Source organism: Cololabis saira, chromosome 12 (genome assembly GCF_033807715.1).
Source record: "Cololabis saira isolate AMF1-May2022 chromosome 12, fColSai1.1, whole genome shotgun sequence".
NCBI classification, from domain to species: domain Eukaryota; kingdom Metazoa; phylum Chordata; class Actinopteri; order Beloniformes; family Belonidae; genus Cololabis; species Cololabis saira.
The window spans coordinates 4,096,392-4,168,480 of NC_084598.1; the positions used below are offsets into that span (position 1 = coordinate 4,096,392).

A 72,089-nucleotide genomic window follows, 5' to 3' on the forward strand; every position below is an offset into this window, starting at 1 on the left:
TTAAAAAACATGTTTAAAAACGGGGAAACACACTGAAGTTTAATCTTGCTAACTTCAGATACATAAGGAATTCACTCACAGTTGAGGCCTCTGTAATGGTGATAATTCCTATTAATTCTGATTAACAAAGGCAAGACTTGGATTCATGATATTGTAACAGTAAATAAAACTAACTAATATTATAATACATCACTTTGTAAAGAATGTTTAATCGTTGTTTTGCTCACCGATCGGGTTCTGATTGGTTGTGCCTATACTTACCGAGACGCGGTGTTTGTTATTCAGCCAATACAGAACAGGACGCTGGTTGACAACCATCGTGTCTGTGTGTCTGTTTCACACCCCCCCCTTCACAGGGGTATAACACCTCCAGTATGTATCTGAATGCTATGATTATACCATATTTTTTATATTGTATTATAAGCTGGTCTCAGTCAAATAAAACAGTTCTAAAACCACTTGAATCATTATACATAGGTGCCCTAAAAATCCATGATAAAAAGCCACGTCGCTACCATCACTGTCATATACTCAATAAATATGACATTTTAAACTTTGAGAATCTGATAAAACACTCAAATGTCTGCTTACTTTTTTAAATTATCCATAATGCTGCAGCTCAGCCCTTGAAAAAATGCTCTTTTACCTATTTTTTTATTTTTGTATACAAATTTTTATGTACTATTCCATCAACCTGCCCAGGGACTACAGGTGCAAAAAAACAAGCTGCTACAACCTGGCACAATGCATATTCTCTTGTCCAAGATTAATGTTTTATTGTGCACTGTCCCTGTTTTGAAATAAATACATTACAAATTACAAATCTATAATCCAGTAATACATGCACTTCTGTGACATCACCAATAGATTTCCTGAAAATATCAACAACCTACAGCACTATCCTTCAGTATGCCCGGTGGAGGTAGCCTGGTGGGCTGGAGGACCAGGCTCAAGTCCCCAGGCAACATTCAGTCTAATTGCTCTTCATTGACAATAACAACTAAATTAGAACCATTAAATACCCCAATCTAATGTGAACGTTCAATATTGCCGCTGAGAAAATATTTGAAGTGGTTTGTATGACTCTCTAAGTAAGTGTTGCCAATGGTCATCATCAGTGACAGGTCAGAACATTAGTCTGTTATGGTTGTCAAAAGAAGTCATTAGTCATGATGTATCAATTTAAGAGCTCAATTTATGCAAATGTACGTTTTTTAATGTTAGTAATTATTAATATTGAAAAATGACACTGTTGTGAACATATTATACATTTCCAAATCCCTTTTTGTCAGCATGTCTGAAAAGCCACAACTCTTTTGTTGTGGATTTGCTTGGACTAGCATTATGGCATTCCAGTTGGCTCAGGAAGACTGTCCTCTGTTGGAGAGGATGATGGATTATGATACAGATTTTGCATCTCTGTGGACCTTTTGAAGCCATTTGACACACTAAGGACAAGGGGAGCCCCATTAACCCTAATACAGCCTTTAAAAAGATTAGATTTGAGTCTACTTATTGATTTCTGTACCACATTGAGATGACTGTGGAGAAACTTGATTGTATAAGCAACACTAAATATGATATTAAAGAGCCGGTCGAAGTTAAAGTAAGCAACAGCACCTAACTCAAAGGGAAAGTAAGGTCAATGTTTCTTTTGCCTGGCTTTAAATATTCAATCTGTTATGTATGAAAGCTGTGCATTATAAAATTCAGTCAGCAGATTTATTATTGGTTATAATAATCCTTGGTCTTTAGGGACCTCCTAACTCAGCAGCAACCTTTGGCGGAAATTCTGAAAAAAAAAAGAATTAAATCCAGTGTGAAGTTTTTTGTCTGTTTTCTATGAACAAAAAAATGCTTAAATAACACGATCATCTTTAGAAGCACATAAAGAGCTAATTCTCATTGCCACTAGATGGTTTATGCTTCCGTTTAGTGTTGAAAACGATGTGAGGGAATTGCAATTTATAAGTTTATCAACTCAGGAACAATCCTAGGACTTTGGTGACCCTAAATCAAGATTTGGTATCGTGGCCTTAAAAAAACAGTTTCATATTTCTGAAAGAATACGTGTTCGTTTGTCTGATGAACCAAGAAAGACTAGTGGAATAAAATCACAAGTTAATACAACTTTTAATCATGTCAAGCACAAGGTTTTTCCGGCCGGAGGTAGACTTCTCTCAGACCACGTAGGTAGGAGAGAAAATCACACGGGGGTCATCGATCCAATCTTTTTTATACTGAAAAGGGGGTGTTCCTGAATCTCATTGGTCTCCCACCTGGGGTGTCTACCCAGATCGCAGGACCCCCAAATGCTAAAACATCTGTTTCTCCCCATTGTCTCCCCTCAACAAATGGTATGCATATTTGTAACTGAATTTCATTGATAGAGCCAGCTCAAGGGGGAAGATACCCCCGATCTCCTTTGTTATTCCTCTCACCTGGGGTGCCACCCCAGGACGCAGATAAGACCCCCAATGCTAAACCACCTATTTCCCCCCAATGTCTCCTCTCGACAATGGTATGTATTTGAACTATGTGACATCTGCATCTAAAGCAAGCAGTCGAGCCGTCTACTGAGGCTGACTCCGTGACTACATGAAGGCAGCTGCCTTACAGCTGAACTGCTGAATAGGAGATTACTTTGCATATATAGAGAAAACCACCAATGTTAGACTCTTCGACCTCTTGACGATTTTCATGAAATCCTAACATTTCTGTAATGATGAAAGCAAATTTATCACCAATGTCACACTGGATAGACTTTACAACAACATATATAGTCAATTTTCCACTTATTTCCTTAATGTTTACATATGTGCATTTTAAGTTCATACAATATTGTGCTTGGTCTGATCTGTTTTTAGTTTACATCATAACTGAACTAAGACACAGGCAGGCAGGCTCTGCCGTTTCTCCGGTCTCTCTCCCTCCGGCCTCTCTCTCCGGCCTCTCTCTCTCTCCGGCCTCTCTCTCAGGCCTCACTATACATATATATATATATATATATATATGTATATATATATATATATACAGGGCTGCACATAACTATTTTGGTCTGGTGCTCAGAGGAGCCCCTGGATATGTGACTTGGGCCTCCAAAAACGCGGTGACCCGTCTCGCCGGATCGATAAAAGAGGGATGCAGGAATAAGTTATAGGCAAAACGATATTTATTCACTTATAAAGATGAATGGCTCAATATGGTCCTTTACAAAGTTAATTTATTTCAATAATTCAACTAGAATATGGTGTAAAAGTTAATTTATTTCAATAATTCAACTAGAAAATGGTGTAAAAGTTCATTTATTTCAATAATTCAACTAGAATATGGTGTAAAAATTAATTTATTTCAATAATTCAACTAGAGTATGGTGTAAAAGTTAATTTATTTCAATAATTCAAATAGAATATGGTGTAAAAGTTAATCTATTTCAATAATTCAACTTAAAAGGTGAAACTAATATATTACCTAGTCTTATTACATGCAAAGCAAGATATGTTGAACCTTTATTTGTTATAATTTTGATGATGGAATTGTTTATTGATTTCATAAAATATTCTCTCATTTATTTTTTATTTGGGGTTTTCATAAACTGTGAGCGATAATCAGAGAGCAGCATCTTGCTGCTGCAGGAAACTGCTGCATGCAGTGACGGACGCTGGCTGATTTATGGTTCCGCGTTGCACCAACGCAGAGCTTACGGGGTAGGATACGCGGGAGCGCGAACGTACGGTGCGCGTCGCCGCGTAACATCATGCAGCCACTTCTCGGCGAACACACGTTTTCTGTTTCTATCCACGGGTAGTGGTTCAGTTTGGCGTCTCTTTGTAGTTGGTGGTGGTGGAACGCCAAAATAATTACTTAATGGCGCTTGATTCTTGGACATTTTGACGAGACGTGTCGAAGTTTGTTCAGTAAAGCTGATCCTTACCTCTCTCCCTGCGCAACCCACCGCAGCAGCGGACGCGCTGTGATTGGCCAGCCCAGTACCAACTTTGAGTGGCGGTTCTGGGGAAAAGCTCTCCCAATAGATGTTTTAATATTAGTATTCTGGTCTGGCCACAACCAATAATATGAGCCCCAGCTGTTGGTACGCAAAAGCGCTTTGCAGCACAAGATTGACAGCGCACTGTGGATTTTGACGGCGCATGCGCTCTGGCGGCCCACTTATGTGCAGCCCTGTATATATACATATATATGCAGCCCCGAGCAGCCGGCCCCGGCTGCTCGGGGCTGGCTGCTCCCGAGCAGCCGGCCAGTCAGGACCGGTGGGTGACGGTTCGGGGGAAGCGTAGTAAAGGGCTCACGGAACACCACCACCCGCTTCACGTGTCTAACCGATTTTCCCCACTCAGCGACACACCCGTTGAGAAGCCGACCCTGGTGATTGGCGACTCCATAGTCAGACATGTGAAGCCGACTCCAGAGACCATAGTTAGGTGTATCCCGGGGGCCAGAGCGGGCGACATAGAAGCAAATTTGAAGCTACTGGCAAAGGGTAATCGTAAATATGGTAAAGTTATCATCCATGTCGGAGCTAACGACTCCCGTCTTCGCCAGTCGGAAGTAACCAGAATGAATATTGTCTCGGTGTGTAACTTCGCTAAATCCATGTCGGACTCCGTAGGTTTCTCTGGCCCCCTCCCCAATTTGACCAGTGATGACATGTTTAGTCGCATGCTCTCGCTCCGTCGCTGGTTGTATCGGTGGTGTTCAGAAAACGACGTGGCCTTTATTGACAATTGGGAAACGTTCTGGGGAAAGCCCGGTCTGATTAGAAGAGACGGCATTCATCCCACCCGGGATGGTGCTGCTCTTGTCTCTAGTAATTTGGCCTGTTTCATTAGACCCTCTCCCTGACATCGCAGGGTCCAGGCCAGGATGCAGAGCTGTAGTTTAACACACTTCTCTGCTGCTTCTCGAGGACCAACGCCTGCCAACAAAACTATAAGATTACATGATGTAACTGGTAACTCTAACCAGGTGCCTAGCAAAATAGAAGTAGTTGCAGTTCCCCGCCCTCCACTAGTTCACCAGGTGCGGCGTTATAGAGGCGTTAACCAAAATAATCTTGTAAAAATTAAAACCAATGCACATTTGGTACCAATAAGAGACCGAAAAATTAGATGCGGACTACTAAATATACGATCATTAAGCTCCAAGTCTCTGTTAGTAAACGATATAATCACAGAGAGCAGGAGTGATGTTTTCTGCTTAACAGAAACATGGTTACAGGATGAAGAGTATGTTAGTTTGAATGAATCAACTCCGCCCGGCTACTTTAATCATCACATTCCTAGAAACACGGGCCGGGGCGGAGGAGTCGCAGCAATTTATAACTCCAGTCTCCAAACAAAAATTGAACCTAAGTGCAATCATAATACGTTTGAAAGCCTCACGCTTAGTCTGAAATTTCCGAGCTGGAAATCAGAGAAGCCAGTTGTGTTAGTGGTAGTGTATCGGCCCCCTGCTGGCGCTTATCTAGAGTTTTTGTCTGAATTTTCAGATTTCCTTTCTGGATTATTGATCAGTACAGATAAATTCATCATAGTGGGTGATTTTAATATTCATATGGATGTTGAAAGCGATAATCTTAAATTAGCTTTCAATTCTCTTCTAGAATCAATGGGTATCTCACAAAAAGTGGACGGGCCGACGCATTGTTTTGGTCATACTCTCGATCTCGTTCTCACCTACGGTGTTGAAACTGATGGTCTGTTGGTGTCACCTGTTAACTCCCTTTTATCCGACCATTATTTAATAACGTTGGAATTGAATGTTGTTGATGTTGAAGTGCAGGGCAGGAGGTATTATTTTAGCAGATGTTTGTCTGATGAAGCTATTGCTAAATTTAAGGAGACCGTTGCTCGTCTTGCGACAGTGGAAAATAGTGAAGCCTCTACTGAAGCAATAGAGGCCAGTGACCTGGGTTCTACCTCTGATGTTGATTTTCTTGTTAGTAACACTGCTGATCTGTTGCACTCAGCTTTAGATGAAGTTGCTCCTTTGAAAAGGAGGGTTTCTAGCCACAGGAGCTTAACTCCCTGGTACAATTCAGATATTCGCATGTTGAAACAAAGCGTGCGTAAAATGGAAAGGAAGTGGTACTCTTGTAGGTCTGTAGACTCTTATCGTGAATGGAAAGATATTCTAATAGTATATAAAAAAGCCATTCGCAAAGCAAGAACAGCTTATTATTCAACGTTGATAGAGGATAACAAAAGTAACCCACGTTTTCTGTTCAGCACTGTAGCCAGGCTGACAAAGAGTCACAGCTCTGTGGAGCCGTGCATTCCTGCAGCTCTCAGTAGTGAGGACTTTATGAGCTTCTTTAACAGTAAAATCACGAGAATTAGAGAAGAAATCAACCAGCCGGTTGTGGGCGTTTCTTCAGCTTTAGCGACTTCCCTAGGCTCTGACTTGTCTCTAGACTGTTTTGATCCTATAGACCTCCCTGAGCTGACCTCACTCGTTAATAGAGCTAAGTCTACCACATGTATGTTAGACCCCATCCCGACTCGACTATTCAAAAATGTTTTTTCTCTTATTGGTGTGACAATACTGGACCAAATCAACCTATCCCTAAGCTTAGGATATGTACCACAGGTTTTCAAAGTGGCAGTAATTAAACCTTTACTTAAAAAACCTTCCCTTGACCCAGACACCTTAGCTAATTATAGGCCAATTTCTAACCTTCCATTTGTATCTAAAATTCTGGAAAAGGCAGTTTCAAACCAGTTATGTGACTATTTGTATAGAAATGATCTGTTTGAAGTCTTTCAGTCAGGGTTCAGAATGCATCATAGCACAGAGACAGCACTGGTTCGAGTTACGAATGACCTTCTTATGGCCTCAGATAAGGGATTAGTGTCCATATTGGTTTTACTGGACCTCAGTGCTGCTTTTGACACTGTTGATCATGGCATTTTACTGCACAGGTTAGAGCATGTTGTTGGGATTAAAGGGACAGCTCTACGTTGGTTTAAATCATATCTATCTGACAGGTTCCAGTTTGTTCATGTACATGAGGTTTCTTCAGAACAGTCGAGGGTCTGTTATGGTGTTCCGCAGGGTTCAGTGCTAGGGCCAGTCTTGTTCAGTTTATACATGCAGCCGTTGGGAAGTATAATCCAGAATCACGGCATACACTTTCATTGTTATGCTGATGATACGCAGCTCTACTTGTCTATGAAGCCGGATGAAACAGAACCGTTAGTTAAACTTCAGGCATGTCTTAGGGACATCAAGGACTGGATGTCCAGAAATTTCTTGCTTCTAAATTCAGATAAAACAGAGGTTATCATTCTTGGTCCAGAGCATCTTAGGAAGGGATTAGATGGTGTTGCGATGGCTTCCAGTGCAACTGTGAGAAACCTTGGTGTTGTTTTCGATCAGGATTTGTCGTTTAAACCATATGTTAATCAGGTTTGTAAAATAGCGTTTTTCCATCTCCGTAATATTGCAAAAATTAGGAAAATCCTCTCGCAGAGGGATGCAGAGAAACTAGTTCATGCGTTTGTATCTTCTAGACTGGATTACTGTAATGTGTTGTTAGCAGGATGTCCAAGTAATTTGCTGAATAGGCTCCAGCTGATCCAAAATGCAGCAGCACGAGTACTGACAGGAATTAGCAGGAGAGACCACGTCTCTCCAGTGTTAGCGTCGCTCCATTGGCTACCTGTAAAATTCAGAATTCAATTTAAAATTTTATTACTTGCATATAAAGCCCAAAACGGCTTAGCTCCGCAGTATTTACAAGATTTGATAGTGCCTTATGTTCCTGGCCGAGCTCTCCGCTCCCAGGGTGCAGGTTTACTCGTAGTTCCTAGAGTATCTAAATGTAGATTTGGAGGGCGGGCGTTCTGCTATCAGGCACCATTACTTTGGAACCAACTTCCAATCTGGGTTAAGGAGGCTGACACCACCTCCACCTTTAAAACTAAACTTAAAACCTTTCTGTTTAGTAAAGCTTATAGTTAGTGTTAAGTAAACCTCTAGCTGGTGTTGGTAAATCTCTAGGTAGTGTAAACTTTAGTGTGTTAGAGTCAGTAGTCATTGTCGCAGCTATAGAACAAAACTATAATAGTTAGTCTCAAATATAGCTTCGCGGTAGATATGCTGCTATAGGCTTATGCTGCAGGGGGGCACCGACATGATCCGCTGGGCGGTGCCTCTCACCCTTCTTCTCCTCTCCTTTTCCCTGCCTCTCTTCTCCATTACCATTTTTATTTATTATAAATATCTCATAGCTATCATTTTTGTCCATTGTTCCTGTAGTTTCTTGTGCCGGCCCCCCTTTTTTCTCTTTTGTGTATGTTTGCAGGCCGGAGCCTCAGGAGCTGCGTTCTGGCCTGTGTTCCCGGCCCTCCCCCCCCTCTGGTCATCCCATTGCTTCTTCCACCTGCCTACGTGGATGTCTGCTGTTGCTGCTTCCGCCTGCCTGCACCCCCCCCCCCCCCCCTCTGGTCATCCCGCTGCTGCTTCCACATGACTGTTGTGTGCTGCTGACGCCCCCCCCCCTCTGGTCATCCCGCTGCTGCTTCCACATGACTGTTGTGTGCTGCTGACGCCCCCCCCCCCCCCCACCTCTGGTCATCCCGCTGCTGCTTCCACCTGCCTGCTGTGTGCTGTCGACGTCCCTGACTCCCCCAGTCTGGCCTTCGGCAGGAGGGTCCCCCCTTATGAGCCTGGTCCTGCTCAAGGTTTCTTCCCTCCTAAAGGGGAGTTTTTCCTTGCCACTGTTTGGCTTAAGGCTTTTCTCCCACTAAGGGAGTTTTTACCTGCCATTGTTTATATAATAATTGCTCGGGGGTTTATGTTTATGTTTATGTTTATGTTTATGTTCATGTTCTGGATCTCTGGAAAGCGTCTAGAGACAACATCTGTTGTATTAGACGCTATATAAATAAAATTGAATTGAATTGAATTGAATATATATATATATATATATATATATATATATATATATATATATATATATATATATATATATATATACATATATATATATACATTTGTGGTGACTTGCTTTGGTCAAAGTACCAAAGTCCTAAAGTTAAGCCTGAGTTAAGATGGAGGGCTCAGCTACGGGGCCAGTGTTACAGCTCCAGGCTCATCACTTCTTATTGTGAAACTGTGTTGAGATAAAGATGGAGATACTTGATGAACACACTGTTACCTGGCCCTGTGATATGTCAAAGAAGAAGACATTTTCAGTGGAACAGAGTTTTTGAGCTGCCGTTCACTTCAAACACCCAAATATAAGCAATCTAGTCCAGTGAAGAAATACTGTTTTCATATCCCCAACTATGAAACTAAAATAATGAAAACAATAATAATATTGACATGACAATTACGTTTTTATTGTATTTGTTGATCAGAAAAATACATGATAGAAAGTCACTGAGTTAAAGTAAAAGCATTTTTATATATTTCCAGGAAATTCTTTTTTGTTTTGTATTCAGAAATGACTAAATACTAATGTTATAAATTACAACTACCGGTAAACTAAATAGCTACAGTTATACTGAATACTACAGCGTATACAAGGGTAAAACATTGAATTAGCTGTTTTTGATGTAAATTAAAATTGTTGTCCAACATTTATGGTGAATCATGTTCTGGGTCTCTGGAAAGCACCTAGAGACAACTTTTGTTGTATTAGATATTAGATAATCAATAATAAAATTGATTTGAATCCTTGTTAATGATCCAGTTGATCCAGTCAACGTAGCGCCTCACTTTGGTGTAGACACCGGGGTAGTAGGGATTTGCACAGCTGATACCCCAGGACACGATGCCCTCAAAGTAGCCGCTGCAGACGAGGGGGCCGCCAGAGTCGCCCTGTGAAGGAAAGTCATGCATCTTTTTACTAGAGCCAGCAGGGATTTGGTCAACAGGTAATAATGGCATTAAGAACAGACAATCATGATACTGTGGCCTTGGATACTGCTCATTCACAATGGTTCCCCATGTAAAGCATGGGTTTCCTCTGTTGAGTACTATTTCCATTTTTTATTAATTATAAGTATCCCATCGCCATCATTGTTGTCCATCGTTCTTGTAGTCTGTTGTGGTCTACCTGCTGTCTACATCTGTTTATATAGTCATCCCTGTAGTGCACCAGTTAGCCCCCGGCAGGAGAATCCCCCCTTATGATCCAGGTCCTGGTCCAGGTTTCTTCCCCCCTTATGATCCAGGTCCTGGTCCAGGTTTCTACCCCCTTATGATCCAGGTCCTGGCCCAGGTTTCTACCCCCTTATGATCCAGGTCCTGGTCCAGGTTTCTACCCCCCTTATGATCCAGGTCCTGGTCCAGGTTTCTTCCCCCCTTATGATCCAGGTCCTGGTCCAGGTTTCTTCCCCCCTTATGAGCCTGGTCCTGCTCAAGGTTTCTTCCCTCCTAAAGGGGAGTTTTTCTTGCCACTGTTTGGCTTAAGGTTTTTCTCCCACTAGGGGAGTTTTTACCATCTGACCTTGCCATTTTTTATGTTATGTTTATGTAATAATTGCTCGGGGGTCATGTTCTGGGTCTCCTAGAGATCCTAGAGACTTCTGTTGTAATAGACCAGGGGTCGGCAACCCGCGGCTCTTTAGCGCCGCCCTAGTGGCTCCCTGGAGCTTTTTCAAAAATGTTTGACCTTTTTTTTCTCTTTATTTCCTTTTTTCCTTTTTTTCTCTTCTTTTAACTTTTTTTTTATCTTTTATGTCTTTTTTCTCTTCTTTTTTTCTTTTCTTCTTCCTTTTTCCTTTTTTAATCTCGACATTTCGACTTTTTTTCTCGACATTTTGACTTTTTTCTCAAAATATTTTGACTTTTTTCTCGGCATTTTGACTTTTTTCTCGTCATTTCGACTTTTTTCTCAACATTTTGACTTTTTTCTCGACGTTTCGACTTTTTTCTCTAAATTTTGACTATTTCCTCGAAATTTTGACTTTTTTCTCAACATTTCGACTTTTTTCCCAACATTTCGCCTTTCACCATTTGGCTTCATTCTAAGGCTTATACAAGACTAATTTTTTGCGGCTCCAGACATATTTGTTTTTTATGTTTTTGGTCCAATATGGCTCTTTCAACATTTTGGGTTGCTGACCACTGTAATGGACGCTATATAAATAAAATGGAATTGAAATGAAAATTGAAGGGATTAGTCTGCAGACTCACTATCACTTAAAGGAGCATGAGGCAGGATTGAGGCAGGATTTGTGAAAGAAATTCGTATACATTTTAAGTTTTCTAGTAATAATGTCAGATGAAGCGTTCCAAACCAAAAAGAATGAGCCCTCTAGTGTATCTCTCCTTTGCCTTGAACAGGCTGTGTGCTGCAAAATGTGCTGCAAATCGGGGGCCGAATTTCCCGCGCTGTCCTGCAGATGTGACGTCACATGACGCAGCATGTGCGTTCTCCCCATTCTCCCGTGCCGGCTTCACTGTTGGCTGCAGTACCCCCGACGGCCGTCGTGGTGAAGGGTGGCTCTAGAGAGTCTCATTTCTTAAAAGGAGCCTCATGCTCCTTTAATGTCCTTCTTGAGCCACTCTTTTGTTGCATGGCCTGAATGTTTTTCCTTGCCACTGTTTGGCTTAAGGTTTTTCTCCCACTAGGGGAGTTTTTACCTGCCATTGTTTATGTAATAATTGCTCGGGGGTCTCTCACTGTGTTTGTGCCTACGGGCCGAACAGCAGTGCGGAGTACCCGGCCTTCTTGGGGTCCCTGGGAGGAGTACTTGATGGTGCTCCAACTGGGGACTCCATTGTTCTACTGGGGGACTTCAACGCTCACGTGGGTAATGACAGTGATACCTGGAGAGGCGTGATTGGGAGGAACGGCCTCCCCGATCTGAACCCGAGCGGTGTTTTGTTGTTGGACTTCTGTGCGAGTCACAGTTTGTCCATCACGAACACCATGTTCAGGCATAAGGGTGTCCATCAGTGCACGTGGCACCAGGACACCCTAGGCCGGAGGTCAATGATCGACTTTGTTGTCGTTTCATCTGACCTTTGGCCGCATGTCTTGGACACTCGGGTGAAGAGAGGGGCTGAGCTGTCAACTGATCACCACCTGGTGGTGAGTTGGATGCGCTGGCGGAGGGAGAGGTTGGACAGACCGGGCAGACCCAAACGGATTGTGAGGGTCTGTTGGGAACGTATGGCCGAGCCCTCTGTCAGGGACATCTTCAACTCCCACCTCCGGGAGAGCTTCTCTCGGATCCCGGGGGAGGTGGGGGACATCGAGTCCGAGTCGACCATGTTCTCTGCCTCCATTGTCAACGCGGCGGCTCAAAGCTGTGGACGCAAGGTCTCCGGTGCCTGTCGTGGCGGCAATCCTAGAACCCGGTGGTGGACACCGGAAGTACCGGATGCCGTCAGACTGAAGAAGGAGTCCTACCGGGCTATGTTGGCCGGTGGGACTCCTGACGCAGTAGATAGGTACCGGCAGGCCAAGCGGGCCGCGGCTCGGGCAGTCTTGGAGGCAAAAACTCGGGTCTGGGAGGAGTTCGGGGAGGCCATGGAGGAGGACTTTCGGTCGGCCTCGAGGAAATTCTGGAGGACCGTTCGGCGCCTCAGAAGGGGGAAGCAGTACTCTGCCGGCACCGTTTACGGTGTGGGTGGGGAGCTGTTGACCTCGACTGGGGACATTGTCGGACGGTGGAAGGAATACTTTGAGGATCTCCTTAACCCGACTGACATGCCTTCCACTGAGGAAGCAGAGGGTTGGGGCTCGGAGGCGTGCTCATCCATCACCCAAGCCGAGGTCACTGAGGTGGTTCGTAAGCTCCTCAGTGGCCGGGCACCGGGGGTGGATGAGATTCGCCCTGAGTACCTCAAGTCTCTGGATGTCGTAGGGCTGTCTTGGCTGACACGCCTCTGCGACATTGCATGGAGGAAGGGGACAGTACCGCTGGGGTGGCAAACCGGGGTGGTGGTCCCTCCACCCTGGTGGTGGTTTAAAAAGGGGGACCGGAGAGTGTGTTCCAACTACAGGGGGATCACACTTCTCAGCCTCCCGGGGAAAGTCTACGCCAGGGTACTGGAGAGGAGATTACGGCCGATAGTCGAACCTCGGATTCAGGAGGAACAATGCGGTTTTCGTCCCGGTCGTGGAACACTGGACCAGCTCTATACCCTCTGCAGGGTGCTCGAGGGTTCATGGGAATTTGCCCAACCAGTCTACATGTGTTTTGTGGATCTGGAGAAGGCATTTGACCGTGTCCCTCGTGCCATTCTGTGGGGGGTGCTGAGTGAGTATGGAGTCCGGGGCCCTCTACTAAGGGCTGTCCGGTCTCTGTATGATCGAAGCAGGAGTCTGGTTCGCATTGCCGGCAGTAAGTCAGACTTGTTCCCAGTGCATGTTGGACTCCGGCAGGGCTGCCCTTTGTCACCGGTCCTGTTCATAATTTTTATGGACAGGATTTCTAGGCGCAGCCAGGGGTCGGAGGGGATCCGGTTTGGGAACCTCAGGATTTCATCTCTGCTTTTTGCAGATGATGTTGTCCTGTTGGCTTCATCAGACCGGGACCTCCAGCATGTGCTGGGGCGGTTTGCGGCCGAGTGCGACGCGGCAGGGATGAGAATCAGCACCTCCAAGACCGAGGCCATGGTTCTCGACCGGAAAAGGGTGGCGTCACTGTGTTTTCAGTGAGAGAAAAGGGGGGCGTGCCCTCTCCGGGTGGGTGGAGAAGTCCTGCCTCAGGTGGAGGAGTTCAAGTATCTCGGGATCTTGTTCACGAGTGAGGGAACAATGGATCGTGAGATTGACAGGCGGATCGGTGCAGCGTCCGCAGTAATGCGGTCGATGTACTGGACCGTCGTGGTGAAGAGGGAGCTGAGTCGAAAGGCGAAGCTCTCGATTTACCGGTCAATCTACGCCCCTACCCTCACCTATGGTCATGAACTTTGGGTATTGACCGAAAGGACAAGATCGCGGATACAAGCGGCCGAGATGAGTTTCCTCCGCAGGGTGGCTGGACGCTCCCTTAGAGATAGGGTGAGGAGTTCGGTCACCCGGGAGGAGCTCGGAGTCGAGCCGCTACTCCTCCACATTGAGAGGAGTCAGCTGAGGTGGCTTGGGCATCTGTACCGGATGCCTCCTGGACGCCTCCCTAGGGAGGTGTTCCAGGCATGTCCCACCGGGAGGAGACCCCGGGGAAGACCCAGGACACGCTGGAGAGACTATGTCTCTCGGCTGGCCTGGGAACGCCTCGGACTCCCCCCGGAAGAGCTGGAGGAAGTGTCTGGGGTGAGGGAAGTCTGGGCATCCCTGCTGAGGCTGCTGCCCCCGCGACCCGGTAACGGATGAAGCGGGAGAAGATGAGATGAGTGCTCGGGGGTTTTTCCTAGATCCTAGAGACAACTTCTGTTGTAATAGACAGTATATAAATGAAATTGAATTGAATTGAATTGGGTACTACAGTTACTATAACGGCCATCCCACTACCTCGAACACTGAAGCAGAATTTTTGAGAGGTCGCTTGCACGAGTACCTGACAAGAATCTTTTCCACCGTATGGAGATCCAGCACACATCATGTTTTCGGTGATCCTGCCCCAGTAGTACCAGCTGCAGTACGACATCTCCCTCACGTCCACGGCCCGCAGCTCGGGGGAGAGAGTGTAACTATAAATCTGTGTCACACCCCAGCCGCTCACCGTGCAGACACCCCCCCTCACTGGAGAGGTGTTTTCATCGGGCAGCTTCACCGGCTGGACGTTGGCGTTCAGCTGCGCCGGCTGACTTAGCTGTAACACAAATCAAAAGGGTTTAGCCACGCAACAGCGAGAAGCTGAGCGAGAAATCCCATCACCCGTCACGGTAAAGGCAAGACTGGGAGGATGATGACAGATCTGTATCTGTTATTTCTGCTTCTGCTTCTTTCCTGCCAACCTTAATAAGCATGATGTCATTGTTGAATGTCTTGTAGTTGTAGTTATGGAGATATATCTTTGACACGTTGAAGCTCTGTTCAAATCCCTCTGTTTTGGTCAGGCTGTGCTCACTCAACACCACCCTCAGCAAATGGCTCCTGAGAGTCAAAAACAGTCACACAGTTGGTCAGAATATTTGGCAGTAAAACAAAATATGATAAGAACTTCAAATCTTTGCTTGTCTGCAGGTCTTGTAGGCAGAGCCGGCCCAAGGCATAAGCGAATTAAGCGGCTGCTTAGGGCCCATGACCACTAGGGGGCCCCCAAGAGTTAAAAAAAAAAAAAAATACAATTATTTTTTTATGTGTGAGCGATGATTCATACATTATCAAAGGTATGTTATTGTACAAAAACACAATAATTAATATTATTACATAAACAATATTCTGTTAACAGACTAGATTGTTTGTGTACATTTGAATTTATTCTTATAAGGAGAACATATTGATGAGGTACTGTTTATCTAAATTGAGTGATCTAATTATATTTCTAGTTTTTGTAGTACTTTGTTGTTGCACTTAATTGTTGTTGTTCCACTTCAAATTGTTGTTGCAGTTTATTTAAAACCAAAAATAAAGTAGATAATGTGTTTACAGTACAGTAAATGGTCTATAAATGATCTATTTGATTATTTGGTTTCTTTTAGTCGGCCTACACTGTAGATGACACTCAGTATCACTTAGTACTGTATCACTTTAAATATTAAGTGTAAATCAACCCCAGGCTGCTCTTGTAGCTGAATTTGCTCCATTTCAGATTAAAAACCATAGATGGTAAAAACCTGCCAGGCTGACAGTAGGATGATGGAAACAACACTGCTGCAACTGTGCAGCTCTTTGACCTTTGACCTGTTGCATCTCTGTGTGGCCAGTAGGGGCAGTTGCTGACTTTGATACATATTAATTGAAAGATTTTTCTGCAAATTTGTTAATCTGTTGTAGCTTCTATGGTCTTAATCCCTGTGGATTACAATCTAACTACAACAAAAGGTTCTTACATCTAGTTTTACAAGTGTATTTGTAATGACAGGGAAGAACATGAAATAAGTTTATAGTGGGTGTGTGAATGATCAATAATCAGTATTATTGGCAGTAATAGAGGGCCCCAAAATCACATTTTGCTTAGGGCCCCAGTCTTGGGCCGGCCCTGGCTGCAGGTGTTCCCCAGACATCATGCAGCCTGTCTGGTGTCAGTCCTTACGGTCTCCAGCAGTGGGCGGCAGACACCACCCACTGCCGGTGCACCAGGGTTCCTCCACAGTAGTGCTCCCCGTTCTCAGTTTGCAGGGAGGCCTGATATTTGATCGAATACGGCTCTACCTCCTGACCCCCAATGATCCTACCTGCAAGTGTCACTGCAGACGGCAAAAACGGGGACAAGATCAGATGTTGGAAGTCATTTAGTAAGAAAAAAAACAAAACACACAAGGCGATGGAATTTAACAGGAATGTATTGAGTTATTAAATGTACGAATGCGTTTGTATGTGTGTGTTTTTAGCATATGCATGGGTTTGCATAGTTTAATTAAAGATTTTCTATTTCAGTTGGACATTAGGCTGCTATCACACTTCCAAATGAAGCATTGCATTTTCAGTAGCTGAAGACTGAAATTCTTGCTACCCACACACAAATTGACATGTATAGCAAACTCACTATTGAGGAAAAATACAGTTTGAGCTTATCAGTAAAGTATGATTATAAAAAAAGAATAAGCGTCACTTTTAATGTCCTTAGAAGCCACCATCTATATCTCTAAAATACAGTACTGCTCGTGACTCGCCAACATAATCTTTGACAGAAAAACATGACACAAGGACTTCCTTTAGCTGAGAATTAGCAGTTTGCAGATCAAAGGACTTGCCTAAGCCCTTACCTGAACACGAGAAATAGAATAAGAGGAACAGCGTTGTGCACATTTGCTGCAGAGTCATATTTTCACTCGTCACCTGTAATGCAGAAACATGACTTTAATCAACTTTTATAGGCAACACATTATGTGCCATTTGAAGCATTTTATTTTTAAATGATTAAAGGAAGCTTTAAAATGCTTATTGGATTAGATTCAGCTTTGATAGACGTTATTAATCTGTTCAATTCACTGAATATTGAGTATTAACTTTAAACAATGAGTGGTAGGATCAGCTTCAGCTTACCTGAGAGTCAGAGCAGAGGACGAGAGGACCCTTCTGAGCTCCGCTGTAACAACAACTCTGCTCTCGCCCTTTATAAGTGTAACTGTATCCTCATACAAAATCTTTTGTTTAAATTATCTTTTTGTGTTGTTCACTGTGGACATCTCATGCTGCAACAATGAAGCTGACCTACAACATAACAAAGCTGAGGTGTTTGCTGGCATTATGTCTTTTTCACAATATGTAGGTTGGCAACGCCTCTGCACGTTTACTGGAGTTGCCACGTAACGAGTACAATACTCGTTAACAGTCTTGGTTTTGCTTGGTATGATTTAAGTTTCCTACACAGCTGCGGGAAACACTGATAAAAGTACTCTTTTCAAAAAGGGAGTTCATTTGTTCTGCACAACTTTGAGGTTGAAAGCAACGCCCTTTTATGTTTTGTGGTTAAATTAGCGCGTATTACATTTTATAGATTAATCATGAATATTACTTAAATAAAACATCATAATTTGAAAGTTCAGGACCCACAGGTCCACAAGAGCCACTGTCAACCTACCAAACCCCAAAGCAGAGGTCCAGCGGTCGCCCACCTCCACGTCCTTACGCATCAGAGCAGTTTATGTGTAGCTTTACTCCAGAGGTGTCATGTAACAAAGTAAAAAATACTTACTAATATTTAAGTAGAAATTTTGGTTATCTATACTTCACTGGAGTAATTATTTTTCAGACGACTTTTTACTTTTACTCCTTACATTTTCATGCAATTATCTGTACTTTTTACTCCTTACATTTTAAAAACAGCCTCGTTACTCTATTTCATTTCGGCCTTTAAAAAAAAACTATCCAGTTAAATTGCTCCATCCGGATAGAGTGAATTTGGTTGTGGTTGTTTCAGATGTTCTTGTCCAGTTTTGTTCTTACATCCGTTCCCTCAGATTCCTGCAACTAAACTTGGATGTACATTCCAATAAAGGTTAGGATAAATGATAACATGCCTCTGAAGTTTGACTTTTTGCACCAATACTTATAGGCAACTAGTCATCATATCTGCTGCTCTCTGAAACACATGTTAATGCTCAATAGTACACATATATGCTTCTTTAATATATTTACATTATACTAAGATACATTCATTTTCAATGGCTTTTGTCCTTAATGGCTTTTTTCCCCCTTACATTACTTTTACTTTTATACTTTAAGTAGTTTTGAAACCAGTACTTTTATACTTTTACTTGAGTAAAAAACTTGAGTTGATACTTCAACTTCTACAGGAGTATTTTTAAACTCTAGTATCTATACTTCTACCTGAGTAATGAATGTGAATACTGAAGACACCTCTGCTTGACTCAGTTAACGGCCTCTGAATTACATGGGCAGCAGTGAAATCATTAGTACTTGTGCAGCAGTTATAAATGTCCCATACACGGAGCTATAATTGGTGTCAAAAACATCATTAAAACTCAAATCGCCCCCTATACTGCACTGTAATGTGCTGATTCATTGTTTTTATTCTGCCTGTAAAACTACAGTAAACACGGAAAATGTATTTACAAGTTTTCCCAATGTTAACAAATGTATTTCATGTCAGCTCACGAGGCATGAAGTCAAACACAGCGGCAGCAGCGTTTGGGGTGAGGGCGTCCGCCTGGTTGCAGGCAGATAAACGGCAGAGCTGGGAGTGGCAGCTCTTGAGCCGAGGAGCAGGTCATGCAGAAAAAAAGGCAATGGTCAGCCCGCAGGGGACGAGAGATACAAGCACAGCTATCAGCAGCCGCGTGGAGGGTTATTAACCAGCCGAGGTCAGGAGATCCACAGAGGGCAGGTAGCCGTGATGAGCCTGGAGCTGCTCTCCGTGTTTAATGACACCCCGCCCTGGACGCGCCGCCCTGACCTGGGCCGGTGTAAGAGCTTCCCCCGTTAATATCTCTTTTTATCCTTCGTGGGGATATCACTTGGGAGAAACCATATACAATGGTGACATTTAGCAGGGATTCTTATTCCGTGTCCTTTCATTTACTGTGACAACGACCCATTTACACTGCAAAAACTCCAAATAATAATATAATATATTACAAATAATAGCAGTGACCAAAACAGCTGCAGAAATACTGCAGGAATGACATAGCAGCAGTTAAATGCAGCCTTCTGTAAGCTTGAAATATCCACTGGGCTTACATCAAATACATCAAAACACAACAATAAAAAACACTTTTCTGAACTTATCAATATGACTCTGTCCTTCACAGGATAAGTAACATGGATCACTGCAAAAACTCACAATCTTAACAAGAATATTTGTCTTATTTCTAGTTAAAATGTCTCATTTTTAGTAAAAAAAAATCTCATTACACTTAAAACAAGATTCATCACTGGAAAAAACAACAATTTTCACCTGTTTCAAGTAGATTTTCACTTAAAATAAGTAGAAAAATCTGCCAGTGGAACAAGATTTTTTTGCTTGTAATGAGAAGATAAATCTTGTCCCACTGGCAGATTTTTCTACTTATTTCAAGTGAAAATTTACTTGAAACAGGTGAAAATTGTCAAATAACAAGTTATTTTTCTGGTAATGACTCTTGTTTTAAATGTAATGAGATTTTTTTGACTAAAAATGAGACATTTTAACTAGAAATAAGACAAATATTCCTGGTAAGATTTTGAGTTTTTGCAGTGTAATCCATCCATCGCACATAGTCAGGGTATGTCAAAGAGGGGCTGGGCTGAAATATCAGCATATAGGTCCCAATAACAGGCTCATCACATTGTATCAAGCTTTTTTGTGCAGGTAAACTAACCAGCAACAAACTGGGTGATTTCATAATCAATGATTATATATTGTACAAGTGGAGTAGGTCATCGGAGTAAGAAAAGAGAGCCATAAATGAAGCCTGAAGAGGCTTCAATTATATATCGGCCTTAGGCAAGGACGTGGCCATGGAAACGGAAATGGAAACTATAAGAAACCCGAGAGTGCAGGTGAGATGCTTCCATTAAGAGCAGACAGGTACGCAGGTTAAGCCTCTCGCTGTGTGGAGACTTCCCTTCGTCTCACTATGGACCTGCCATCTTTACTGCTCTGTATCCTCCTGGAAGTCCTGGCTCTCAGCGGTAAGTACGCTTTGTTCACTTTGAAATTGCATGTTTAAGCGAAGCTTAAGCGTTTTTTAAATCAAAATGTTTCCCATCATCCTGGAAAAGTTAGTAAGAGTTAGTAAGTCTGAATTAATTTGTAATTCATACATTAGTAAGGCTTCTTTTATGAAGTGTGTTTCTATTAAACGTCCTTTAGGACTCTTTGGGATTTGTAATTTTGATACTTGACTAGAAGAAAAACTCAGTAACTCAGAGGCTTTTATGTCTAGACCGAGCATCTAACTTCTTTAAATCATTCACCACGGCAAGGAAGATGAGTTTACCACAGACTTTCAGAGATGTGATTTCAAAAAACAAAATATGGGACAGTATTATTTGTATCTTTGTGTTATTTGTAAGATGAAGTTTAGTGTAACTTCCTTTGCTATTATTGCCACTGCTTTGGGAGTTATGTACTGCAAATGGAGTTGAATAACATTTGATTACATTTGATTTGGTTCAATTTGGTTAAACTTTAATATTATTAAGACCCTAGTAATCAGCCTGAGCAGAGTCATCCTGCACAGCGATGCTGTTTTTCTGAGAGGACGAGGATTTGAAAAGAAAAAGGCTGTAAAAGTGAGCTTATTCACTCACACAACTTGAAACCTCAGTAACAATAGATAAAGGCTGACATTACGAATAACAATGAGTAATTATGGGTGACACCCTCTTTTGTGCCAATATATTATCTCACAAAGATAAAACATATCAGGAGACACCTAATATCTGAGATAAGGCAGAGGAAAACACACAAATGTTTGGGAAAAATAAAAAAGAATATCTCTCTCTCTCTCTCTCTTTCTCTCTCACTCTCTCTCTCTCTCTCTCTATATATATATATATATATATATATATATATATATATATATATATATATATATATATATATATATATATATATATATATATATATATATATATATATATATAAACTGTATATTATCTTAATTATATGTTTGAGAAACCTTAAAAAACTAGGAAATTTGATTCAGTTCCATTTAAAAGTAGATGATCCAGAATAAAATGTCTTCCATAATGTTTGCTCATGCAGCAGCGTGTGTGTGTGTTTTGATCTCAGACACTAATCCATACTGTGTCTGGCATATAAAGCTTCCCTCTAGCTCTAGACGGGCATGACCGTTGCTCCTTGTAGCTTGAGATCAATATCTGGGACTAGAATGAGGACTTGTTTCATCTCTGACGGGGATTTCTACTGAATGTAATACAACATTCCATTATCAATCAGTCAGAGATACTTAAGTCAATGAATCTATTTTTTTCTATTTTCTAGCTTTACCACAGCTGAGTGTGAAGAATGACTTCCCACAGTCGTCTTCTCAAAGTGAAATTACATTACGAGCTACTTAAATCTACATACTGTATGGGCACTGATTCACTGTTTTAATTGTTTCTTTTCTTTCAATGTCCATGTTCTGTGTTTTTGCTCTATTTCCACTTGTATTTTCAAACTTTTCCATGCTTCACACCGGTTTTGAGGAAGGGACTTCCATACACGCACATTGCACTATAAATCCCCTTCCTATAGTATATTTTTTGCCCAGTCTCCTTTGCTCAGGAAGAAGCTTGTTGACGTATTTAAAGGATTTGAGCGATGAGGAAGTGGACAGCTCAGTGGAGCAGGCCCTGATGTATGGAGGCTACTACATGTTTGACACAACAGCAATAAGAACAAATACAAAGGCACATGTTTATCTGTTTTAGGAGTAAAACTGTGGAACTCATTAGATAACGACCTTAAACTAGAAAAGTCAATAAAAGCATACAAGATATTACTCAAGCAAAGGTAATGGACACTTATATAAGCAAACAAAGAAGAATGTACACATGCATGAGATGAAATGACAACTTAAATTGGTTTTGTCGGTTTCCTTAGCATCTTTTCACTTTCTGTTTTCAGAGCTATCATTATTATTATTATCATTATTATTACTATTATTACAGTTATTTAAGCTATTATTATTATTATTACTACTATTATTATATTATTATTATTATTATTACTACTATTATTACAGTTATTTAAGCTATTATTATTATTATTATTACTATTATTACAGTTATTTAAGCTATTATTATTATTATTATTACTATTATTACAGTTATTTAAGCTATTATTATTATTATTATTATTATTATTATTATTATTATTATTATTATTATTTTGTGTAGCCTCGTGATACTTCATTTGTTCTTCTTGTATATTCTATTCTGTTAAAAGGTGGGCAAGATCAGCTTTCTGCTTCAAGCCCAGACCTTTTCAGTCAAAATAATCACAATGTTAACCAGGGAAAAACCTGTGTTATCTTGTTTGTTGATTTTTATGTTTTTGATTGACCGAAATAAATAAAAGTCCTGCCCTATGACCCTTTGCTCTCTCTGTCTCTGCACTTTCAATAAATCCATCTACATATAATCCTGACACTGCTTTTATTCAGACACCTGCAAAGAAAAGACTAGAAATCCAAACTGTTAACAGCAGATAGATAATAACGGTGAGATTCTCCCTCCCAGTGAATCAATGCACCTCAGAGATGAGATTGTTTTTCATCGATCTGCTGAGCGAGAGGCATCTGTGCAGCGCAGTCTTCTGTTGTTTTCTTTATGACTTGTATTGTTCCCGCTGATGCTGCAGCTGCGGTGATAAAAGCACCGCCGTGTCTCTTTCTGTAAATCATGTCAGAGTTGATCTTCATCCTAAACTCTGTATGTGTTGCAGGTCAAAACTTTCCGCAGGAGCGCATAGTGGGAGGCTACGCACCAGTCCCACATTCCATCAAGTACATAGTGTCGATACAGACGACGGACCGCCAACACTTCTGCGGGGGCTTCTTGATAAATAGATTCTGGGTGATCACAGCGGCACACTGTGACATTGGGTGAGCTATTTTTGTTCTTTTGATTTACCATACAAGAGAGGAGAGGTTGCCAAAACATAAACTTGATGAAGTTGCTGAATAAATCCCGGGTCGCAGCCAGTCGTTGTTTTCCTAAATGACTTTACATAATGATTGAATTGAACTGATTTGAAAAACACTTCATTTATCGCCATAAACTTGCAGACAGCAGGCGTGTTTAATCTCCAGAGATCATGGTGAATGCATTTGAGTGTCCTGTTTCCTCCCTGGCAACAACTGTGGTGATGACATCACATGTGCAACGGCAGGTATCGCAGGGGAATTCTCTCAGTAGACAATCACTGCGTTTCCATGCATCAATAACCCTTTTAAAACCCAAATATTAGCAATAACCCGGTTTTGCACGGCCATGTAAACACCAATAATCCCTTTGAATAACCTGAATTTGCTCATATTCCGGTTTTTAAAAACCTGAATATGAGCCCTGGGTTACTCCTTTTAAAACCTGAATATTGGGTCATGTAAACACCAAACAGAATATCCCCATCAAACGGAACAGGAATTTGTTTTCTGCACATGCTCTGTTCACAAGGAAGCCTGGTCTTTTGAGTCCAGGAAGTTCTTATAAACACGGAGAAACACAAGACCAGGAGGAGACTAATCACTTCATAAATGTAATGAAGGATATGAACATTTCTGCATTTGTAGACGGTAGAAAGTACCGGGATAGAAGATTTATAAGAAGATGAGAGAAAAGTTGCGTGAAGCAGCATTTGTTTTGAATTTGGATACAGGAAGAAGAAGCGGAAATGACGGTAATTGCGTCATGATGTTCTCCGTGCGTCGCTGGTTTGATTCAGATATCCCAAATGATTAATTACCATGTAAACGGAATATTCCCAATGTTTCAGTAACCGGAATATTAGCAATAACCTGAATTTTGACTGCATGTAAACGTAGTCACTGACAGCACGGACTTCCAACAAACATTACAACATCTCAGGTGCAGAGGGGATCCTTCACAGTCACATGACCAGGATTACGCCATCTGTTAACAAGCTCTGCAAGCACTCCTGCCCCCGGGTGAAAGTGAAATAAAAAACTTTTTTTATGCTTTTTATTTTTTTAGGGCCAGGCAGGAGAAAAAAAAAAGAAAAATTTTAATATTTTATTTACACGGAATGGCTAAAAAGTGTTTCTGTTGGGATTTTCATCGTCAGTTCCAGGAATTAAAGCCAGTTCTGCAAATTATCAGGACAGAAAGGAAGCAGGTGAAATTGATATCTGCACACAATGGAGCCCTTTGCTGCAGGAATCTGACACAGGCATGATGGTGGTGTCCATCCATCCATCCCATGGATGGATGGAGGGATGGATGGATGGAGGGATGGATGGATGGAGGGATGGATGGATGGAGGGATGGAGTTTTTAATTTAAAGCAAAAAAAAAAAAAAAACAGTTCAGAATTATCTTAAAATAAAAATTGCCATCAGGATTACATTGAATTATGAAGCACAATCTATTCCCAACATTTCCTTTTCTTTTTCCTTTTTCACTTTTGTCATAAAGTGCCGGTCAACTCAAACCCGGGCCCTGGCCCGCTCCTCCAACGTCCAACCTGTCGCAGTGTCTCTGACATTTCTCCGCTGCCCTTGTGTATATTTTAGTACACACGCTTGTGATACGTCAGGAAATTTCCATGGAATGTTAATCCACTCAAAAATGAATGTCTTCATGTAAATGATAGTCTCTCATCTTCTGCCTGTAATTTAATTACTCAATTCAATTCAGTTAATTTGTTTAAGGCCGATTCACAGCAGAAGCCATCTCAGAGCACAGAAAGCAAACAAGTTTAATACAAGTTTAATTGAATACACTCTAATTCAATCCAATTATGAGCCAATAAGACTCTAATTACATCCAATTCTTGGAACAACCTGGTCAGGAATTTGCTTCAAAAATGCAGTGAGTACTTAAAGCTTGAATAGTCAACACTTAAATTTACAATACTCAATTCCCACAGGGTTGTGTAGGGGGGTGATGAGACATATTATCAATTATTCTAGCTTCTTTCATCCCCAGGTTTTAGTGTACCGGTAGTTCTTTTAAATAAAACACAGAGTGAGACGACGTTGACGTCAGGAAGACATACTACTCTAAATATAAACCTTTTTAAACTACTCGGTGTTTAACTGGGCAAAACCTATTGTGTCCCTCTTCTTTTCTTTGCATACAGCTCTGTGTGTTTCAAGTCAGCAAGAAAAGCATTTGCGTAATAAACTGTAATTAATGCCACCTTTGAGCTTAGTTTGTTTTTTTTTTTTGTGGCAGAAACCTCGGCTACTTTAAATAATCCTTCTGGGTTTAGTGAAACAGACGAATGAACGCGCAGAATCATCCATCATTAATGCTTTCAGTTACGACTCCCTGCTGTCTCTGATTGTAGTCAGCAGAAGTAAATCCCCAAAGACCTTCACTCATTACACTATGGGCCCGATTTACTAAAGGTTTGCGTGTGTTAAAACGTGTGCAAACTTGACAGCACCCGCAAACCAAAGTGCCAGCTGATCTACTAACAGCGTGCAAAGAGGATTGCGTCTCTGAAATGCGCAAAATTGCACACGCAATTCAGTTAGTACTTTTGCCCTGATGAATAATCAATATGGGGCGTTCCTGCCAGAACGCGCTAAATACTGGGAGGGGAAGATGCAAATTGCTCCATTTACCACGCGCAATGAGATTTACCAAGCCTGAAAGTAGTTGCGCGTATTGGGATTGCGTCTGTATTTAATACGTTCGAAAGGAAGGTGCTAATCTGCTGCTGCTGTTATTGTGGCAAGGAGGCGACATCCAAAATCAAAGAATACGCAGAGAGAGAGTCTTTATTCTGCTGCATGCTATTTTAAAAATGGTTGCACAAGTTTTATTTAAGGCCACTTTTTCTTTAGTTCTTCGCCTTATATCTTGCCACCTTCTCTTATTGTGCCCCCCTCCACTCGCCCACAAGCAGGTCAAGCCTTTGTGCCAAAACTTTGTATTTTATTGATTACTTATCTTATTGAACGTGAAATCATCCTTTGTAAATTATATTTAATTAAAACCCGTGCTTATTAATCACAAAACACAGGTTAAACATCATGACCAAATCCGCTCCGACCCGCTGTGTCAGGATCAGCGCAGAGACTTCGCCTGAATTATGGTTCTGCGTTAAATCGACGGCGTAACCGACGCGTAAGGTCGCGGTGCCTTGTGCGTCGCCGCGTAGATTACCCCATCGGTTCTGCGTTGGTGTGACGCGGAACCATAAATCAGCCTGTAGTGTGCGCTGTGCGCTGTTCTGAACACTTCTCTTCTTTCGGATGATGGTCCCGTCTGTCACACATTTACTGTCAGTGTTTGCTATATAATATATAATATTTGCAATATACTGTGGACATCTGAATAAAAACTTAACTCATAAATAGATGAATCAAAGCGCTCTCCAGCTCTGTGTCTGATTGTCTTTTTCTCCTCAGATCATGCCGAGCACCGCCGGGTCACACAAACCCGACCAATTAAATATTAAAATCAAATTCAGTCCTGTGGCCCGTTTTTCTATTTCGTATTTTTGATCTGTGCCTAAAATTGAAATATGAAAAACCAGACGTTTTTCCGTTTTTTGTGTTACCAACTGCATTTATTCTATCGCAGGTTTTCTCCGATATTGCGTTTCTTTTGGTAATGTTTAAATGTCTTTGCTGTAGTTCATGAATGTGTTTATTTGCCTCTTCCACTAATATCTCCAACTCCAACTCGTTCAATTTCATTTTGCGCTTGTGACTTGTGACTGTGCTTTCCATCCAGACTGCGCAAACCTTAAGACACGCAACACCTCATTTAAATACTGCAGTTTGCACCTGTTATCAATTGCGCACGCAATCTTAGTTGATCACTCGCAAACCACGCAACAACTGCACGCGCAAGCTTTTTCAGTGCACACGCAATTTAGTACTCTTTATTTAGGATCTTAGTAAATCGGGCCCTATATGCAGTACTCGAGTTGTAAAGAAAAATCAGGGGGGGTGGTGGATTTTATTTATTTATTTTATTCATTTGTGCTGATTACAAATAATATAATATATTACAAATAATAGCAGTGACCAAAACACCTGCAGAAATACTGCAGGAATGACATAGCAGCAGTTAAATGCAGCCTTCTGTAAGCTTTAAATATCCACTGGGCTTACATCAAATACATCAAAACACAACAATAAAAAACACTTTTCTGAACTTATCAATATGACTCTGTCCTTCACAGGATAAGTAAAATGGATCACTGCAAAAACTCACAATCTTAACAAGAATATTTGTCTTATTTCTAGTTAAAATGTCTCATTTTAGTAAAACAATCTTATTACACTTAAAACAAGACTCATCACTGGAAAAAACAACAATTTTCACCTGTTTCAAGTAGATTTTCACTTAAAATAAGTGAAAAAATCTGCCAGTGGAACAGGATTTTTTTGCTTGTAATGAGAAGATAAATCTTGTCTGTTTCAGGTGAAAATTGTCAAATAAAGTTATTTTTCTGGTGTTATTTTTCTGGTGATGACTCTAAATGTTGAAATAGCAGTAAAACTACATTCATTGATGAAATGACATAAGGGATGGAAAGGAGGGATGGCAGTTTTACAGGAGGATGATTTGGTTTTTATTTCAGGGGGGATGCCATCCTCCCTCATCCTCCCTCATCTGGTGAGCAATTGTAATTTCTGCTCCTGTTCCGGCTGTATAATAACGGTGTTGATGATCACGTGGCTCTGAATATTCCCGAGCAGCAGGCGTGCAGAATGAGGACCCTGAAAGTTTGAATTTCACAGCATGCAAACAAAAAGATCAAAGATCACAATGACGAGATGTAAACTTAGACTTCTGTTTCATTTGTCAAACCTGCCACTGATAACTCTGTATGAAGTATTTATACTTCTTTATATACAGTATGTAGTTGATGTTCATGAATAAAACAGAAATAAAAAAGCCACTTCACCTTTTCCCCTCAGAACAGCAGGGTTGATCCGACGAACTTTAGAGCACACACGCAAACAAACAGAGCAAAAGAAAGAAGACAAGAAGAAAAACAAGGAAAGGCAGCATTTCCTGCAGTGAATTCATTTGATATAAATCTTGGATGATTAATAGGAACGTTTTTTGTGAATGTTAAAAATTCTGCGATGACTAAAATGTATGACTTGATGGATGACTTGTGATTTATCAGTCAGGATTAAATGTCTTGCACCTTTTTCAAACCGGACGATTATGCCTGAAGTTTAATCTCTCTTTCTTTTTTTTTATATATACTTTATTTTTCTATAATGTGCCACACCATAGTGAAGTTCAGTATAACAATAACAAATTAAAGCTGCAAGCAGCGATGAACGGGCCCTCGCACTCACGGCCACCGCCCCCCATAAGCATATCAGAAATGACACCACCCACGACTTCCTATGTCAAACCATTCAAAAGTTATAGCAGAAAATCGGGACAACCAATCAGAAGAAGGGGCGGGGCTAATTTTCACCAATTATGGTCAAGGACTCAATACCGAGTCCCATGACGCCACCCACGACTCTTTATGTCAAACCTTTCCAAAGTTATGGCAGAGAAAATTATTCTAGGGGGCGCTGTTGAGCCGTTAGGCCACGCCCATTAATGCAAACCATGAAATATCAAATTTATCACCAGGCCTGGCTTGCATGCAAAATTTGGTGACTTTTTTCGGGCCGTATTAATTGCCTAAGGAATGGCATAAATTGCGCCAAATTTACACAATTATTTCAAAATGGCTGACTTTCTGTTCGGTTTCGGCCATGGCGCCAAGAGAATTTTTTTTAAGTTGCGACATGATACAGGTGTGTTCTGATTTTTGTGCATGTACGTCAAACCGTATTATGGGGCTTGAGGCACAAAGTTTTCCCGGGGGGCGCTGTTGAGCCATTTTGCCACGCCCATTAATGCAAACCATGAAATATCAAATGTATCGCCAGGCCTGGCTTGCATGCAAAGTTTGGTGACTTTTGGTGAACTATCAAATATGGACCAATCAGATGAAGGGTGGCGCGCTTTTTGGCGTCTAGCGTCGCCACGGTAACACTTTTGAAAGAGAAAAGTAATGCGCGTAGTCGCAGGATGGAGACGCACATTTTGATGTATAACACATCTGGGTTCACGATACGGTTCGGGCCGTATTAAATCTCGAAGGAATGGCATATATTGCTCCAAAATTACGCGATTAATTAAGAATGTTCAAAATGGCCGACTTCCTGTTCGGTTTCGGCCATGGCGCCAAGAGACTTTTCTTTAAGTAAAGACATGATAAAGAAGTGTACCGATTTTCGTTCATGTACGTCAAACCGTATTATGGGGCTTGAGGCGCAAAGTTTTTTCTGTCGGAACCAATCAGATGAAGGGTGGGCGGGCTTTTTGGCGTCTAGCGTCCCCACGGTAACACTTTTGAAAGAGAAAAGTAATGCGTGGTGTCGGAGGATGGAGACGCACATTTTGATGTATAACACACTTGGGGGCACGTTACGGTTCGGGCCGTATTAACTGCCGAAGGAATGGCATAAATTTCGCCAAAATAACACGACTAATTCAAAATGGCCGACATCCTGTTCGGTTTCGGGCATGACGCCAAGAGACTTTTCTTTAAGTTGTGCCATGATACAGGTGTGTACCGATTTTCGTGCATGTAAGTCAAATCGTATCGTGGGGCTTGAGGCACAAAGTTTTCAAGGGGGCGCTGTTGAGCCACTTTGCCAGGCCCATTAATGCAAACCATAAAATATCAAATTTTTCGCCAGGCCTGACTTGCATGCAAAATTTGGTGACTTTTTGGGCATGTTTAGGGGGGAAAAAGGCCTTCCTTTTGTCAGAAAAATAATACAAAGAATTCCTGCAAATACAATAGGGCCTTCGCACTGAAGGTGCTCGGGCCCTAAAAAACAACTAAAATACATATAGACATAAGACAGACACCAACCTCCACATATACACAAAAAGGAAAAAAATATTAAAAGGACATATCTAAACACCAACAACAAACAAAACAAAGAGAGGCCTAACATGCCTTTAAACACCTTCTAACCCCCGTTACCTCCCTCCCCTCTTACCTCCCTTAAACCTCACTATCCTTTATGTATACACTAAAATTCATATTTTCACAAATCCTCATTTCCATTCTTATTTCATAAACACAAAACAACTAGAGGGAGAGAGACGCACCATGAGAGCAGGTAGACAAGGACTGTGTTTCCATGCATCAATAACCCTTTTATAACCCAAATATTGGCAATAACCCGAATTTGCACGGCCATGTAAACACCAATAACCCCTTTGAATAACTAGAATTTGCTCATATTCAGGTTTTTAAAAACCCCAATATGACCCCTGGGTTACTCCTTTTAAAACCTGAATATTGGGTCATGTAAACACTAAACAGAATATCTCCATCAAACGGAACAGGAATTTGTTTTCTGCACATGCTCTGTTCACAAGGAATCCTGGTCTTTTGAGTCCAGGAAGTTCTTCTAAACACGGAGAAACCAAGACCAGGAGGAGACTAATCACTTCATAAATGTAATGAAGGATATGAACATTTCTGCATTTGTAGACGGTAGAAAGTACCGGGATAGAAGATTTACAAGAAGGTGAGAGAAAAGTTGCGTGAAGCAGCATTTGTTTTGAATTTGGATACAGGAAGAAGAAGCGGAAATGATGGTGATTGCGTCATGACGTTCTCCGTGCGTCGCTGGTTTGATCCAGATATCCCGAATGATTAATTACCATGTAAACGGAATATTCCCAATGTTTCAGTAACCGGAATATTAGCAATAACCTGAATTTTGACTGCATGTAAACGTAGTCAAGCAAGTACATGACAATACCTCGAAAGATTATAACTAAATACATTTTTAAAAAAAAGGAACGACAAACAAACAAAAAACGTTAATCTGTCTTTCCCCTGCAGGGTGAAGCAGATGGTGATCGTGGCCGGGGACTACTCTCTGACCATTTATGAAGGTACAGAGCAGGAAGTCCAGCCTCAGCTTTTGGTGCCCTATCCTGAATACAACAGCACCACCAACAACAGTGACATTATGCTCATTAAGGTACAGCTCCTTTTCCTTCTGTACCAATCAGAGGATGTAACTGGATGTGTTCTATGTGTCCCCAGTTGGTGTGTTCACCACCAGAGGTGTCAAGTAACAAAGTACAAATACTTCGTTACCTTACTTAAGTAGAAATTTTGGTTATCTATACTTCACTGGAGTAATTATTTTTCTGGACTTTTTACTTTTACTCCTTACATTTTCACAAAATTATCTGTACTTTTTACTCCTTACATTTTAAAAACAGCCTCGTTACTCTATTTCATTTCTGCCTTTAAACAAAAACTATCCAGTTAAATTTCTCCATCCGGATAGAGTGAATTTGGTTGTGGTTGTTTCAGATGTTCTTGTCCAGTTTTGTTCTTACATCCGTTCCCTCAGATTCCTGCAACTAAACTTGGATGTACATTCCAATAAAGGTTAGGATAAATGATAACATGCCTCTGAAGTTTGACTTTTTGCACCATTACAATACTTATAGGCAACTAGTCATCATATCTGCTGCTCTCTGAAACACATGTTAATGCTCAATAGTACACATATATGCTTCTTTAATATATTTGCATTATACTAAGATGCATTCATTTTCCCCCTTACATTACTTTTACTTTTATACTTTAAGTAGTTTTGAAACCAGTACTTTTATACTTTTACTTGAGTAAAAAACTTGAGTTGATACTTCAACTTCTACAGGAGTATTTTTAAACTCTAGTATCTATACTTCTACCTGAGTAATGAATGTGAATACTGAAGACACCTCTGATCACCACGTATTATCTATTATCTCCCCAGCTGAGGGCTCCCGTCTACATGAACAGCTACGTCTCTGTGGCTCTGCTGCCCCGGCAGGACGCGGCCATAGCCGAGGGAAGAATGTGTCGGGTGTCAGGATGGGGATACACCTCCCCCAACGGAGGCCAGATTCCCTCCACCCTCCGAACCGTCAAGCTCCCCATCATCTCCTCGGAAAAATGTAACCGCAGTGAGTCTTTTAACGGCAGCATCACAGAGAACATGCTCTGTGCCGGCTACAGCGTCGGAGGGAAGGACGCCTGTCAGGTGAAATGCCGTTCTTATCTATTTATGTTTTTACTCAGTGTGGATAGAAAAGAACATTTTACAAAACTTTATAGTTTCATATTGTGACATTTCTGTGTGATTTTAGTTTTTTGGCCAAGCAGTTTACATTTCCAGTCCCAGTATTTCTCAGCCGGATGTCTGTGGCGCGCAGGCCCGAGGCCCGAGGCGGGTCTCTGATGAGCCAGCCAAATGTTTTCTGTGATCAACATCCATCTCCAGAGAAACGTTGGCTCTTTATCTACTCAAAGAAAAACAAATGCAACAGAAAACTGAACATAGTTCAGTCAGTAGATTCTAGGACACTTGGCCAACAGATAAACATCCTGTAGGACGCAGTTCAACGCACTGATAAATAACTTCAATAGAGGGAATGCACATGACGTCACAGATGCAGGTTACGCCCACTGAGTGTCAGAAAGACTGAGTGTCAGAAAGACTGAGTGTCAGAAAGACTGAGTGACAGAAAGACTGAGTGTCAGCGTAAGCTTTCAGTTTGAGCAACTGGAAAACATCTAAAATGGGAAAGAGTTGTTGTGGGATCGACTGTACTCATAGATTTAACAAGAAATCAGAGTTATCGTTTTACAGACTGACGAAAAATAATCTTAAGAGAGACAAATGGATCGCTGCAATTCACAGAAACAACTGGATTCCAGACATCGAAACGTGGATTTGTGGTTCCCATTTTGTATCTGGTAATGTTGGATTTTTGGGTAGCTAACGTTAAACGGTCAAATCATAAAGTTCGGTGTCCTCATCACTTTAATTTCACCAACAAATCCTGCCTTGAAGTCGGACCAAGCGTCAAGACTTTTGTAAGCCTTCAAGATTTGCTTCGTGCGTAGAAATTAAGTACATATAAATATCAGGAAACTGGATTCGTGGCCAAATATTAATATCCATGGACCACTGGTTCTTGGTAACTGTACCAAATATTAATGTCCATGGACCACTGGTTCTTGGTAACTGTACCAAATATTAATGTCCATGGACCACTGGTTCTTGGTAACTGTACCAAATATTAATGTCCATGGACCACTGGTTCATGGTAACTGTACCAAATATTAATGTCCATGGACCACTGGTTCTTGGTAACTGTACCAAATATTAATGTCCATGGACCACTGGTTCTTGGTAACTGTACCAAATATTAATGTCCATGGACCACTGGTTCTTGGTAACTGTACCAAATATTAATGTCCATGGACCACTGGTTCTTGGTAACTGTACCAAATATTAATGTCCATGGACCACTGGTTCTTGGTAACTGTACCAAATATTAATGTCCATGGAGCACTGGTTCTTGGTAACTGTACCAAATATTAATGTCCATGGACCACTGATTCTTGGTAACTGTACCAAATATTAATGTCCATGGACCACTGGTTCTTGGTAACTGTACCAAATATTAATGTCCATGGACCACTGGTTCTTGGTAACTGTACCAAATATTAATGTCCATGGACCACTGGTTCATGGTAACTGTACCAAATATTAATGTCCATGGACCACTGGTTCTTGGTAACTGTACCAAATATTAATGTCCATGGACCACTGGTTCTTGGTAACTGTACCAAATATTAATGTCCATGGACCACTGGTTCATGGTAACTGTACCAAATATTAATGTCCATGGACCACTGGTTCTTGGTAACTGTACCAAATATTAATGTCCATGGACCACTGGTTCTTGGTAACTGTACCAAATATTAATGTCCATGGACCACTGGTTCTTGGTAACTGTACCAAATATTAATGTCCATGGAGCACTGGTTCTTGGTAACTGTACCAAATATTAATGTCCATGGACCACTGATTCTTGGTAACTGTACCAAATATTAATGTCCATGGACCACTGGTTCTTGGTAACTGTACCAAATATTAATGTCCATGGACCACTGGTTCTTGGTAACTGTACCAAATATTAATGTCCATGGACCACTGGTTCATGGTAACTGTACCAAATATTAATGTCCATGGACCACTGGTTCTTGGTAACTGTACCAAATATTAATGTCCATGGACCACTGGTTCTTGGTAACTGTACCAAATATTAATGTCCATGGACCACTGGTTCATGGTAACTGTACCAAATATTAATGTCCATGGACCACTGGTTCTTGGTAACTGTACCAAATATTAATGTCCAAGGACCACTGGTTCTTGGTAACTGTACCAAATATTAATGTCCATGGACCACTGGTTCTTGGTAACTGTACCAAATATTAATGTCCATGGGCCACTGGTTCTTGGTAACTGTACCAAATATTAATGTCCATGGACCACTGGTTCTTGGTAACTGTACCAAATATTAATGTCCATGGACCACTGGTTCTTGGGGTAACTGTACCAAATATTAATGTCCATGGACCACTGGTTCTTGGTAACTGTACGGGTCACTGTCAAGTCCAACTGCCTTTAATTTAAGCTGATAATCAGCTGTTATCCCGTCTTCTCCACTGGTTGCAGCCATTTCTGCCACTCAGTCAGAGTAAGGGGGCTGGTCCAGTGGGGAAGTGACGTCAATGCAGACCCTCTATAACTGATTGATCACATCGATGTCGTCTTTTCAAATAATTATTTTAAAAAAACAACAGTTTATGTTAACAGACATGTTTTGATCCTCCCTGCTGTGTCTCCAGGGGGACTCGGGCGGCCCGCTGGTGTGCGACGGCCGGGTCTACGGCGTGGTGTCCTGGGGGAGAGGTTGTGCCGACTCTCAGTTTCCAGGAGTCTACACTGCCGTCTCCAAGTTCCGCCGGTGGATCGACGACACCATCTTCAGCTACTACAGCAGATGTCACAAGGATTAGAGCTTGCAGTATTGACCCCTCGGAGACTTGACATGCTTTCACTGTTGCCTCCTCTGGTCTGATTTCATTCTTGTTTTAAAATGTGTGAATATCTGAAGACACGGTCTTGTACTTAGGGGAATAGATCAACATCTTGGGAAATGGAGTTTGTTGCTTTCAACAACCGGTTACCGCCGCTACGACGCGTTTTCCTTGCGTACTACACGAGCGACGTTGCAGTTGGTGGTGCAGGCGAACGGATGTGAACGTACGCGAACGCAAGCACCAACTGCAAGTATATCCCAGGCTTAAGAAGGAAGCTGTTGACCAAAGCATGACACAGACATTAACACCTCAAGAAGTTGCGTTAACTATAGAAAAGAACATAATTTGTCTCTTTTACATGTATATGTTAAATACAAAGTTTTTCTCAACAATATGTTAGCTTTTCTTATTTTTCACGGAACAGTATCAGGGCCAGGCAGGAGAAAAATGAAAATAATATTTTAGAGGAGGAAGATTCTTTTTCATTATGCACTTTGAGAAAAAGTCGAAAATGTTGTGAGAAAAAAGTTGAAATGTCGAGATTAATGTTGAGGTACAATTCCGAGAAAAAAGTCGAAATGTCAAGAAAAAAGTAAAAATTTCGTGAATAAAGTTTCGAAATTCTGACTTTATTCTTGAAATTGTATTTCAACATTATTCTCGACATTTCAACTTTTTTCTAGAAATTGTATTTCACCATTAATCGCGACATTTCGACTTTTTTCTCGACATTTCGACTTTTTTCTCGAAGTGCACAATAAAATCTTCCCCTCTCAAATATTTTTTCTCCTGCATTGCCCTGATACTCTCCCGTATATCTTAGCATGGACGTTACGAAAAGCAAATAGCAGATCAGTGTGTTGTATTTCTTGCTAAATTGTACGAAAAACCAAGTTCTAACTTTTCAGCCAAATGTTCCATAACCTGTTTCACTCTGACACCAGTCATGTCTGCGTGTTTATCTCATTAAGGCACTTCACAGACTAAACGAGGAATAGAAGGGAAAACAGACAGGCTGAGGAAAAATGGGACGTGCTGCCCATATTTTTCCACAAGACTAGAATGGAGGTGCCATATTTCTCTTGCTCAAAATCACGGCTCTGCAAACAAATGCACTCACAAACACATATAACTGGTGCTGAATCATGACAGCTCAATCATTTAACGCAGTAATGTAGGTCTGACAAAACAAACGCTGTGCTGATGCACTCCTTTCTACTCTGCAGCTGTCACAATAATCAATCATCTTCAGCCATTTTAACTGCTTTAATAATTGCACAATAATGAGTATTTAATATTCTTGGTAAAACAAAAGAGTTCATTGGATTTATCAACTCAGCTTGTAGGAGTCTGGTTGTTTTAGACTTAATGTTTCAAACAAAAAGTAAGAAAACTGTCAAATGCAAATGAGAATAATTGGCAGTTTCGACCCAGGAAAACGCTCAATCACTTATGAAAGGTTATGTGGGTTTGTTGTACTGAATTGTTAAATCAAGCATCAAATTCTACAGAGCATTTTAGCTGCTGAAACGTTCAAATTCATATGTATGACACAGCTGCAGCTGCTTTTAGCCAGTAAAGGGCCGTGCATGCAGAATTCTTACACAACTACCTTCATGGGCTGTATTGTGTTTGTGAAAGTGTGTGTGTTGGAGAAAGATTATCTTTTTTTTTCTGATAAACTTGACCACAAAATAGGTAGCAAAAGTTAAGTAACAGGTATGGTCATTAGCAGCTTATTTATGTACTAGTATTGTTATAAACCTGGTACCCTGTAGACGGCACATTGAAGAGTGAGAGATGAATAAATGCATGAATTTTAGTAAAGAGAAAAAAAGATGTGTGCATTGAAACACAAGGGTATGATGAATATCGTGACCCTGTTTTATACACTCGAATAAATGACTCGTTATCCTTTATCCAAACTCGTGTGTGGCTCATTTAATATGTGCAAATCAGGTTTTGTTATTGGTTGGAGTAGACTTAGAGGTTTCCCTGTGCCCTGCACGGACACGTCCCACAGAGAGACAGCCCCCCCCCCCCCCCTAAATCAACAAACCAACAAACGGACACAACAAAAAATTAAAGCTTCAAGCAGCGATGAATGTGTGCAATTTTCACCAATAAAGGTCAAGGACTCGAAACTAAGTCCGATGACACCACCCATGACTCTTTATGTCAAACCATTAAAAAGTTATGGCAGAAAATAGGAACTATCACATATCAATCAATCAGAAGAAGGGGCGGGGCTAATTTGCACCAATTATGTTCAAGAACTCACAACCGAGTCTGATGACACCACCCACAAGTCTTTATATCAAACCATTTAAAAGTTATGGCAGAAAATAGGAACTATCAAATATGGACCAATCAGATGAAGGATGAGCGCGCTTTTTGGCATCTATCGTCGCCACGGTAACACTTTTGACTGAGAAAAGTAATGCGCATCGTCACAGGATGGAGACGCACATTTTGACGTATAACACACCTGGGTGAACGTTACAGTTCGGGCCGTATTAACAGCCGAAGAAATTGCATAAATTGCGCCAAAATGACACGATTAATTGAAAATGGCCGACTTCCTGTTGGGTTTCGGCGCCAAGAGACTTTTCTTTAAGTTGTGACATGATACAGGTGTGTAACGATTTTCGTGCATGTACGTCAAACCGTATTGTGGGGCTTGAGGCACAAAGTTTTCTAGGGGGCGCTGTTGAGCCATTAGGCCACGCCCATTAATATAAACCATTAAATATAACATTTTTCGCCAGGCCTGGCTTGCGTGCAAAATTTGGTGACTTTTGGGGCATGTTTAGGGGGAAAAAAGGACCTCATTTCAAGAGAAGAAAAACAAAAACGAGAAAAATTCCTACAGATACAATAGGGCCTTCACACTGTAAGTGCTCGGGCCCTAAATAAGACCGTCAATAACTCACATGACGTAAAATGATTTACCACAAACTCATTTGATCTAGAGTCTGATAGAGTCTGAGTCCTGGTTGCTTCTTTTGGCCAGATAAGGATGTATCATGGATTACTGGGATGACAATGCGTGGAGTCGTCTCTTCCTCCGGAGCAATCTGTGCCACGGCTCTGAGGAATCTTTAACTCCTTTAACTCCTTTCTCCTCGAGGCCGTCGCCGTGGGCAGCTGTGATTCCTGTAAAGATGAGCAGCCACGATGCCAGCGCATGAAATCAGAACAGAGTGTGTCACACCTGATATGCGCTGGCGGATCACAACAGAATGAATAGTTGATGCCCTACTTTCAGGGGGAGCTCTGGTTTCACGGCCTGCCCCTCTTTGTTCCGTCTTCACGGGTGTGTCCGGCTCCCCGGCTGATTGATGCATTTCTAGGTCTTTCATTCTTTGATTTGACTTTGTTCCGGCATGAGAAAGCCTCTCGTGTGAAGGGTTAGAGTACAGTACTGATCCTGAGCTGCCTATATGCTTGCTTGGGTCACAAAAAGAGATATGTTTCTTTGTGGTAAAGTATTGATTTAGGAAAACAGATTGTGGCCATTATATGAAGCTTCTCCCAGAGGAGCATGTTTTGTGACAGCTGAGGAAACAAAACATCCTGCAATAATAAAAAGCTTCTTTTCCCTGAATTAAGCTGCCAGTATCTATTGATTGCCATTGTGTATGACTCATTTGGGGAACAAAGTATAGTTTAATACCTCTGGTGGAGCTTTGATGTGGGGATTTAATATACATCAAGGGCCATTTAAACAACAGAGGAAGAATTACTCAGATTGCAGATTTTTATAAACGAGTCTCTGACAAAGAAAATTAAAACAAGGATGTATTTTTAGGACTAACGTCACACACAAGTAGATAACTCATCCTTATAAAATGACTGAATATGACTATGAAATATACACAGGAATCATTCAAATGTAGTAGTATATGATACAGATCAATGGGTAAAAGAATATTGTTATGGTAATGCCATTTCTTTTGAAGACCTTCTTTCCAGGGGACCCCTATTTTTTAAAGTCCATTTATTTCCCCAAAATCTTTTCCCAATATTTACAAAAGTGTGATTCAGACGACACAATGCACCCAGTGCTGTGAGAGGGCGTATCTGCTGAACGTGTGCCCTCATCTAAGAAAAAGTGAGTGTATATTTTACATTTTCAGTCACAGCATTTCATACTTTTTTTTCTTTTTTCTTTTTTTTTACTGTTTTCATGTTAATATAATGTTTAGTTTGATAAGAGGGTCCTATATCATGTGCAGGAATGAACCGGGTCTGAAAAAGACCCAACTAGCCCATCGTAGCACTGGAAACTATTGGTACACCAAGCAAATTAAACTCCTTTATAACACCAATAAGTTTGTATTTAATGCTCTGACTTGTGTGTGCACCTTGTAGGGAAATAATTATGTAAAGTGAGCTATCTATCTTATAAACGGATGCATGATTAGGACGTACAGTATATGCTGGAGAAGCCCCATCGGTGGCGTCTAGTGACGGTTTGCAGCAGTCGGGGAAGTCCAGCAGCTGATGAAGAATAGTTTACTATCAGCTTCCTAAACCTGCGCTTCTTCCTGGGCGTATTCTGATAAGATAAGATAAGATAAGAAATCCTTTAATAGTCCCCCAGAGGGGAAATTTCCAGATTACAGCAGCAAAGTGGATAGTGCAAAACACAAGAGGCATCAATATCACACAATAATAATAATAATAGAAAAACACTATAAACAGTATATACAATAGTAATAATAATAGAAAAACACTATAAACAGTATATACAATAATAATAATAATACAAATAAGAAGGAGAATAAAATAGTAATAAAATAAAAAAATACTAGTATACAAAAAGAAAAACAGATGGATATTTACAGATGATATTACAGGATATTTACAATACCAGAGAATGGTATTGCACATTTTTGTTTGTGGTCTACTGTGAGCAGTGCTGGTTGTGTAGTCTCACAGCTGCAGGGAGGAAGGACCTTCTGTAGCGCTCCTTCACACACCTAGGGTGAAGGAGCCTGTCGCTGAAGGAGCTCTCCAGCGCTCTGAAGGTGTCCTTCATGGGGTGGGAGTCCTTCTCCATCATGGATGACAGCTTAGCCATCATCCTCCTCTCTCCCACCACCTGCACTGTGTCCAGAGAGCAGCCCACGACAGAGCCGGCCCTCTTGATGGTTTTGTCCAGCCTCCTTCTGTCTGCAGCTGTGATGTTGCTGCCCCAGCAGACCACTCCATAAAAAATGACTGACGCCACCACAGTGTCGTAGAATGTTTTTAGGAGTGTTTCCTCCACACCAAAGGCCCTCAGTCTCCTGAGCAGATAGAGTCTGCTCTGGCCTTTTTTGTGGAGTGCAGAGGAATTAGTAGTCCAGTCCAGTTTATTGTTGAGGTGAACACCCAGGTACTTATAAGATGTCACCATCTCAATGTCCTTTCCCTGGATGTTCACCGGTGTCGGGGGGGATTTATTACACCTGCGGAAATCCACCACCAGTTCTTTGGTTTTCCCCGCGTTGATCTGGAGGTGATTCTGCAGGCACCAGTCCACAAAGTCCTGGGACAGTTCTCTGTACTCGCTATCGTCTTCATCAGTGATGAGGCCGACGATAGCAGAGTCATCAGAGAACTTTTGAAGGTGACAGGTTGGGGAGTTGTAGGAGAAGTCAGCAGTGTAGAGAGTGAAGAGGAACGGCGCCAGGACCGTTCCCTGCGGGGCCCCCACACTGCAGACGACCAGGTCCGATGTGTGGTCCCGTGTCCTCACATACTGTGGACGGTTGGTGAGGTAGTCCAGAATCCAGGATGTGAGGTGACTGTCAACCCCTGCATTCTCCAGCTTGTCTCCCAGAAGTGCCGGCTGGATGGTATTGAACGCACTGGAGAAATCAAAGAACATGATCCTCACAGTGCTCCCAGGTTTCTCCAGGTGAGACAGGGCACGATGTAACATGAAGATGACGGCATCATCCACCCCAATGCCAGGTTGGTAAGCAAACTGTAGTGGGTCCATCGCTGGGCTCACAGTGGGGCGGAGATGTCGGAGGAGCAGCCGCTCCAGGGCCTTCATCAGGTGGGATGTCAGAGCCACCGGCCTGAAGCTGCTGAGGTCCTTGGGGTGCGGGTTCTTGGGAACAGGTACCACACAGGATGTCTTCCATAGTGGTGGTACCCTCCCCAGCCTCAGGCTCAGGTTGAACAGGTGTCCAACAATCCCGCACAGCTGGTCTGCACAGGACTTCAGGAGCCTGGAGCTGATGCCGTCTGGACCCGCAGCCTTCCTCGCGTTCATCTTCCTGAGTTGATTTCTCACCTGGAGGGTTGTGAGGGACAAGCTGGAGCAGGGGGGGGGTGTATCAGAGGTAGTGGAGGGGGGTGGGGGGGTAGAGCAGAGTGCAGGAACAGCGGGGGGTCGGCTGTGGGATGAGCTTTGTTGTTTTGGGAGTGGAGGTGGGGGTGGGGGTGGGGGTGGAGCTGGAGGTGAAGGTGAAGGTGTCGATGACAGTGGGGGGGCTGTTGTTGAACTGAAGGAGGAGGAGGAGGGGGAGGGGGGGTGTCCTGTAGAAGCAGATGAAAGGGGTTGCAGCAGTGTGAGCTGGGTTGGGGGAGGGGGAGAAGACTGATCAAATCTATTGAAAAACAAATTTAGATCGTTCACCCACTGTTGATCCCCCCCAGCCTGGGAGTCTGGTTTCTTCTTGTGACCAGAGATGGTTTTCAAGCCTTTCCAGACTCCTTTGATGTTCTTTTGCTGCAGTTGTTCCTCCATCTTTTTCCTGTAGCAGTTTTTCCCCTCCCTGATCCTCCTCCTTAGTTCCTTCTGAGCAGTCTTCAGCTCCTCTTTATTACCTGATTTAAAGGCCCGCTTCTTCTCCTTCAGGAGGGCCTTTATGCCAGGATTAATCCAGGGTTTGTTGTTGGAAAAACACCTTACCGTCTTTGTTGGTACGGTGTTTTCCACACAGAAGTTGATGTAGTCTGTAATACAGTCAGTGAGACCATCAATGTCGTCCCCATGAGAGTCACAGAGTTCCTCCCACACAGTAGTGTTAAAGCAGTCCTGCAAAGCTTCTTCAGCTTGGCTGGACCATCTCGTCACTGTGCGGGAGACAGCTGGTTCCCTGTGCACCAGGGGTCTGTACACAGGCTGGAGATTAACCAAGTTGTGGTCGGATCTGCCCAGCGGGGGGAAAGGTGATGAGGTGTATGCCTCCTTGGTGTTGGCATAAAAAAGGTCCAGAATTTTATTGTCCCGGGTGCAACATTTTACATATTGGGTGAAAGTTGGCAGAGTGGAGGACAGACATACGTGATTAAAGTCCCCAGAGATCAGAAAGAGAGCCTGCGGGTGCTGTGTCTGCAGCCTGCTGGTGACTGAGTTCAGGACATCACATGCTGCATCACCATTAGCAGAAGGGGGAATATATGCAGCCATCATGATAACATGCGTAAATTCCCGCGGCAGATAGTACGGCCTCATACTAACGGCCAGCAGCTCAATGTCCCTGTCGCAGTGTTGTTCTTTAACGGTGATGTGCCCGGGTTTGCACCACTTTTCATTCACAAACACCGCCAGGCCCCCTCCTTTCCTCTTTCCGCTCTCTCTCGTCCGATCCGCCCGCACCAACTTAAATCCGTCCAGCTCCACCACCGTGTCCTGGATCGCCGCAGTGAGCCAGGTTTCTGAGTAAACCATTACGCTGCATTCCCTGTATTCCCGCTGATGCCGGCTCAGCGCCGCCAGCTCATCCATCTTGTTAGGGAGAGATCTTACATTCCCCATTAAAACAGACGGGAGAACAGGTCTGTACTTCCTCCTCCTGATGCGGCGCTGAGCTCCGGCACGGCATCCCCGTCTCCTCCTCTTGATCTCGGGGGGGACGTCGGGTCTCTCCCGTGGCGGCAGCAGCGCGGTGTTGCGGAGCGCCAGCAGCTGATCCCTGCTGTAAACAATAGGACTGCTTGCGGGACCCCCGGACACGGGCGTAAACGGCGAAAAAAGTAGTGAAGAAGTTGAGATCAAGACTGCTGTTTTGGTCTCCATGGTGCAGAGTAATAAATAATATATACACACTTACAAAAAATAACAAGATTACAAAATTAAAGGAGAAAAAAAGGAGAAAAAGCTCAAAGGTGAGCAGGAGCTGCTGTAACGAGCTGCCACTCACGCGGCGCTCACACACACATTCTGGCTCAGAAAGGTACATTTATAATACTGTATTTGACCCGGTCTTTGTACGTTTTGACCGTATAGAAACGTAATTCTCGTCAGTTGTGTGAAATAAGACCTGGAAACAGGTATTGTGGCATAGAATTGTCAAATTGGTTTAATTCACTGTACGAATTGTTACAGATTACTTTTGTAATACTGTATTTGACCCGGTCTTTGTACGTTTTGACTGTATAGAAACGTAATTCTTGTCATTGTAAGAATGAGATGTACCTGCTGGATCTACTGCCCTTACTTTGTAACAACTTGTGCTTTTTATTATTTTACCTCTTTTCTTATCATTTTATTAGTTATTTACTGTTTAATTGTGTTTTGCTGCTTTTAATGCTGATGTAAAGCACTTTAAATTACCTTGTGTTGAATTGTGCTCTACAAATAAACTTGCCTTGCCTTGGGTGTATTCTGGCTCAGAAAGGTACTTGTTTTAAAAACATACTTGCCAGATGGGCACATGATATACAACTTTATTCCCTTTACAGATAAGGTCTGCCTTCTCCAGATGAATTGATTGAGAGTGTCTGCTTGGCCTCACTGGGTTCTGCACTGTATCAACTCCCCAGAGCTCTTCGTGTGCACCGATCGGGTGACAGAGCGAGCTCTCTGATCCATCTGCACCCACTTGTGCTGACACATTCGTTACAATCAGCCCTCTACCGGCCAGGGGCACGTCTTCTTCATCACGTCAACCAATCACAATATGTTTCCGCCCTAGTTGACGCAAGGCGTGACGGGACGGCCTCTTTCTTTGCTTCGTGTGATCATTTTTAGGTTTCCCGAGGTTGTTAGATGCCTAACTCGCTGACATAAGCAGTGAGTCACTTCAGGGCTCTGCACAAATAGGAGCCGTACATCAGGCAGCGGTACTTTTCTTATTCTTATTCTTCTCTTATTTTCTTATTACCACAATTGTTCTTTGCACTGCAAAAACTCAAAATCTTAACAAGAATATTTGTTTTATTTCTAGTTAAAATGTCTCATTTTTAGCCAAAAAACTCTCAATACACTTAAAACAAGACTCATCACTGGAAAAAAACAACAATTTTCACCTGTTTCAAGTAGATTTTCACTTAAAATAAGTAGAAAAATCTGCCAGTGGAACAAGATTTTTTTGTTTGTAATGAGAAGATAAATCTTGTCCCACTGGCAGATTTTTCTACTTATTTCAAATGAAAATTTACTTGAAACAGTTGAAAATTGTCAAATAACAAGTTATTACTCTGGTAATGACTCTTGTTTTAAGTGTAATGAGATTTTTTGACTAAAAATGAGACATTTTAACTAGAAATAAGACAAATATTCCTGGTAAGATTTTGAGTTTTTGCAGTGTTTTCTCTGTTCACCAGCTGCAAAATGCTTAATATGCTTTTTGTCTGTATCGGTTATAGAGATGTGCAAACTCAAATGACTCATCAGTCTGCAGTAACAGAATATTTTCTTTCAAAAATGGCAGCATATACGTTTACTACCCAGCAAAAGTTCTTCGGTACGTGCTACGGCTTATAACTTACAACAATCACAGCATAATATATTAACAGTAACTTACACACTGTAAAAACTCAAAATCTCACCAGGAATATTTGTCTTATTTCTAGTTAAAATGTCTCATTTTTTGTCAAGAAATCTCATTACACTTAAAACAAGAGTCATTACCAGAAAAATAACTTGTTATTTGACAATTATCACCTGTTTCAAGTAAATTTTCACTTGAAATAAGTAGAAATCTGCCAGAAAATCTGCCAGTGGAACAAGATTTATCTTCTCATTACAAGCAAAAAAATCTTGTTCCACTGGCAGATTTTCCTACTTATTTTAAGTGAAAGTGTTTTAAGTGTAATGAGATTTTTTTGACTAAAAATGAGACATTTTAACTAGAAATAAGACAAATATTCTTGTTAAGATTTTGAGTTTTTGCAGTGCATTGCCTTAAAATATAAAATATATAATTGTTTATCATTTAACAACAAGTTTTCAAGTAAAATCTTTATTCAAACAGTGATTATGGTACTTTACAGTCCTCCACAGACATGTAGGTGGTCTGGGCTGAGAAATCATCATCCTCAACAACAACAGAAATCCAGGATCAGTGAGGAAGACGGTGGTTTAAAGAAGCAACACGTCTCCTTCCAGCCACCAGAGGGCCTTTGATCATGAAAAGCATGTGAGGAACAGAACAACAACAGATGAGGTGAACGCCTGCTGGCACTTCCGTCCGTCCGCCTGATTAGAACAGGCCTGTCTTGTGAAGAGTTGTGTCCACGCATGGAAATGTTGCATCTCGCCTCAGTCAACAGAAATGAAACACCGTCTTAAACGGCTGTTGTCCTGATGAAGAGCAGCAGGACTGTGAACGCTCTCAAACAGAGACGGGGGAGGACAGAGCTAATTGTATGAATGTCCCTGGTCCTTTTATTCTCAATCTAGCAGTGCTGCAGAGTTCTGGAGACCTGGCAACTGTTTGGGTTCGGGGGTGGGGGGGGGGGGGGGGGGGGTGCCAAGATGCTTTGAGGCATGACAGAAGCTGAAATAAAAAACCAAATTATTGTGCAGTGCTCTCCTCCAAAGAGTCCATTCAACTTCAGAAACAGCTTCTTCCTGCTTCCCCACATCTTTTTATTTCACTTATGACCCTGCAGAAATACGTGCACTTTATTTATTTATTCTTCACCATTTCTGTTATTGTCTTTTTTTGTAGTTTTTGTTTTGTTTTTGTAAACCTTCAGCCAGGAGGCATATTCAGGAAACTGGGACACATTGCTTGCGTAAAATATGTAGAAGATGGAATAATTGGCTCAGAGGCAAAGACTTTGTTGTTATTCTTTTCCCCTTCATTGTAAAAACAATAATTATAATCACAATCTGTGAATAATTTTCACTAAAGACATATTAGCAGAGGGGAAGACAGGGAAATAGTCTGGGTTTTTATAGGGTCATGCTTTGTTTCTCTGGCAAAAGAATTCTTGGGACTGTTTGGAATCCAAAAATAGACATTGGTCATGAACTGGAGAGGAGATTCAGAGGATAATGAGTGGGCTGAATGTCTGAACCACTTCCACGCTGCAGAACACGGCGTCACCGCCTGTCTGGGACTGACAAAATGATGCATTAGCCAGGTCAGAACATGAGTGGAATATATTCAAGTTCTAGAGGCCCGAGTTTTCAATTTAATAGTAATCTTCTCTCATAAGATAGCCGACATTCTGTGAGGTTTTACAAGCAAGCAAGTCTATTACATCTAAAATAGGGCCATTTGTTTCCTCTGTCCACTGAAGACAGGTTTGGAATAGAGATGAAATGTTCAAGTGTTGGATCGGGACAGACGGGGCAGCGGAGTGTTGACAGCCCCGACGCTTTATGGAGTCAGAACGACAAGTGCATGAACTGCATCCTCACATTTACAATGGTTCAATACAACCAGTACTGTAGTTGAGGGGGGATGAGGGGGGATGGCATCCCCCCCTGAAATAAAAACGGTCCAAATCATCCCCCCTGTAAAACTGCCATCCCTCCTTTCCATCCCTTATGTCATTTCATCAATGAATGTGGTTTTACTGCTATTTCAACATTTAGAGTCATCACCAGAAAAATAACACCAGAAAAATAACTTATTTGACAATTTTCACCTGTTTCAAGTAAATTTTCACTTGAAATAAGTAGGAAAATCTGCCAGTGAGACAAGATTTATCTTCTTATTACAAGCAAAAAAATCTTGTTCCACTGGCAGATTTTTCTACTTATTTTAAGTGAAAATCTACTTGAAAAAGGTGAAAATTGTTGTTTTTTCCAGTGATGAGTCTTGTTTTAAGTGTAATGAGATTTTATTTACTGAAATGAGACATTTTAACTAGAAATAAGACAAATATTCTTGTTAAGATTGTGAGTTTTTGCAGTGATCCATGTTACTTATCCTGTGAAGGACAGAGTCATATTGATAAGTTCAGAAAAGTGTTTTTTATTGTTGTGTTTTGATGTATTTGATGTAAGCCCAGTGGATATTTAAAGCTTACAGAAGGCTGCATTTAACTGCTGCTATGTCATTCCTGCAGTATTTCTGCAGGTGTTTTGGTCACTGCTATTATTTGTAATATATTATATTGTTTGTAATCAGCACAAATTATCCCCCCTGATACTTTTTACAACTCGAGTACTGAATACAACCCCCCCCCTCCACCCAAACACACACAAACACTGTAATCAGGTTTTCCACGGCCCGTTTTCCCCTGAAAAATCACGGCTGCCCGTTGGAAGTTAGTATGCGTGTGTGTAATGTGCATGAGCGTTTCTAAAGCGATGAGCTGCTTTGATTTGGGAGCAGCACTGCAGGTGTAGGTGATCCTCAAGTTCTCCGTACCCACCTACGCACATGTAGCAGATTATCATAGTTACATAACACGCAACCGCTGAGACAAAAGACTTGTGCTCTGTTATATCAAACCAATTACTACATGACAAAGAGTGAAAGAAAGAGACAAGAAGACGATTACAGAAATAGGTTTAGAACTTGAGTACAAAGAAAAATGTCAGATTCAAGCAGCCTGAAAATCTTTAGGTGGAGGAAAGTAGAGATAATAGAGCTTTGAGTGGCAAGACTTGACTGATAATTGCTAATAACAGCACTTCAGTTTTCATGACAGATCACAGAGGATTAGGGGGGGGGGGGGTTTCATCCATCTTTACAGTTCAGAAAGACAGTCTGCAAGGGTTTACAATTTCTCCCACATTTTAAAGAATTTAGCTTGGTAATTCTAAACTGCAGAAAATAAGATGCTTTTTTTAGTTTTGCTCTTTAATGTGTAAAGACTTCCCGAAAAGATGGATGAAAAGCTGCTGCATCCATCCTCCTACCATTTCTTTTCCCCTTTTTAGTACTCAGTGATTTATCACGATTCCCCCTCAGAGAAATAACAGAAAGTAGAGCACTTTAATCATGCTTCCTAACTTGGGGCTGCTATCAAAGGGAGGCAGTGCTTTACTGTTGGAGATGTGGATGATAACCCCCTGAAGCTTCACACAGCAACCCACTGACATGTTTTGCCCAAAACTCTTTACCAGATGTAATCAAGCCAAACTCACTTGTAGAAAAATCCTGTTTGTAAGATGCTGGTTGCTTTCTGGACCGTCAATAGATGCAAATACTTACATCACATTTATCTAGAATTTTGATGCAAATGCAATGTTATACTTTTGCTACATTACATTTTAAAAGCTATAGAGCTTTTATAGTGCTGCTGTAGTAGACTTTAAAGGGTAGCTTTTTTTTGTATAGTGTGAATAAAAGACACACACCGAATGGCCACTAGTTATGTACCGCCATTCGAATATTATAAGTAAAGAAATGGGTGAAATGTTCCTTAAGTTGGATCTGAGAGATAAATGCACTGAAACCCTTGTAAAAATTATTTTCCACTCTACTTAAAGCAGCACAATGTAACTTTCAGCTTTTGTTGAGTTTGGCGGCTCCTTTGGACAAAAGCGGTAGTGCTTTACCAGAAAGAACACTACATTTCCCATGAGGCAGGCAGGCGGAAGCAGCAACAGCAGACATCCACGTAGGCAGGTGGAAGCAGCAACGGGATGACCGGGGATGGGGGGGGGGGGGGGGGGGGGGGGGGGGGGGGGGCGGGAACACAGGCCAGAACACAGCTCCCGAGGCTCCAGCCTGCAAACAAAAAAAAGGGGGGCCGGCACAAGAAACTACAGGAACGATGGACAAAAATGATAGCTATGAGATATTTATAATAAATAAAAATGGTAATGGAGAAGAGAGGCAGGGAAAAGGAGAGGAGAAGAAGGGTGAGAGGCACCGCCCAGCGGATCATGTCGGTGCCCCCCTGCAGCATAAGCCTATAGCAGCATATCTACCGCGAAGCTATATTTGAGACTAACTATTATAGTTTTGTTCTATAGCTGCAACTATGACTACTGACTCTAACACACTAGAGTTTACACTACCTAGAGATTTACCAACACCAGCTAGAGGTTTACTAAACACTAACTATAGGCTTTACTAAACAGAAAGGTTTTAAGTTTAGTTTTAAAGGTGGAGGTGGTGTCAGCCTCCTTAACCCAGATTGGAAGTTGGTTCCAAAGTAATGGTGCCTGATAGCAGAACGCCCGCCCTCCAAATCTACATTTAGATACTCTAGGAACTACGAGTAAACCTGCACCCTGGGAGCGGAGAGCTCTGCCAGGAACATAAGGCACTATCAAATCTTGTAAATACTGCGGAGCTATGCCGTTTTGGGCTTTATGTGCAAGTAATAAAATTTTAAATTGAATTCTGAATTTTACAGGTAGCCAATGGAGCGACGCTAACACTGGAGAGACGTGGTCTCTCCAGCTGATTCCTGTCAGCACTCGTGCTGCTGCATTCTGGATCAGCTGGATTCAGCAAATTACTTGGACATCCTGCTAACAACACATTACAGTAATCCAGTCTAGAAGATACAAATGCATGAACTAGTTTTTCTGCATCACTCTGCGAGAGGATTTTCCTAATTTTTGCAATATTACGGAGATGGAAAAACGCTATTTTACAAACCTGATTAACATATGGTTTAAACGACAAATCCTGATCGAAAACAACACCAAGGTTTCTCACAGTTGCACTGGAAGCCATCGCAACACCATCTAATCCCTTCCTAAGATGCTCTGGACCAAGAATGATAACCTCTGTTTTATCTGAATTTAGAAGCAAGAAATTTCTGGACATCCAGTCCTTGATGTCCCTAAGACATGCCTGAAGTTTAACCAACGGTTCTGTTTCATCCGGCTTCATAGACAAATAGAGCTGCGTATCATCAGCATAGCAATGAAAGTGTATGCCGTGATTCTGGATTATACTTCCCAACGGCTGCATGTATAAACTGAACAAGATTTCATCATCATCATTCATTTCATTTCATCATTCAAGAGTTCATATGAAATCCCTATTAAAGAGTGGAGCTCCGATGAGGATTTACTGCCGCAGTTCTGCACAACCCACGTCTTAGGCTACCTTGTTTAAGAGTGTTTGGCAGCTGCTTTGGTAAATGTTTGACTCGCCATGTGTTTCAATAAATTTGTATAATAGTACAACATACAGTACATGTTTTGTATTACTCTTACTTCTCTTTTCTTTTTTTTTGACTGCTATATTATGGTGAAGAGGGTCCGAGGCGTGAGCAATATTCTTGTTTTCCTTGTGAGATTTTTTTTTCCTCTGCAGCTACAAATAGAGTTAATATTTTTTCCTCAACAAACTAGTTTTATCTGAAGATTGGGGTTAATTGCACCGCAGAGAGCTGGCCAGCAACTGCGTTTAACTGGCGAAGTGGGGAATAAAACCCGTGTTTTGATCCGACCCCGGTCTGTGTGAGTGTTTGTTTGTGATCATGTGTGGAAGGTTGTTTGGTCGTTACAGCCGCGATCCAAGCGAGCCGACGACTCTTTGTTATCTCAGATACTTGGCCGGTCTCCGTGGTTCTTCCTCCAAGCAGGAAAGCGGTGAAAAGTTAAACCATTAGTGATCTTTTCCCCAAGTCTGTTGTGTGGAGCTGCTGCAGCCACAACACAGCAACGGGTTACCAGCTTCTGCGGAGCTGCGCTCCACGCCCCGCCCATTTTCGTCTCGACTACGAATCGGGAAGGAGGGGGAAGTGACGTATGCCGTAAAGCAGTCAAAGCTGTAAAAATGTGTAGTTTTTTAGTGTGGCAGGGTTCCTACCATGCTCCTCAAAGTTACATAGTGCCAGTGAAGGCGATACAGACCCCTCAGACCATGACAGAGGTTCATTAAACCTGTTGGAAGTTGATGTACCATCACAATGATGATGATGAAATATTAGATTAAGGTGGAAAAGTTACATAGTGCTGCTTTAAGGCCACTTCATTAGTCGACAGCAAAAGTCAATGATGTGAATTTTAGAAATTAAAGTCCAGATAAGATGTGAGGGCATTTTTTAGTATCTTAAAGGGGACCTATTATGGCATTTAATCCCTATTTTAAACAGGCCTTGAATGTCTTAAAAACAAGCTTTTGATTGTTTTTGCTAAATAAATTAAAAATTCAGCCTCTGATCCATGTCTTTATCTTCCCATTCTCTAACCTCATTATCTATGTGGGATTCTGAGTGGGCGGGGCTATGATAATGAGGCTCTGTGCTGATTAGCTGCCTGAATGACGCGATACACCGCTACGAAAAAATGGCGGGAGCTCCGGCTGGCGGAGTTAAGTTGGTTCTGCGTTAAATCGACGGCGTAGCCTACGGCGTAGGGTACACGTTGGTGTAACACGGAACCATAATTCAGCCTTTATGCGATGCGAGCGAGCGTCAGCGACAAAATCAATTCCATTGCTTTATTTTCTATTGGACTGTCCTAACTGTCCGCAGCGACGCAGCGCCGTTTTTGTCACAAGGCGTGGTGTTGAGGACCCAAACGCAAGGAGAGAGAGGGAGGCTGGAGGCAGGAGTTCTCAAAAAACAGAAGGATTTATTCCACAAAAAAGCCAAACTAAAATGCTGCAGAGCAGGATCCAAAACAACTCACGTATACAGGGATCGAAAAAACCAGGAGTACATGGAGGGAACAAACAGTACGGACCGACAGGCAACAAAGGAATGACAAGACCAGATATACACAGGGGATAACGAGACACGACGAGACACAGGTGCAGACACAATCAGGGCAAAGGGGAAACAGGAGGGACAGAACTGAAACTCAAACTGGGGGGAAGTGTCAAACCCTGACAGTACCCCCCCCTCAAGGGACAGATCCCAGATGTCCCAACAGTCCACACCCAAGGCAGGCGGAGGGGGCCCGGAGGAGGGCCCAAACCATACACGGCCAAAGTTCCGCGGGCCGTCCTCGGGGACCGAGCAGACCGGCGAGGCAGTTCGGGGGGTCGCCCTTGGGGCGTAACAGGCGGATCCGGGGGTCGGTCTCGGGGCTTGGTAAGCTGGTCAGGGGGTCGGTCTGGGAGCTTGGCAGGCTGGTCTGGGGGTCGGTCTGGGACTGCAGCAGGCTGGTCAGGGGATCGGTCTCGGGGCTTGGTAAGCTGGTCAGGGGGTCGGTCTGGGAGCTTGGCAGGCTGGTCTGGGGGTCGGTCTGGGACTGCAGCAGGCTGGTCAGGGGGTCGGTCTGGGACTGCGGCAGGCTGGTCAGGGGGTCGGTCTGGGACTGCAGCAGGCTGGTCAGGGGGTCGGTCTGGGACTGCGGCAGGCTGGTCAGGGGGTCGGTCTGGGACTGCGGCAGGCTGGTCAGGGGGTCGGTCTGGGACTGCGGCAGGCTGGTCAGGGGGTCGGTCTGGGACTGCGGCAGGCTGGTCAGGGGGTCGGTCTGGGGGCTTGACCGATCCATCCAGGATCGCCTCAGGAACTGGGGCCGACAGGATGCGGGGAGCCGGAACAGGGGCAGACAGGATGCGGGGCGCCGGAACAGGGGCAGACAGGATGCGGGGCGCCGGAACAGGGGCAGACAGGATGCGGGGCACCGGAACAGGGGCAGACAGGATGCGGGGCGCCGGAACAGGGGCAGACAGGATGCGGGGCGCCGGAACAGGGGCAGACAGGATGCGGGGCGCCAGAACAGGGGCAGACAGGCTGCGGGGCGCCGGAACAGGGGCAGACAGGCTGCGGGGCGCCGGAACAGGGGCAGACAGGCTGCGGGGCGCCGGAACAGGGGCAGACAGGATGCGGGGCGCCGGAACAGGGGCAGACAGGATGCGGGGCGCCGGAACAGGGGCAGACAGGCTGCGGGGCGCCGGAACAGGGGCAGACAGGATGCGGGGCGCCGGAACAGGGGCAGACAGGATGCGGGGAGCCGGCGTCGGGGGGCAGAGGATCCCCGGAGCTGGCTGCGGGGGTACCTGGGTCCGAGGCGCAGGCTGCGGGGGTACCCGGGTCCGAGGCGCAGGCTGCGGGGGTACCCGGGTCCGAGGCGCAGGCTGCGGGGGTACCCGGGTCCGAGGCGCAGGCTGCGGGGGTACCCGGGTCCGAGGCGCAGGCTGCGGGGGGTCCGGGACCATCACCGGAGCAGGGGCCGATGCACTCTCTCCTGCTGGGTCCATGCTGGTCGGTCCGTTCTGTCACAAGGCGTGGTGTTGAGGACCCAAACGCAAGGAGAGAGAGGGAGGCTGGAGGCAGGAGTTCTCAAAAAACAGAAGGATTTATTCCACAAAAAAGCCAAACTAAAATGCTGCAGAGCAGGATCCAAAACAACTCACGTATACAGGGATCGAAAAAACCAGGAGTACATGGAGGGAACAAACAGTACGGACCGACAGGCAACAAAGGAATGACAAGACCAGATATACACAGGGGATAACGAGACACGACGAGACACAGGTGCAGACACAATCAGGGCAAAGGGGAAACAGGAGGGACAGAACTGAAACTCAAACTGGGGGGAAGTGTCAAACCCTGACAGTTTTGAGCTGAACATTTGTCGGACGCCCTTCTTCTATTTTCTTCCTGTCGCTCGCGTTGAAAGCCGGTTGAAAGCGCTGTAGGAAACAGTCATGATGAGGAACGGCTGATCCAGTTAGTTGAAATGAGAAGTTATCTCTATGATTCCTCCTCATTTCACTACAAAAACCTCAATAAAGTGGCAGCTGCTGGAGGGAGATGGACAGAGAGACGATGTCACGCAGTGCTACGATAGTCGGACGCTCGCATGCAGTTACACGGTTTTATAGTTGTGGGCGTGGTTTGCATTTTGGTTACGTAACGAAAATGCGCAGAATCTTATTGGCTCGTAGATCCACATCACACTGGACGGCTCATCCGGGCGGCTGTACAGACACTGCAGAATTTGGTTCTTTCCTCCTTCTCTGAGTTGGCAGGCTGAGGGGAGACCACTTTATATATGTTAAAGCAGGAAAAAAATTGTTTTTCATAATAGGTCCCCTTTACATTTTTCACTAACCATACATTAGTTCATTAAAAAAATAATCTGCAAGTTGAACTGTCATCAGAATTATCATTATTCAATTAAATTTGGTTTAAAAATACTTCCTTTGTCGCCGAGGGGTAATTAGAAAGCACAGAGAGCATTGCATTGGACATGGACAGAAATAGGGCCTCCAAACAAACAGCATAAAAACAAACATAAAAACAGGCAATCTGTAGGGAAATAGAAAGATAAGAAAGACATCACGATGCTGGAGGAGAGAAGAGTCAGAGTTCAGGGACTGGACTGCTGAGGAGTCGTACATCCCGGCCAACGCACTCCGTCGGGATGGGAGCTCACACCCACAATCCCAAACGTGAGAGGGGTCTGGGAGAATCCCTGGGCTCTTCTGATCGTCTGTTGTTCACCGAGGGCAGACAGAGCTCTAACAGGAGCTCCAGTCGTTTCAGAGCAGGTGGGTTCTGCAGGCTGCTGGAACTAAACCAGCAGGTAGAGGAAAAGGTGAGACAGAAGACAGTAAGAACATCCTAGTTGGATGTTATAATGTATATTTGCTGTGCAGGTACATCTAGCTACTAGGGGTGTAACAATACACTAATCTCACGATAACGATACACGATATTGACGTAACGATAACGATACGATATTATAGCAGTATTTTTTTAACAACCCTGAATGAGGAACATATGACTGGAAAAAATGGTCTTTTATTTGAGAGACATAAAATACAAAACAATGCTGGGCATTTGCCCTATTGTTACAGTTTGTAATGCTTTATAACTGTTTAAGTTTTAAAGAGAAAGCCAGGCCAACCATTTTCCACAAACTGAACTAAAAGTAAATGTCAGGTTTGCATTATGCATCTTCAGTTTTATACAAGGAAAAATATTTTGCCACAAACTGAATAGTTTCTCTCGTGTATGACTTGACTTTTTTCTTTTCCAGAAATTTAACAACTAAAATTAAATAAAGAAATAAAAGTAAATAAGTAAACTATGAAAAGTCCCAAACTCCAAATGCACCATGACTGTTATTGATCTTCTGCAGAGCTCAGAGCTTCACCTGCTCCAGCCTGAGGCCGGAAGGTGAACCCGTTATCGTTTCATCCTCACACCTTTAGGGACGACACAATCTTTACATCATAAAAAACATTGATTCATGCTCACCTTAGGAGTAAAAGTTCGGAGCTTAAAACTCCCCAAGAGTCCCGTGATCGGGACCTGCAAAACGGTACTAGTTTCTTCTGAGCGTAGACAGATTTTGGTCCGCGGGTCGAGGTCGTCACGTGATCCCGCTGCACCAATAGGATGTTAAAACAATATATTCATATTAATAACTTAATATCAGCTACAGTTTGTATCGTATCGTGACGTTTTTTGTATCGCAAAATTTTGTGGCACGATATATTGTTACATCCCAACTAGCTACCATCTCTTGGAGCTCATTAAGGAATGAACGATGAACTCACGGGGAGCCAATGAAATCAGCCTAGAGTCTCTGGGTGGTTTTAACATGATGTGGACAGAGTGGCAACATTTACGGCTAAAGATTCGGACATCTTTACAAATGGTAAGAGGTATCTAAACAACCTGCTCTAACATTAAAATAAGTTATTGAAGAAGTAATCTGAACATGTTTATGCATATCTGTCTAACACAGGCAGCAGCAGCCCTGGTCCTAAAGAGCCACAGTCCTGCTGGTTTTAGATGCAGTGGCTGCTTGTCAATAGGGGGCGCTAGGGCGCCGCCCCCATTAAAATTACAGGAAAAAAAATATATATATAGACACAGTAAACATAAATTACGTAATAAAAAGTAATTATCACATCTGTGCACTCATAAAATGTGTCTGACTTAATTCTTCAAGCCTTCCCATCCCATACTGGGTTTATTCAGAGTGGTTTTTTGTGCAGACTGAAATACATAGGTTTCAATGGCCAAATGAGTGTGTATTGTATGTTCTTAAACTTTTCTTCCATGTGACTTCATGCTGGTCTCTAATTGGTTACTCAAAGACTCTCCTCCGTGGCCAATCAGCGTGTTTTCTGTCATTCTTCATTCAATCTGATTGATTCATGAGCTGTCAATCAAAGTCACACCCCTGGCAGTGTAGACGCGACTGTATCTGTCACTCGCTACAAACGGAGTCACAACCATAGACATGTATCCGTATCCTCCATGGAGCTGCTGCGATACGTCAACGTCGCCGCCATATTGGATGTTCAAGACTGCGCTGTAAACTAATACAAGTACTGGACTTATTTTCATAAAGCGTCTTTCTACAAAGAAATGTACGTTTTACGTCTCATTTATTCATTCACACACGCACTAATATACTTGGGAAACAGTTAGGCACCAAATATAATATATTGAATTTTCTCAGATGGCAAAAATAAGAACTTTATTGATCCCACATAGGAGTAATTCATGTTATATCAGCTATAGAGAACAAGGTAGTGCCGAAAAACAATATATATCCCCCCTCACAAAAATAAGAAAAATAGAGAAACATTTTCTCATCAACAAAACAATTTTTTATTTTTCAAATAACAAAATAACATATTTGAACCATTCCCCCCCCCCCCCCCCCCCCCCCCCCAAATTTTTAGCACCAGCCGCCACTGTTTAGACGTCTCCTTGCATCAACACACCTGATTCTAATTTAACGGTCATCATCATCAGGTCTGCACCGGTCTGTTAACGACACAGTCCAGTATCAGGATGTGATGAAGCAGAGAAACATCTTAAACATGCAGGACTGAGTGTTTGAGCCCACCAGCTATTCTCAAATTCTGCTTCCAAAAATGGCAACAATCATTGGATTCCATTTTTATTACCGTTTCTCTCGCTCCATCCAATTCTGCTACACAACATACTCCGCCGTTGACTCATGTCTGTCTCTCTGAATATGTTGGCTTGTTTGTTGCTCTGACCAAATGTGTGCAAAGGCAGTTTGATAAGTAACCGCTGGTGCCGCCCCTTGGACCAGGATCATTTTTCAGACCCACATCTTTGTGGATGTGGGTCTGATCTATCAGGCTAACACTCCTGCAGAGCAGAGCTGGGATGTGATGTGATGTTGGGGCAGAGAGCCGAGAGAGGAAGATTGTGTCATCAGCAAACTTCACCAGATGTCAGTTAGGCTGAGTGGACCAATCACTGCTGTAGGTGTAGTTAAAGCAGAGGTGATACTTACAAATAGTGAAAGATCAGGGGCCTCATCAGGGGCGGATCTAGGATGTCAGGAGACATCCTAGATCCGCCCCTAGATCCGCCCCATCCTAGATCCGCCCCCTAGAACCCCTAGGTTCTAGGGGGGGGGGGTTCCCGGTTTGGCGCCGTTTTCCCACTCCTTTGGACGTACAGTAGCCTACAGCTCGGTTTGCAATAGTTCTCTACCACTACCAAAAGTTTTCTACCACTTTTGAACACACCTGGTATGTCCAAATTTTGGGAGATTTCTCTCCACTTTTGTCCCTTTTTATTGAGGTCACGATAGGTCTCTGATCTACAACCTGCAAGTTTTTTTCTCCCTCCACCACCTTCTCTCCTATCGGACACTGCCGAGATGTCGTCACAGCGAAGCACGGTGAAATAAAAAAATATTCAATTTGGGCGCAGGCAAATGTTTATAGATATTTAGATAATTTTAGATATTTTGCGACGCAGTATCAGGACAGCAGAGATCATTTTAGATGCTTCCCGTGCCCTGAATGCATTAAGTGACGGGAGCATTATTTTTTATAGGATGTTACTGGACTATCAAATTATGCTACCCCTGAAATATTGATTTAAAATGGCTGAATTGAGGTAGAAGAATGCTGAGATTCATCCTGCAGTGGCAGTGAGGTGAATAGTATCTTAACTGAATGCATTAAGTGACGGGAGCATTATTTGATAGGATGTTACTGAACTATCAAATTATGCTACCCCGAAATATTGATTTAAAATTGATAATATGGGATGTTGAGTATTTGATCCTTCAAAATAAACTACCCATGACATTAATTGCATTACTTGTTGTGAACATTATACGAAAAAGAGGAAAAATAAAACAATTCTATCGCTTTATTTGATATTAATTCAGTCATTCTCGTTTATTTAACCAGGCAGGTCATTAATAACACATTCTTATTTACAATAACGGGCTGGCAAGAGACAAGGACCACTTGGGGGGAAAGGAAGTGGTTTGGGGAGTAAAACAGTAAAATTATAGTTCTGCAAAAGGTAGAAAACCGTTAAGGAACTTTTTCTGATAGGGTAGCAAAACTCGACAGATAGACGCTATCGGTTAATGCGGTGGTAGCATTTTTCGACGAAGCAGCAGAAATCGACAGAACAGCGGCTCGGTCTGCGCTTTGCGCCCAGAGCGACCGCTTCACCACCAAGCTCGGTGGCGCGAGACGGACCTGCCGCGGTGTTTGCGCCCCAATTGAACATTTAGACCAGACGATTTTTTTCGTTTTTTCAGATCCGGGCACTTGCGCCGTCTCTGCGCCGAGTCTGCGCCCAACCCGGCGGCGTGCGCCCTGTTGCGCGCCGCCGACCTCGGCTGTGTGAAAACCGCTTTAGCCAATCAGTGATTGTTGACATGGGGGCTCGCCTGCTCGGCCATCTCCGTGGACGCTCGGGCCCCGAAGCACCCACGGTTCTGGCGCCTATGGATCCGGGGCTTTTGGAGAAACATTCGGGGCTTGAGCCCAAGTAGCCACCCCCTAGATCCGCCTCTGGGCCTCATTTATAAAGCTTGCTTGCGCACAAAACAGGGCTTGAAAGATGCGCAAGCCACCTTCTACGCAAAGGTTGGGATTTAAAAAGAAAAAACTAACAGCGGGGCTGCCGGGCCGTCTTCGCATTACCTTCGCACAGGGTGTCTTGATGATTTGCAAATTACAGGCTGAGCCTACCGTTAGTTTTTAAACTGTAAAAAGTGGGGGGGACAAAAACATGATTTTGAAAAGACGGGGGGACATGTCCCCCCTGTTGCGCCGGGGCACTCACAGCGTTTAGCGCAGCAACTGCTGCCACTCACTCGCTTTATTTTATACTATTTATACTTTTACTGTGACCACCAAATAATGTGGTTTTCCTGCCTCCACCTCATCCACAACATCTCCATCTCAGTCTCTGTGAAATTTAGTGGCATGGTGGCTCGACACGTCTCATTCATCCTGACGCACAAACAGGCTGCAGGAACCCGCTGCGCATGCTCAGCAGGCTCATTCATATGCAAATACTACTTTGCATTGCCCATTTATGGTAGAAAGTGGGCGTGTAGAGGGCGGGATATGAGGCGGATTCAGCTGCGCAACCTTCCAGCTGGACTGTGATTTATAAAGCGAACATTGCATGCAAGTGTGCGTGCACAAGGTTTTATAAATCCAGATTTTTTTGCGCCCGCCATTTTCGGCTTTTGGGTGTACGTGCACTTTTAGTACGAATCCTACACACTCTTTTATAAATGAGGCCCCAAAACTTCTACTGCTTTCAGTAAAAGATTCAACACTTTCTTTTCTATTGGTCACATTAGGAATTTAACTTTTTTAGGTGCTTATAAATTATACTCAAAGCTTTGCAGTGGTACGTGAAGCTGTTCTCAGCTCCAAGTGCAGCAATGACTGAATTGAAAACAACGATACTTGCTGATGACTTTTATTGTTACTTTTATCCAAAAAAAAAAATCTTCAAGTTCTTTCTGGCAGCTGTTGAAACTAATGTATAGAATGTGAACAATCTTTTAAACTCAGCTATCTATACTCACTTCAAACTTGACGGAGCAGAAGTGACACGTCTCTCGCTTGCAATACATGTCACTGTCAGGTGGTGAGAACGACGGCATTTGAGGGCAAAAATTGAGGACGCGTGAGAAAGAATAGCGTGTGAGGGGGCGATGTGAGGCGATAAACAAACTGCCTGATCACATCAGTGACAGCATGTTTCCAAAAAGCCATGACGCTTGTGTTGGGATGAGAATATCTGACACGTCTGCTTTAGTAACACCTACGTCGTCTCCTACGGAGCTGCTGTCTTGTACAACATCAAACTACGATGGCAACATGATTTCTGCACATCTCGCTCCCAGCATGTGTCTCGCCTGACTCCGGCTACACGCCTCATTGCACAGAAGACGAGAACATTCATCCACTGATTAATACACTGTACTTAAGTGTTCGGGCGGCCGCTGAAATGCTCTGATTAGACAGCAGGGATTATACAAGCAACGGTGTGTGAATATGAGCCAAAGTCTCATGTAATTACTGCTGAGAGGCTTTTGTTTTGACGTGTATGAATCTTACCAAAGTTGAGATTATGTGAGGAAAAAGGTAGAACGAGGACAATGTTGTGTAATGCATTTCTAGGGGCACTGTAATTCCTCTCTAAAATTGATGCTGTCGCTCTAAAGAAGACCATAATCACACATCCATCCAGATCAAGGCAGAAGACAGAGATGAGATCTCCAAAGCTGCTGCGAAAAGCGAAGCAGGGGATGAATTGACAGTGATTGGTGGGTGTGTTGCAGATCGGCCCTGACTTTCCCTTTGAAGCTGAGACTCTCAGACAGAATCTTAAATGCACTTGGCAAACAGTATGAATGTTTCTGTGAAACTCCCCACAGAGAAACAACTTTAACAAGCTGTGAAAAACGCTGCAAAGAATACATCAGATCCTGTGAGGGAGAGTGCATGTGGCCTTGCATCCGAGTCGGAGCTCCTTTCATCAAGAAAGCTCTCCACGGATGGTGATTTGAGGGTGGGTGTCCACGCTCAATGTCAAGGGCGATCCCACAACTGGAGATTTATAGAAATGATCTTTGACTGCGTTTCCATGCATCAATAACCCTTTTAAAACCCAAATATTAGCAATAACCCGAATTTGCACGGCCATGTAAACACCAATAACCCCTTTGAATAACCCGAATTTGCTCATATTCTGGTTTTTAAAAACCCCAATATGACCCCTGGGTTACTCCTTTTAAAACCTGAATATTGGGTCATGTAAACGCCAAACGGAATATCCCCATCAAACGGAACAGGAATTTGTTTTCTGCACATGCTCTGTTCACAAGGAATCCTGGTCTTTTGAGTCCAGGAAGTTCTTATAAACACGGAGAAACACAAGACCAGGAGGAGACTAATCACTTCATAAATGTAATGAAGGATATGAACATTTCTGCATTTGTAGACGGTAGAAAGTACCGGGATAGAAGATTTACAAGAAGGTGAGAGAAAAGTTGCGCGAAGCAGCATTTGTTTTGAATTTGGATACAGGAAGAAGAAGTGGAAATGACAGGAATTGTGTCATGATGTTCTCCGTGCGTCGCTGGTTTGATCCAGATATCCTGAATGATTAATTACCATGTAAACGGAATATTCCGAATGTCTCAGTAACCAGAATATTAGCAATAACCCAAATTTTGACTGCATGTAAACGTAGTCATAGTCACACGGAAAATGAAACAGAGATGAAGACAGGCACCAAAAGGGCAGAAACTGTCACTTTTTGTAAACTCTGTACTTCTATTGGTCGGGCTCATCAAAGGGATAGCTTCTCCAGCGCGTGTTTGTGTGTGTGTGTGTGTGTGTGTGTGTGTGTGTGTGTGTGTGTGTGTGTGTGTGTGTGTGAAATGAAAATCCCAGCTCTCTGGTTCAGGAGAAAGCAATGATTGCACAGAGCTAGTGGTTTCCGCCCCTGCGCCCTGCGGCCAGCAGATAGCTCTTCCAGCTGGAGATGGCAGACAGATTACATCTCATCTGTATGCACGATGTTACAGCGTCTGTCGTCCCTCCTTTCTGCCCGATGCTGATTACTGCTTGAGGAGGAGGGCCGGCAATCGATACAGAGAAAGAGAGACTGATTGAATATTGGAGCACGGCGGCCTGATCTAAAGAGATCCTTAGTTCTCTTTTGGCCATCGGCAAAGATTCCTTATGAGACTGCAAAATCTCAGGGCGATGCATAAACTCCTGCTGATGGATTCATTTATTTACTTTGGATAGCAGCACAGGAAGAGAGCAATCTCTCTAAAGAACAACTAGTGATGTAACACTTGTGAGAACAGAGCCTCAAATGTGACGGGTTGACTGATTTCGCTCTGTACCTTTGAACTGTTAAAGAAAAAAGTTCAAATGTCTTTTCGTATGATGAGAGCGCAAAGTGAATTTTAAAGCTGCACAAAAGAAAGGGACTTTGCTTTTACAAGACGTGCATGAAAAGTGAAAAAGATGATGTCCTCGTCTTTGGATTGTTACGTTATATCCTTGAATCCTTTGGTTTTGTTAGGTTGGTCTTGGTTACTTTTTTGCTGTTCTAAAACTCTGTGTTAAACTATATTTTGCCTTATTTCCATGTTTTGTAGCCCACTCAGCTTGATTCATGCTATATTTGGCAATCCTTTTGTTGCTTAGTCAGCTTTACTTCCGTCACATCAAGCATCATTAAGGGCACGGTTACATAAGGTCGATGAATTATCTAATTTTATGTCATCTTCTTGACTTCATGATGATACTTGATTACCAAATAATTCATTCAGTGACTTTCATGCAGTATGAGCAGATTTACAGCCACGATAGCTCTTTATTCATTAGCATTTACATTATTAGAATCAGCCTTCAGCCCAAATGTCACACTCCTTCACAAGTACGGCACACGGCAAACTGCTGCTGTAAAACAGAGAAAATGTCGCCTCATTCTGGAATCATTTTATGGCGATTTTAACAAGATGCACAGACCTCTCTGGTTGGAGGCAAAATTAAATCAGCTGAAGCGTTTTAGTCCCCAGGCTCCACGGAGTTGACCTATATGAAACTGAATTAGCATGATCTGTAAGAGTTGCTTGAAAAAAAAGCTTTGTTTGCCAAAATCAAGCGAATTGTACAGAAATACATCATTTATTAGACACCACTTGTTCAGCCAAAACAGAAAATCAGAGCATTTGTGGCGGCGGCAGCAGCAGGAGCCACACGGCCTGTAGCTCCTCTGGCAACCCGGCGGAACAAATGGCTTCATTAGTGAAGGACACTAATTAGGATTAACAAGCTTGCTCTGCAACAGACTCACATCCCTGCGCTTACAAGCAGCATCTTGCGGGTTTTGGAACGTCCAATATTTGTCTTCTTTGAAGTAGACGTCTCAAACTGGTCGTGTAAAGAGTGCAAAAAACTCCCAAACGTCAGACAGGAGTACATGTTCAAGTGGCACGTCCAGGTAATAAAGGACTCTCGGTATCTGATTAACATACTGCATTTGATTATATTTATGTATGCTTGGGAAATACAAATTGGAAGCTTTCTTGCCAAAAAACTGAGTAAGATTGTCATCAGAATGAGCACTCTAAAGCTAGACGCCATTTGATTCACACTCGACTGAGCAATCTGAGCCAGGATCCTTTTTTTCTTATCTTTGGACAGAATGTCAGTGATCTTTAATAAAGTAAAAAATGAAGTATTGACATCAGGTTACAAATACACATCAGATAAGAATGAATCCAGTAGTACAAGTAAATGACTGACCTTCAAATATTAACATCATAAACACAAACCAGCTATCTAATTGTTGCATAACTACTGACCTGCTGCTCAAAATCCCTTTGGCAAAGAGACAATTGTAAGTAAATAAGGTAAATAAAAGTGGGAACACAGATTCACCAATCTCACCAAATCAAATGTTTTCTGCTATAGAACAATGCAGGCCTGTGTTGGTCTCTGCCCGTGTAAAAGCTTATAAAGACGGTGTAGTTCATCTGTACCAGCTCCTACACATTTTATCATCAATATTGCATTGCATTTTACTGAAGAGTATTAGGGCCAGGCAGGAGAAAAATAAAAATAACATTTTAGAGGAGGAAGACGAGTCAGCTGAGGTGGCTTGGGCATCTGTACCGGATCCTCCTGGATCCTCCCTAGGGAGGTGTTCCAGGCATGTCCCTCCTCCCTAGGGAGGTGTTCCAGGCATGTCCCTCCTCCCTAGGGAGGAGTTCCAGGCATGTCCCTCTGGGAGGAGACCCCGGGGAAGACCCAGGACACGCTGGAGAGACTATGTCTCTCGGTTGGCCTGGGAACGCCTCGGACTCCCCTTGGAAGAGATGGAGGAAGAGCTGGAGGAAGAGCTGGAGGAAGAACTGGAGGAAGAGCTGGAGGAAGAGCTGGAGGAAGAGCTGGAGGAAGAGCTGGAGGAAGAGATGGAGGAAGAGATGGAGGAAGAGCTGGAGGAAGAGCCGGAGGACGAGCTGGAGGAAGAGATGGAGGAAGAGCTGGAGGAAGAGCTGGAGGAAGAGATGGAGGAAGAGCTGGAGGAAGAACTGGAGGAAGAGCTGGAGGAAGAGCTGGAGGAAGAGCTGGAGGAAGAGCTGGAGGAAGAACTGGAGGAAGAGCTGGAGGAAGAGCTGGAGGAAGAGCTGGAGGAAGAGCTGGAGGAAGAGATGGAGGAAGAGCTGGAGGAAGAGATGGAGGAAGAGCTGGAGGAAGAGCCGGAGGACGAGCTGGAGGAAGAGATGGAGGAAGAGCTGGAGGAAGTGCTGGAGGAAGTGTCTGGGGTGAAGGAAGTCTGGGCATCTCTGCTGAGGCTGCTGCCCCCGTGACCCGGGAACGGATAAGCGGCGGACGATGGATGGATGGATGGATGGATGGATGGAGGAGGAAGATATTTTTTTCATTATGCACTTTGAGAAAAAAGTCAAAATGTCGAGAAAAAAGTCGAAATGTCGAGATTAATGTTGAAGTACAATTTCGAGAAAAAAGTCAAAATGTTGAGAAAAAAGGCGAAATTTCGACTTTATTCTTGAAATTGTATTTCAACATTAATCTAGACACTTTTTTCTCGAAGTACACAATAAAAAAAATCTTCCCCTCTCAAATATTTTATCTCCTGCATGGCCCTAATACTCTTCCATAACATTTGCTGTTTTTTTACTGTATTAACGTTTTTCAGCCAGGAATAATTTAAGCAGAAAACAACATCTCATTTGTCTGAGCTGGAAAAATAAAATAAAAGAACAATATGAGGACCGACTTTGGCAGCCGGAAGCTGCTCCGCTGCAACACCCGGTGGGTTTTTAAAGAGGAAGAAGCAACATGTAAAATACACAAATGGTTTGATGAGAACAGTGAGAGTGAAATCAGCATTTACCAAACGGAACATAGCTTTCCATAAAGCTCCAAATGCATTTGCAAGATCTGAATGATAATCGTCCTGGTTCATCATTTGATCCATATCATTGAAACTGGATGGACTGAATTTTTTTTATTAATTTGAAAACATCTTTGCTCACGTGTTATTTTACACACGCAGCATGCGAGGGAGTTTGGGTTTGGTTTGAACGGCTGTGGATGGGTGGTGGCAGTAATCACACCAGGCTTTACTACCAGCTGCTGAAATATTGTCATTAAAGGAAACTTGGCGCCTTTGGGGAATTTCTAAGAATCCCGTATTCCCTTTTATCATGTTCTTGCAAGCTGTGGATGTGCCATTTTCCTCGGAGGCTTTACTCTAGCTGAGAGCTCCGACAGAGAGGCAGCATCTGTTACAAAACAAAGGGGAGTTTAAACCCATGAGTCTCCCTGACTGACCACTGCTAACTTTATTTATCAAAGCTGCAGGCAACCGAGTGACACTGGACTCAGAGCTGTCTTGTAGTCCGGGGCCAATGTAAGGTTTTTTTATTGTCTTGTTTTAACTGCACACTGGGCTGATACATGAAGCCGGAATATTGGAATATTGCTGGATCAGCTTCCCCGGTGAATATGCTCAAAAGCCTCAATGCTCTAGAATCTGCTGCAGCCCGAAGCTGCAACCCCGACCTCAGGCAATCGCTCCAGTAACTGGAGTCAGCCGCCCCCCCCATACTCCTACTGAGGACTGCAGCAAACGTCGTTTGTAAAAGAAGGCTCAACACCTACCTTTTTAATCTGGCTTTTAACCGATGTTCCTTTTTTTAATCCTGTTTTAGACTTTCTAACTTAGCTTTTAGGTTAAGCGCAGTTTCTTTTTGTTTACCACATTTTTACTGTTATCTATTGCTTATATCTTATTTATTTACTTATTTGTCAAACTCTATTACACTTTATTATGTTATTGTATCTATTATGAATTAATTAGGGCCCGAGCACTGACAGTGCGAAGGCCCTATTGTATCTGTAGGAATTTTTATTTTTCTCGTTCTCGTTTTTCTTCCCACGAAAGGAGGGCCTTTTTTCCCCCTAAATGTGCCCCAAAAGTCACCAAATTTTGCACCAAGCCAGGCCTGGTGAAAAATTAGATATTTAATGGTTTGCATTAATGGGCGTGGCCTAACGGCTCAACAGCGCCCCCTAGAAAACTTTGTGCCTCAAGCCCTACAATACTGTTTGACGTACATGCCCGAAAATCGGTACACACCTGTATCATGTCGCAACTTAAAGAAAAGTTTCTTGGCGCCATGGCCGAAACCCAACAGGAAGTCGGCCATTTTGAATTAATCGTGTAATTTTGCCACAATTTACGCCATTTCTTCGGCCGCTTCTTCGCCCGAACCGTAACGTGCACCCAGGTGTGTTAGACATCAAAATGTGAGTCTCCATCCTGCGACGATGCGCATTACTTTTCTCAGTCAAAAGCGTTACCGTGGCAACGCTAGACGCCAAAAAGCGCGCCCCCCCCTTCATCTGGGTGGTCCATATTTGATAGTTCCTACTTTCTGCCAGAACTTTTAAATGGTTTGACATAAAGACTCGTGGGTGGTGTCATTGGACTCGGTTTTGAGTCCTTAAACAAAATTGGTGCAAATTAGCCCCACCCCTTCTTCCGATTGGTCGATATCTGATAGTTCCTACTTTCTGCCATAACTTCTGAATGGTTTGGTATAGAGAGTCGTGGGTGGTGTCATCCACTAAATGTCCAGGCCTGAAGAATCTACATCAAGTCATACAAGCTTCCACTGCAGCCTGAACATGCACAAGGGTGGAGGGCCGTTCATCGCTGCTTGCAGCTTTAATTTACTAATTGTACAGGAAGAATGCCAACGCAAGTGCGTGTGGCACCACCTAGCGCCACCTAGCGCAGCGGAGTCGAACGCACCTCCCTCAATAATCCATTGTCTTCTCGCGCATGTATACTTGGATTTCTCAGAACCTCCAGTTTAATTCTTAGCTAGATTGTTGCCAATAGCTGGATTTAGATGTGCATGTAACTGCAGTGTTACTGAGAGTTTCTCAGTATGTCCTCTGCATTAGGAGGGCCGTGGACTCCGTTGCCGTAGCGATGGCCTGAGGTCCGTTCTTCCCTGGGTTGTGGTGGGGTCCATACATCCATCCTTCAGAGGTGGTGTTTGGCACTTTACCCCACCCTGGGGTGGGTTTTGCAATGTGCCCAGCAATGTTTTCCATGTTATTTCGTTTTATCTTGAATCGACCAAAAAGGACTTTGTGCTGCATTTTGTTGTATATAAAAGTTTGATTTGATTCATTATAATGGGATGAAACTGAGCAAAGGATATGGATTTAATGTAAATTTAAAGTGTTTCAGAAGATATCTTCTTTATTAATATATAAAGGGACTGCTTTTTACGACCAAGATTTCTTTCCCGACCAGAATGAGCTCAAAAAGAGCCTGAGTCTGTCATCTGAAACCACCACACTGATCAATGTGTTTCATTTTGTCAAAGGGATGTTTTTTCTGGCAGTAACAGGAGCCCGTGCCCTCAGCACTGAATGAAGATAGCCAGCTTGTTCACCCTCTCCTCAGAGTAAGCTTTTCTTCCCCTCCTTTTATCATTTGTTCACAATTTGGACACATTGACAGATGTATTACCCCATAACAGGATTTGGCTTTCAATCTTTTCTGGTCCTGCTGACATTCTCTTATTTATTTGTTTGTTTCTTTAGGCTCTTTAGTTACAGCATCATAATTAAAATAGCATACATGTAAAATATATACTTCATGTCAACACTAGGCTTTGGAATATGTACGAGCAGGGCCGGATTTAGGAGGATGTGGGCCCTGGGCGTGAGCCAATGTGCTGGCCCTACTTAGTCATGGTTTTATATATATCAGGGGTGTCAAACTCATTTTGCTTGGCGGGCCGGATTTGACCAATTTTTTTCTCACAGGCCGCACGCTTAAAATAACAAAAACGGTGCGAAAATTTTTTTTTTCCAATTCTTTTTTTTACTATTGTTATCTAATCCAATATCAGTTTAGTTAATTTTAAAGGAAATATGCACTTTGTTTACACTCTAATTATGTAAAATATATTTCTTCGGGATCTTTTCTTGAAATTTCTCGTTTTTTTCAAATTATGTAAGATACTTTTAATATCATTTTACAAAGATAAACAGAAACAAGTATGTTTTTTTTATATTTCGCTTTTTTATAGGAAATTTAATTAAAAGCAAAATCTTTCTTATTACATCCGAGAGTGTTTCTTTGTGATTTAGAGATTTTTCCAGTACAATTAAGTGTATTTATTTTTTAAAATTGGCGCGGATATTTACGCCAGTGTCCGAAAAAGTCAGCACTTCTCTTTTAACTGTTTTACTTTGTCACTATCCTCGTATTCAAAACTGAAATTCTCCGAATAAATATCTTCTATCATCTTTTTTAGCAGTGATAATTTTCCTGCAAAAATATATAATAGTAGTCAGTTAATAAAAATAAACGACCGTCTACAAAGAAATAAAATCGGCGAATGCATTCTAGAAAACTAAAAAAATGTTGAAAACTGCTCTATTTGTGGAATAACGATGGATTTGTAGAAGAAATATATTATCGGATATGCTGCGATTCAGTTCAGTTCTCATCCTTCCGGTTGATGTGAGTGAACGCTGGCGCGTCTTGGCTGCCGCTGCTCACCAACCCGACTTTTTTTTTTTTCCTTTTACTTGTTTAACACCATTTGATGCCTGCTAACTGCCTCTGCCAGCGGTATCAGTGTTTTATATGAATTACCTGCTTGCATCACTACGATCATCTGTCAGCCACTGAGGAATCCCACTGCTGCAAACGGGACCTCTCTGAGTTTGGCGTCCTGACGTGCGGCTCCTTACCACCGCTTCCTGGTTCTTCCTGCTGCGGCTCTGCTACAATGCGGATACTCAAGCTCCTGCTCTGGATTGCCTTGTTCTCCACCATCGTAACTGCTCTGCCTCGACTGACATACTCAACTGATGCAATCCGCTGGCTCCGATCACGGAATAAGCTACCAGCCAGCCTACTCGTCCACCGGGATATCCTCCGACGTCCGAGATACATCCACCGCGGGTCCCGCAGGAAATTCTGCTTTGATGACAGCAGTTCCATCCGATCTTTCTGGTCGAGGGATTCACGCCGACATGACAAGGCTGGAAACGCCGGTAGGACTGCTAACCATCACATATTGGCTTCTCTTCCCAGGACGGCGGAGCCTTCTCCCTCTAACTGTTTTAAATTCTCCACCTTCAATGTTCGCTCACTAACAAACAAAGCACTGCTTATATCCGAATCCATCACAGATTTAAAACTGGACTTTATATGTCTCACCGAAACTTGGCAGCAGCCGAACGACTTCTCTCATCTGAACCAAGCATCCCCACTTGGCTTTGTTTACATCTGTAAATCTCGCTCTTCCGGGAGAGGGGGCGGTCTCGCGCTCATCTATCGCGAGAACCTAAAAATCACGCCTCTACCAGTGACAGAGCCCTCCTCCTTTGAAGTTCTGGCTGCTCAGCTGAATGGTCCCATACCTACCCTTATTGTCACCATTTATCGACCTCCTAAACCCTCTGCCATTTTTATTAGCGAGTTCACATCCCTTTTAGCTGATCTTTGTGCTATGTCTCCTAATGTTATTTTAACTGGTGATTTTAACATCCATCTCGATAAACCCACTGAAACATTTGCAAAAGATTTTATTTCTATCCTGAACAGTTTTGACCTGGTTCAATTTGTTAATTTCCCCACTCACATCAAAGGACATTTTCTTGACTTAGTTTGCTGCTCAGGAGTCACACCTTGTAACCTCAGTACTGTTGATTTTCCCATTTCTGACCATAAGCTTGTTACCTTTGATATACATCTTCAACTTTCAAAATCCACCCAGAACCGTTCCATATCTTTCAGAAACCTTAAAAATATCAATATCACTGAGCTTAACAGTCTAATTAGCACCTCCATCCATTCCAGCTCCCCTCACTTCCACACTGCTTCTGAACTGGTTGATCACTATAATACTAACCTCCAATATGCTTTAGACACACTTGCCCCCCTGAAAACTCGCACAGTTACATTCACTCGGTCCTCCCCCTGGTACACCCCGGAGCTTCGCCAGCTTAAAGCGCGGGGTCGTCAGCTGGAGCGATTGCTGAGGAAAACCGGCCTAGTGGTACATCAGCAAATGTATCTTGACCATTTCACTTCCTACAAATCTGCCATCAACACAGCCAGGTCCACCTACTACTCCCATATCATCAACTCTGCTGACAGCAACACCCGGACTTTATTCTCAACTGTCAACAAACTCCTGAAACCAGCTGCAACTCCCTCTCATCTCATCTCCACCTCACAGTGTCAAGAGTTTCTGGACTTTTTCAATTCAAAAATTGTCAATATCCACCAACAGCTGACTCTTCCTGCACCAACGCAACCCACCTTCTCCCAGTGGAACACCCTGGACCCTCCACCCTCCAACACCCTGTCCACATTTCAACTCCCATCTGTTGACGGTATTAATAGACTCATCAAAGCATCCAAGAACTCTACCTGCCCTCTTGATCCTCTCCCCACTGCCTTAATTAAAGCCTGTCTGCCAACAGTCTCACCCATAATAACTGCCATAGTTCACTCCTCTCTTTCCACTGCCACTGTTCCACCATCATTAAAGACTGCTTCCATCACTCCCATTCTCAAAAAACCTGGTTTAGATCCAATCGACCACAATAATTATCGCCCCATTTCCAACCTCCCATTCATCTCTAAGATTCTGGAAAAGACAGTAGCAACCCACCTCCAGAACCACCTGCACAACAATAGCCTCTTTGAGCCATTTCAGTCTGGTTTCCGCCCAAAACACAGTACAGAAACTGCATTAATCAAGATCACCAACGACCTCCTCCTGGCAGCAGATTCTGGCCTTCTCACCATCCTCATCCTCCTCGACCTCAGTGCCGCCTTTGACACCATCTCCCACTCCATACTCCTGGAACGCCTGGCTGGCACTGGGGTCTCTGGTACTGCAATAAAATGGTTCACCTCATATCTCTCTGACAGGAAACAGTTCGTTCAAGGCAAAAATGTACACTCACAACCATCACTCATCACACATGGCGTTCCACAGGGATCAGTACTTGGACCGCTTCTCTTCATTGTATACATCCTCCCCCTTGGTAACATCCTCCGCCACTTTGGAATCCAGTTTCACTGTTATGCCGACGACACACAACTCTACATCTCCACTAAACCAAGCACCTCCCTCCCCCCCCCCACTCTTACTGACTGTCTCAACACCATCAATTTCTGGATGACAAACAACTTTCTCAAATTAAATGGAAATAAAAGTGAAGTCCTTCTCGTCGGCACAAGGTCCACACTCTCCAAGACCCACCCCTTCAATATCTCCATTGATGGTCACCCGGTCCACATCTCCTCCAAAGTCAAAAGCCTTGGCGTCATTCTGGACAGTGTTCTCTCTTTTTCCCCCCACATCAGTAACATTACCCGTACTGCTTTCATGCACCTACGGAACATCGCCAGAATCCGCCCATCTCTCACCCAGCACAACACCCAGGTCTTGGTCCATGCACTTGTCACCTCACGCATTGATTACTGCAACTCCATCCTCACTGGCCTCCCCAACAAACTTCTCCACCGTCTCCAAATCATCCAGAACTCTGCTGCCAGAATCACCACCCGTACA

The 72,089-nt window shown here is 42.9% G+C and overlaps 2 protein-coding genes across 2 annotated transcripts; one reads left to right on the forward strand and one right to left on the reverse strand.

Moving 5' to 3' along the window:
- Positions 1 to 9,449: 9,449 nt before the first annotated feature.
- On the reverse strand, positions 9,450 to 16,856 carry LOC133456244 (trypsin). Its single transcript, XM_061734695.1, has 5 exons — positions 16,798 to 16,856; positions 16,125 to 16,278; positions 14,884 to 15,022; positions 14,484 to 14,738; positions 9,450 to 9,846 (listed from the first exon to the last, which is right to left on the reverse strand). The coding sequence occupies exons 1-5, from the start codon at positions 16,853 to 16,855 to the stop codon at positions 9,679 to 9,681; spliced, it is 774 nt and encodes a 257-aa protein (XP_061590679.1). The 5' UTR covers position 16,856; the 3' UTR covers positions 9,450 to 9,678.
- A 3,200-nt stretch (positions 16,857 to 20,056) lies between these two features.
- On the forward strand, positions 20,057 to 35,670 carry zmp:0000001088 (trypsin-3). The gene is made up of 5 exons (XM_061735208.1): positions 20,057 to 20,167; positions 22,932 to 23,091; positions 31,076 to 31,217; positions 32,010 to 32,276; positions 34,940 to 35,670. Exons 1-5 carry the CDS (start codon positions 20,113 to 20,115, stop codon positions 35,108 to 35,110), a joined length of 795 nt encoding a protein of 264 aa, XP_061591192.1. The 5' UTR covers positions 20,057 to 20,112; the 3' UTR covers positions 35,111 to 35,670.
- The last annotated feature ends 36,419 nt before the right edge of the window (positions 35,671 to 72,089 follow it).

Bases quoted from the DNA above. Each gene is read 5' to 3' on its own strand.
- LOC133456244 (XM_061734695.1), bottom strand. From the start codon at position 16,855: ATGACTCTGCAGCAAATGTGCACAACGCTGTTCCTCTTATTCTATTTC. The intron at 16,279-16,797 runs GTAAGGGCTTAG...TGCCGTCTGCAG, and splicing joins ATTCTATTTCTCGTGTTCAG to TGACACTTGCAGGTAGGATC. The intron at 14,739-14,883 runs GTTGGCAGGAAA...TTTGTGTTACAG, and splicing joins ATGACATCATGCTTATTAAG to CTAAGTCAGCCGGCGCAGCT.
- zmp:0000001088 (XM_061735208.1), top strand. From the start codon at position 20,113: ATGGACCTGCCATCTTTACTGCTCTGTATCCTCCTGGAAGTCCTGGCT. The intron at 23,092-31,075 runs GTGAGCTATTTT...TTTCCCCTGCAG, and splicing joins GCGGCACACTGTGACATTGG to GGTGAAGCAGATGGTGATCG. The intron at 32,277-34,939 runs GTGAAATGCCGT...CTGTGTCTCCAG, and splicing joins GAGGGAAGGACGCCTGTCAG to GGGGACTCGGGCGGCCCGCT.